This window comes from Neolamprologus multifasciatus, chromosome 4 (genome assembly GCF_963576455.1).
Source record: "Neolamprologus multifasciatus chromosome 4, fNeoMul1.2, whole genome shotgun sequence".
Lineage (NCBI taxonomy): Eukaryota > Metazoa > Chordata > Actinopteri > Cichliformes > Cichlidae > Neolamprologus > Neolamprologus multifasciatus.
In genome coordinates, this window is record NC_140442.1 from 15,407,463 (window position 1) to 15,474,761 (window position 67,299).

Below are 67,299 nucleotides of genomic sequence, written 5' to 3' on the forward strand. Positions count from 1 at the left end.
ACCCAGGCCATGACACATAAAGCTCTCAGTGGTTTTAATCTACTTACTTAAACCAGAAAAATGGGAGGTGGGATTCACCAAAGACTTACAGATCAGTTCCACACATGCCAACCAGCTTCTGTTTTTTTAATGAAGCGAGTCAGAATAAATAATCAATTAAATGCATTTGAACCAAAGCATTTAAATTTCAAGGCGGTATGAAAATGTTTACCATTAAATGCTAAGACAAGTAATTGGACACTTTTATGCTCTTGTGTTTATAGCAACCAATAAACGGCTGAGCCCTTCTGCGAGGAAATACAGAGTAGATTCATGAAGCACTCATGCCTTTTCTGTGATAGAGAATGATGAATCCATGCTAATCCACTTTCATCGTGCCTGCTCCTTCTCCCCAGCTGCTTCACTTCTAACTGTGAATATGCGCCTGTTGAATGTATTACCCGCCGTGCAAGCCCTTTGCTTTCATCTAGCTAACCACGCCACCTTGATGTTGGAGTAGTGCTTAATTCAGGGTGGTTTAGAGCATCAAACAACCTGCAAGTCCAAACAGCTAACAGAAACAAAAGGTCACCTGTGAAGTTGACACTTACAGCAGACGCACGTTGTCGTTTTTTTCTCTGCGCATTTGTGCAAGCGAGATATTATGCACATGCACCTGACAAATTTGTTTGCATCATAAAGGATCTGTTTAAACACTGACAGACCACTGCCCTGCAGTTTGATTAGAGGATGTTCTACCATGTGGAGCACTGCTATAACCTCCAAAAAAAAAAAAAACACAGGAGTAAATCATCACTTTTTCCTGTCCAAATCCTTCACTGATGCACAAATCCCTCCCTTTGCTTCAAAACAATCAAGTTAGGTGTAATGAGCGAGTCCAGTCACTGACAGTAAAGCTGTGATATATGGCCAGAAGACTCTCCCTTGTGAAGTGATGGGGAATACAAAAGGACGTCTACAAGTTTAACAGTCCCTTATTGCCATCCTTATTCGTCCCCCATCTTTACTTTCCCCCTTCCCGCTTCTCTTCTCTTCTCCAGGTCAGACTGGCACAAAAGTGAAGCAAATAATGCATGAGGGTAATTTACTCTACCATCACCTTTCTTTAATGGTGACCTCTCAAGCCCATCTTCCTTCTCTTATATAGTCTCTCATGTCTCGAGAGCTGTCACTAATCCTCTTGCTGCTTTTAGCCAACTCCCTCTTTAATCATAATTCAAACAGTGTATCAAAATGCAGGAGCAAAAGGCACCGAGAGCCATCCATCAAAATACTGACACTGAATGAGAACCTGAATATGTGATGAGGAGCAGAAACAACACATTGCAACATTTTGCAGCACAGGTTTTTTTCGTTTTTTCGTGGGGGTTTTTCTTGCATAAACCCACTGACCCGACTTTGGATAATATTCACTCTACTTTGTTATTCAGTGACGCCTAATAGATTTTGCATGGAATTGATGGAAAAGTTTGTTTAGTGGCAGACTGCGGTGACAGTGTTGATTCATTGTAATTGAAAGTGGGGAAAACACTGATTAAGTATCGCAAATTAAATTACCGTCTATGATGTATTTGATGATAAATCAAAAGTCTGATGCTAGGGTTTATCAAAAGAGATGCACATGGTGAGGACAGAAGAAAACAGGCAACATGTGACTCCTAAAATCTAACTCGTCTGGGAAGGCATTTAATTGCCAGAAGGTACATGAAAAGATTGATTCCACATGCGTGTCAGGGCATTCATTAATTTCTGCTCTGAAGAAGCTCACTGTTTTTGTTCTAGGTTGATTTTCTCACAGTAAGGATTAACTGCAGATGCAACTGGGTACTAAGCAACTCAACGGTTTGATCAGAGAAAAGTTCGCCTGCATGAAATTAATCTTCTCCCACCGTATGCTTGAATAAATGACTACCGTGGTTGAGGATCAGACAGTTCTCTGTTATAAGGATGCAATAAAGTCTCTCTGGATACAGAGCACCTCCAGGGATCAGAAAAAATGTTCATATGTACACTTCATCAAGTACACCTTGCTGCTGCGAGTTTGGAGGCCCTATTTTTTTCTTCAGAACTGCCTTAATTCTTTGTGGCATAAAGTCACCACGATGATGAAAAATTTTCCATATTGACATCCATATCACACAGTTGCTGCAAATCTTTCAGCAGCACATCCATGATGTGAAGCTCCCATTCCATCAAATCCAAACGTAACTTACTGGATTGATATCTGGCGATTTTTAGCGAGCCTGTGCAAACTGCTATCTCAGGTTCCTGTTCTGAGGGGTCTCCTGTCCCTCGCTGACTGAAACACCTCCAGATTCTGGCCAGTGATGCTTCCAGCCTTGTCAATCAGTTTGCTTTCTGGCATCTCCCCACTGCCACCACCAACACCAGACAACAGCAAAGTAGATGGCATGTGTTACCATAGACTGGTAGAAGAAAAATATCTCACATAAGAAGTTCAGGTCTTACAGATGATGTGTGTGTGTGTGTGTGTGTGTGTGTGTGTGTGTGTGTGTGTGTGTGTGTGTGTGTGTGTGTGTGTGTGTGTGTGTGTGTGTGTGTGTCTTATGGGGACAAAGACATGTCAGCATATTCATGGTGTGGGGACCAAAACACTGGTCCAAGACATCTGCGCTCCAGGTATATGCATCAGTGCAGCACATCCAGACAGATTCAGCTCTCTAATCAAACCTACTAGCACTGGCTGACAGAAAAAAACAACCCACAATGGCAATACGAGAAACCAGTAGGTTAGGAAATCTTCGTCCATTATTCAGGCTACGGATTCACCATAACTGGTGAGCTTCGGGGCTGCTGCTGTCATTTTTCTTTTAAAAATACCACCTTTATTGCCACGAATGGAGAGCTTTAACCAAGTACACATCATTATCTCCTCCTGTGTCCCCTCTTGAGGGAGGGTGCAGTGGTGCTGCTGCTGCTGTTGGTCAGCTTTAAGAGGCTGATGAGGGCTCTGACTTCATCCTCTGCAGCGCCCTTTACCACCCTCCAGGGAGCTCCCTTTGAGCCTCTCACTCAGCCCAGTTGGAGGACAGGAAGCACAAACAACCCCCTTCATCTGGCAAAATGACAACCACTGACAATGAGGGCTATCCTATTTGACACAGGGCAGACTCCAAAGACATTTTGTTCTCCTGCGGCCAGCTGTTGGACGAACACTCCTGTGCAACTTCAAAGAGAGGCGAACAAAGTGAGGAAGTGTGAGAGAGCGGTGTGGGTATTGAATGGGACAAGCCGAACACAGACGCATAAAAGCAGCGGGTCCCTCGCATTTTCTCATAATGCACAGAAGGCACTGACTGCAGTGTGTCAGCGAAGGGATAGACATCAGCAAACAAATGATATTTTAAAAAAATGCTGGACATGCACCAGTTAACAGGACACCACTGGAGATTTCCAACTATTTCATGGTTCTTCATCGCTCCTCCTCTCGCAGTGATTAGTTTTTACAATCAGCGAATGCAAATTGGAATTTGCTGACAGCCCATCAATCACATTTTGGTTGCAATCTGTTGAGCAGCCTGACACATGCCAGTAGACATATCGTGCAGTTAATTTGCTCTCAGACAGCCAAATATATCTCCGTGCCACATGTATATGAGACATATTAACAACATTCAGTTTTCAACTACGCTCAAGGGAGAGCAGGCTGCTCGTCACACATGTCATTCACTGTTTCTCCAGAGCCACAGAACAGCTCTGTTGCATTTAGATGTCTTATTTTGACCAGCGCAAAGCATATATGAATTAAACCTAGCGCACAACCAAAGTGATATGATTTCACCTCATTTAAATCACATTTTAGTTGTATATTTTGCTTAAAGATCTTAAATGAGATGTGAAAGAGGGTTTGTTTTAGAAATGCATGGCAATTCACTTCAGTCACGTTGGTCACAGAAGGAAAACCCCCTAATTAGTTCTGCTTGACATTTATTATTTCAGCATCAGTAGTAGTTTCAGCCTTATAAAAAATCAGTACACGGGTTTTATAAGAAACTGAAAAGACACACTTCTTGAACCAAGTGTAATATATTTTTAAAAAACCACTGCTGAACAAAGTGCCTTTAATTTTGCAGACTTAGACCACATGTTTTTGGCCTAATGAGCAAAAAAGCCCATAATTACCTTTTAACATTGTGTAATGACCATGTACTTTGAAGGTGATTAAACCTCTACACCTCTTCTAGCTCCAATTTAAGACTAGATTTTTATTTATTTTTTTAATCTAGATGGTAAGTGAGGACTGATCTGAGCAGGTCAGGTGAGTAGCATAATGTACTGGTGAAAGGGGACATAAAACAGAGAGGTGGCAGCTGCTTGAAGGTTTGTTGCCCACTGCTGCTCTAAGTGATGAAAAATGAATGCTGCACTGCCGTGGTGATTTGATTGATTTCAACATGTTTCCTCCTAAATAATGCATTACTACAAAACACTGTATGATGGCATGTAGCGCAGCAGTGCACAATTTCAGGCTCGGGGACAAAACGCATTGGAGGAGATAATCCAAAGAGAAAAGTAATTAGAATAATATTGTTTGAGTTCTCACCTGTTGCTTGTTACTGAATAATTGTAATTTAAGGGGGGGTGCTTTGTTTAAACTGACTTCAACTACAAAACAATATTAAAGATTTGCAAAGAATAGGCTGTCAATTGCTTCAAAGGTGTCATTTGTTTCTTAATGATGTATTGATTAGTGAGTGTTTGACAGATGACTGAGATTTGAGGCTGGTCTCCCTGCGAGATGTTTCACAACTTTGGCAGAAGATGAAGCTTAATGCAGTTCAACTGGGGCGTGCTGATGAACAACCAGCAGACAGGCAGGGTCGTGTTAATGAAGCATGCATTGGTTGGCAGCCAGAAGTTATGTGGAATGCAGTGCAGCAGGCAGCCTGCAGAGTTTCCCACTATGAAATGTGTAATCTGATGGGGAAGAGCCATAAAAATGAAAGCCTGATATTCAAGGAGATTGCAGAGGGTGGGGTGAAGGGGCTGAGTTATTGGGAATCCCTTGTTGTTTGGGTGCAGATGCACTAACTGCATACACAATCTCCTTTTGTGTAACTCCTGTGTACCTCCTGAAAAGCCTTGGTTCACTGAGTTCACGGTGTTTAGCAGTCTGGAGAGGTGGATGCTGGGTTTTTTTTTTTCTCCCACCGAACCTTCCCCCTGTACACAATACCAAACAGCGTGATTAATTAGTATGGCCAGCAGCTATAAAGGCTCCAAATAAGTTGTCATCACTGGTCCCAGGGGTGTCTCTCTTTGGTGTAATTCAGAACAGATCGCCCTGCCGTTTCGCTCGCCCATGCCTGGCAGTTATGTGCTCACAAAAATTTAATGCCGTCCAAAACTCGAGGGACTTAACGTAATTTGTGGGCACCTGTGGTAATATCTGCTATCTTTTACCGAGGAAGTAATCAGCGGCGGGGGTGAAGCTCAGTCATTTGATATTCCGATCAGTCTTCACAGAGAAATCTTACTGTTGCCATCTAATAGCAGCACAGAGCTGAGAGCTAAACAGTGTGGTCATTATTTTAAAGGGCCATTTCAGACTGGAAGTGAAATAGGAACCCCCCTCCCCCTGCAGGATCTCAGGGGAACTGCTGATAATAAAGCACCTGCTGCAAAGCCTCGGCAGTCAATATGAGGGCATATTCAAAAGGTACCGTTTGCTGAGGTTACTCCACATCAGAGGTGCTGAGTAACCTCTGATAATGATGTCACCTACTTGTGTTTGCTTTCTACTGAAGCACACTTCCAGAAATGCACGTTTATTCTTCGCTGATTTCCGTTTTGCTCCCGTGACAATAAAAACAAAACGGCAAGAACAAATCATTTGATCGTTCGTGACCTCGTGACCAACTCAATTAAGTCCATTTGTGTTTTATGGCACAATTAAGCCGAAGCAGAGAAGGCTGGCACCGGCATCCATCATAATTACTGACTGCATCATTTAATGACAGTGAATAATATGTCTGAGGAGGAGGGGAAGACACGCAGCTGTGCAGGTGGAAATACATTTGAGGGTAAAGGAAATGTCACCGCTGAAAAGGAACAGGAGAACAACCTGGGAAGAAACTTCACTGTTCCAATAATCAGTTAATGGCGAAATAAGAGGTAACATCAATATAACATGAAGCAGTGATCGTAAGCGCCACATCATTATTAATGCATTAGCAATGAAAGTATTACATGTTATTATCAAGTTATTATTTGTTTTTACATTTAAACACAAATGACTGTATCAGTGATGTTATGGTGTGCAAAGTATCATTTTTACCACTAGAGGACAGTAAATATACATGAGTCTGACTAGGTCAGGTATGTGTGTTTTCATTATATACATTTTATTACTATATACTTAATTCTACTGCCTTATGGTTACCTATCTGTATATGTTTCCTTGTGGGAAAAAATATATTTTCCTAATATTAGGAAATAAATAAGTACACACGACTTGCCATGCTTATTTTGGAGTGGCTGCTGGTTTATTATTTTGGAAGTAAAATCTATTGTTCATTTATTTTCTCATTTATTTAAATTGATTTAAATCTTTTATAAACGGTTTTAGAGAGCAGTGCAAATATTTGGTCACTCCAGATGATTCCTGCATCCTTGCATCCAGATTTTATTCTGCGGTAGAGTCACAGAGTGATATCATCAGTCACAAAGTGTCTTGTTCATGTGCAGTCTTCAGGTAAGGAAATCCCAAAAAGGAATCCAAGTGAAGAAGACCCTTGGATGAGTGACGCTGCAACGTTTCTTCCACTGAAAATGATGAACAGAATCAACTTTTTGGGGCCATCAGTCATTTCTTTTCTCCAAAACAAAAGAAAGTGCAGGATGGGGAAGAGCTAAAGTTTCATTTTACAATGTAATGAGTGTATTTAAAAAATAATAATAATAATAAATTCATTTTGTATTATTTTGTCACTGCTCTATAATTATTAATATTTTATTTTTAACGGACTCCCTCACAAGACAAAGCCTTCAGTATGGGACTAGGTCACCTTTATTGTAGATTATACTATTTTTAATTTTCTTTGCTCCGTTGCTCTTGCTAGCCACCTAGAGCTGCAATACCTGAGGCCACCACTAGGTAGCAGCGTTAACATCGAAAACCCTTTCTGAGTTTCTGTGAAGAGGAAGAAGGAGGAGGCGGGACGAGAAGAAAGGAGATGTGCGTTTTTAAATGGGTGTGTTGTTTCCGTGGACGTGTTTTAAGCAGCCACGAGACATTCGTGATTTCTCTCTCATGTTGTGAGCTTCCGAGACTCAGTTTAAGGTTTGTACCTCACAGCAGAACTTGTGTTTAAAAAGTGTGTAATGAAAGTTACTTTCGTCCAGTGAACGGCAACAGAAGTTCACAACAGTTGTTAGCTTTATCCCAGATTTTGTTTCTGAGCTAGTTTTTATTGTTACTGGGGCTGAACTGAGGATGTGTTGAGCCGTTGGAGTAACTTTTAAATAGGAAGCTAAGTGTTGGGATTTAAGCAGCCAGATTGACTGTGTGTGTTTTTCCTCCTTCTCAGTCACTTTAGACCTGTGTGGAGATGCAGAGCAGCAGCAGTGAGAGTGGGGCTGACTTTGAGCAGCTGAAGAAAAGATGGACGGCCTTGGTGAAACACTTAAAAGATGACCCCAGGGTAACCCAAAACTTCACACCTCCACTTATCAAAGTCTTTTATGTTTTCACTAATTTGTGTGCATCAGCTGATGGTTTGTCTTGCAGCTGCACTGAAACCTGATCTCTTACAGGTAGCACGGTTGCTGAATACCAGACTTGGGCGGTACCTCAGCAGCCACTCGTTTGTAGCTCTCACAGCTCTGATGTTCTGCGCTATGGCTGCAGTGCCTGTTGGACTCTTTGTCACTTTTGCTGTTGTGACCATGATGATATCTGCAGTGGGTTTTGTTTTCTGTGAGGGTAGGTGTGCTCACCCTTGCGCTGTAGTATTTTATGACACCGCACCACCTGGTAGTCACAAACCTGTCACCTGTGTTTGCTCTCTCAGCATTCCTGTTGTTTGTCGGAGGGTTGGCTCTGCTCTGGGTGCTCTCTGGTATCGCCCTCTTCGCCATCGTGGCCTCGGCCGTCGTCAATGTTTTGCATGTCACCACTTTCAGCCTGTTGAACCGTTATTACCCACATCTGACAAAGGTAACGTACTGACAATTAAGCAGGAGTTTAGTTGCCTTGTTTGGAACAAAGTTTGTGTTGTAAATTAAAATGGATCTATTATACTCATTTTAAGTTCAATGTTATTATTCATGAGCTCTATTAGAGTAGCTCTGACATTCATCAGACCTTCATTTACTGTCTGAAACAACCTTCTAGCTCCCTTAAAGACAACTCTCTTCTGATTGGCTGCCTGAGAGATGAGCTACTGGCTCACAGGTGTTACTTGCAGATTAACTTTTGACTTATTAAATATGAACTGTATACATTCAGTCGTCACTTTATTAGGTACATTTCTTCAGCTTCTTGATAATGGACCAAAATCTCAGGAATATTTCCACCACCTCGTTGAATCTGTGCCATGAAGAATTAAGGCAGCTGTGAAGGCAAGCAGGGGTCCAACCCTGCGCTAGTAATATGTAACAGAAAATAAGGAAAATGGCAGGTCCTTTTTAGACATAAACAGGCATACATTTTCATATCATCGGTTAATGGTAAAAAGTTTGTAGCTTGCATTGGAAACGTTTGTTTTCTTAGTGGATGTAATCTGTTTTTCTCTTCGATAACAGAAAGGTGTAATCGAGGGCGAGAAGACAGAGTGTGAAACTTCAACAGAGAAGGACTCGAAGGCCAACTAGTTTTTCTTCTTCTGCCTGCCTGAAGTTTTGAGTCAGCCCTGCTGAATCCGGGAGGTTGCGATGCAGTGATACAGACTCATGAACGTGCACTGTGGTGTTTTGTTTGAAATCTGCTGTTGTAGCAGATCTCATTGTTATTGTATGTCTTAAGCCTAATATTGTTATTATTTCAATAGTCACTGTAGTGGAGAAAGAGAGAGACCCATGGAATAGCTAATATTGAACCTACCTCATTTGCTAAGTCAAGCAGCCTTGTTTTAATCAAATGCCAAAGACGCAGGCAGCGTTCCGATCTGAAGAGTGAAGCCGATGACGAAGTGTTTTAAACGTGCACTCTTATAATGGCCACTCCTTTGATTGTGTGAAGACTTACAGCTGTGTAGTAGTGTGCCTGTATTATTTATCCATCCCTTATTTGTAGCGTCCAGTTTTAAAAACTCTCAAAAACATTCAGTGTGAGGGCTCATTGACCAGTGAGGGAGGCTTTATGTGAGGCTCATTTCAAGAACTAGAGAAAAGGGGGAACTCATGCACTTGCAGTGTTACTTTATCCCCCCCAAAGGTCATGCACTACTTCATTACAGATGAACATTTTGTTAGAATGGAAATACTGATATGTTTGTGTGTTCGACTGCAGTGTACAGCTACTTGATGTTAAGTGAAATGCACCAAAATGACTGTCATGTGTTTATGTTTGCTGTTACCTGTGAAGAGGAAAGCTTCTGTCCAAACAGGGGTGAAAATATTCTGATGGGTCGCTCCAAAAAATAAAGAATGGTGACAAATGTTGTGTAGAACATGCAGTTGTAGTTATTTACTGTACACAGCTGTTTATTGGTGTGATATCAATCATAATGAGGCCAAACTCCATGTACTGAGAAGATGTTTATCCATATTGCATATTGTGCATCTGATGACTGAACACAAATTAAACATTGTTGGGGTAAACTGAACCCAGTGCACGCTGTATGGTATGTTTCGCTATTCTATCAACATTTCTATACTTTATTTCTCGTTATCAAAAACCATCTGGTCTTTGCTTCATCCAAGTCACATCTCGGGTTTATCTGGCTTTAGCTGGAGTAAGAGAACTCTTGTTGAATTTAGAGATAATGATGTTCATTAGTTGTTTGATCCCTGGTTTGTTTCTGGGAAAAGACATAAATGCAGCCTCAGGAGGGGTCACGAGTCTGCGTGAATGGGAGGTTTGCGTCAGGAAGGGCATCTTGTGTAAAATCTGTGCCAAATCAAGTGTGGATTCATTTCATCCGCCCTCAGGGCATTTGAGTAGCTCAAACTATGTTAGTGTTTCTCCAGTGTTTTCTATGAAAGCTGAAGTGATGGAGAGGCGTTTTGGACGATTCCTCCCTGGGCTGTATCACATTTGATGATACGGCCACTCAGGCATAACTGCTGGAAATGGTGTCTGCTACTTGCAAAGGCTATGTTGTACACAGAAGTAGAAATTAAAAGGAGGGAAGCAGCATGGTTTACACCAACTCTATGGACGCTTCAACCACCGAAAAAAAATTCTCAAAATATCTAACTTTCAAAACAATAAACTGAAGATTTTGAATTATGGGCGGCAAAAAAAAAAATCTTTTTCCAGTGGCAGAAACAAGCTCCCACACCAACCTTCTTTCAGTACAAACAGCATAGAAAGGGCTCTGGTACATTGCAACCATGCTTCCAGTACCATCTCCAAAACCTGGAAAACCTGCTACCGGGTTGTTCTTGGAAGAGTTACTGGGACAAGGATGAGAAAGTCCAGGCTGAGGCTGAACACACCACGTGTACTCAACAGTATCTTCAATTCAAATATATGAAAAGTAAGAGTGAGTGAGTGATACGGAAATCCTGACAAATCCCATTTTGTTTAAACTGTATATGCTGGAATTTTATTGCAAGTACATGCTCTATTTTGGTTGGTTGTTTTTTAAGCAATTCTATTCACTCTGTAGCAAGTATATGAATTACTTTGTGTAGTAGCCCTTGATGGTTGACAGTCACAAGCCAGACACTTCTGTTGCTCATCTTGAACTGTCCACAGCCAAAGGTGTGGAGGATCTTAAGTCTTTATTTTTATCTCTGGCAGTTCATCTACCTTTCTTCCTTCATTTCTTTCCTCTTGCCTCCTTCGGGACCTATTTTTTTCTCTTTCTCTGGTTATCATCATTTGTACCTTTGCAGATTATATATTTAACAAAAGACATTACAATTTTGATTGGAAAAAGGAAAAATAAAAATCACTCACACACACACACACACTAGATATGATTCTCATAAAATCTTTAATGGAGGTGATAACATGCAAAAAAAAAAAAAAAAAAAAAGAATAAAATGAATCAATTATTTAGGAACGCCACTATAAAAAGAAACGAGAGGCCTTTTTAGTAATGCACCCGTTGGTGACCATCGCACCTTCTTAATAACTTAGCCATACAGGAAACAACTGAGATGTGACAATGTGCTGGAGGATAAACAGGGAAGCATCCCCATTGTGGGAAAAGTGGCGATTAGTTTTGTCCCCATTCCCAACACTTCAGGATCCACGTAACTGGCACGTCGCCACCGGAAGGCGTTCATGAGTTTGTTGCCGGGGTGCGGTGAGAGTTTGTGCTCTGTCGACATCTATAAATGTGATGCAGCATTTATTCAAGACTGTGTGAAGCTATATAACAAAGAACAGTGAGCAGAATATAAACCGTTACCAAGCATCCTTATTTGAGACATTGGGAAAATACTGATACCTGCGATAAAATGATTGCTGGCATTAAAGTCATTCATTTCATGGGTTACTTCTTGAATTTAAGATCAAACTATTAATTCTGTTAAAATGTTCATTTAGAAAGCCATGATTTACAAAATAATGAGCATGCTGGTGCGAAATTATGTTGACCTCTTTAAACATTACAGAAAAAAAAAAAACTTGATACATGTATTAGAGGATATGCATACCTTAAAAAAAATGCAAAAGTAAAAAGAATTTAAAAAAAATACTGTGAGAAACTGTGAGAACTTTATCAGGCACTCTGATACATCACTCTTTATCTCACGCTTTAATAAGACTGTACATTTTGTGCATTTCATTACCAAGTCAAACAAGGTACTTATCAAAGTCGACCACCATGGATGATGTTTTTCTTAAAAAAAAAAAAAAAAAGCGCATACACCTCACATGTAGCGAAAAAAAAAAAAAAAAAAAAAATCCTTTTCTCCTATTTGAACAGCAATGAAAAAAAGCTTAAGGCAAGATGCTGAACACAAAAATCCAATAGTTGATCTGGACTGATCTTTGTTCAGCTCTGGTGTTTGTTGGCATTTACCAGTTCCATCAGTAATCATCAAGAAGACTAGTGTTTTTCCCCCGATAGTTGGCTCTCTGTCTCAGGCGTCTTTTACTACAGGTCATGAGAATCCATGACTTCCTCTCCACACCTCCTGAGTCTGCTCGGAGTCGCCGTCTCCTTCCATGCTTTTTTACGCTGGCAGGCTCAGCTTTTTGCCTTTCAACACTGAGGGATATAAAGTTAGACAGTCATCAGGTGAGAGCCATCTTTATTCCTACAGCCACACTTTATTTATTCCACTATGCACTGACACTACACATGTAGGATCACTTAAAAGTGGACCATTCCTCAGTCTGTGTTCCCTCTTTGTGGCTCAAAGGCTTTGGGAAAGCTGTCTTTTAAAGATGAACCGATCACTAATGCTACAAATTAAACATTAATTTTAAAAGGAATCATTTTCATTTCCAGCAACTCTCTCTTTTGCATTCAAACAGTGTGGCGTTACCTGATACAAGCTTTCATGTTAAAAGGTTAATTGATGACTAGAAAAATCCTTTAAACAGCAAACAGAAAGATGTGTGAGCCCCCATTGTGCGGGAGCAAAAGGACAAGTACATCCAAGTGTGTAGTTTTGCACAGCCGTCACATTTGATGAATACAATCGTGAGTTTTCAGGATGAGACAGATTTTCTGGGTGACGTCAAGCTTTTTCACAGCAGTTAAGAACGCCCTCTGGCTCTTTTGAGTTAAACTGTTCCAAGAACTATGTCCCCCGTGCAGAGAATAAAAGTTCCTTTGACGTGTTGATGAATGAAAAACAAACATATTTCTCATGTTCAATCCACTTGCTAATCATTTTTTATATGGATGCTTAACACATTTGCCTTAAATGAGAGCCCTGGTTTATTTCTGGGAAAGGACACAAACCCAGGGGGTCACAAGCTATGGGACGAGCCTGATTAAATGAGATTGGGATTGCGTCAGGAAAGGCATCCAATGTGCCAAATCAAACATGCGGATCCATCAGCTGTGATGACCTTTTAAAAGGTCAAAAATAAGGGAGCAACTGAAAGTTCCAGATGAGGATGATAAAAAAAAATAATCCAAGTTGCCCCAATCAACAAGCTACAAGTAACAACTAACAACCAACAAAATGAGATCCATTTAAAAAAGGAACTTAAAAAATATCAACTAAGTTGAGTTAAAATCTAACAAACTTACAAAAAACATCAAATTTGAGTTTCCAAAGATCTCTGTAGTGACAAACGAGTGTCTCCACAGATGCAGCAGTTTTCTCTAATAACGCTGTTTAAACAGTGAATTGGTGTTAATGGCTCTGAAAGCCCTTCGACAGACTGGCGAGCTGCTCGGGCTGTATCCTGCCTTTTGATTTGTGCCAGCTGGGATTTGCTCCAGTCACCCCCATGACCCTGAATTAGGTAAGCCGAAGGAAATGCATGGGTGGGTTTTCAAAGCACTATAATTTGGCTTTGTAAAATAGAAAGAATATTAAATAATAATAAAATACAAGTTCAGTTGATGCTAACAACCATCAAACCAGCTGGGAATTTCCAAATCATTGCACAACATCTCCTTTATGCCTATTGACACTCGATTTACAGTAACATAAGGAGGGAATTTTGTCTTAAACAGCCATAACTTTGGAGAATTTTCTTTCAGGAAACTTGCGCTGCTGAAACGTCAGATTAGCGTAGGCTAATAGGATGAGGTTTTTCCAGGGAACAAGACACTGGATGTTTACACTCATCACTTTCATCAAATTTAAGGAATGATTTCAGGGCCAGCGAGGCCACAAGGAGCAACTACATCAACTAAAGTGTCCCCACATATTTCACGTCTATATAAACAATAACAAATTAGCCAATATCTGAATAATATTGATGCTTAAACCCACCTTTGGTGACATAAAGATAGAAGAAGTCACAGTAGAGGACAGTCTGGACCACACCAGCCACTATGGCAATCATGTCAAAGAAGCCCTCAAAGTAGAAACGCCAGATCCAGTTGAAGAGGTAAAGGGCCCGATACAGCCCCAGGCAGAACAGGTAGTGGGTGGTGATCGTCTCAGCCTCCCCGGTCTTGCTGATCATGAAAAGCTGAGGCAGAATTGCCACCGACTCCAGGTAGATGGAGAACGTCCACAGGATCTGAAGAAGATATTTACATATTCAGGAACACAATTTTACATTTACTCCCAAAATGTCTGGTTTGGAATAGATCATGCGCCTCACACTTTGACTGCGATACAGCAGTTTGAACTCACCTCCAGGGGAGAGAAGTCATGGTTAATGAGAACAGAAAGACCCCCGACAGGAACCACCAGGAACTCCACTCTGAAACTGTCGTGGTTTCCATCGTAGGTGGCCCTGAACTTCGCGTAGATTAGGTATACGGTGGCATATGCGCAACCAATGTAGATCACCTGGCAAACAACAAAGAACAGCCTGTCACTGAAGTGTTCTGGGAGAAATGGTGAAACCTATGTGAGGGTCAGGGCTGTGTGGTTGGCGGTGTCTTACCTTCATGCATGTGTTATACAGGGAGATGAAAGAGGTGAACAGATCCAAGTAACGTGTGGTGAAAACGAGAGCAAACAGAATTTGGCTCTTTCCAGAGATGCCTTTAAGAAAAATATCAAGCAGAAACACAGTTTAGGCTGACATATACCTCAGCAGTTCACACAAAGCTTCACAAGCAGCCTGGGCAAAACACAAATCATGTTTTTTCTTTATTGAACAGTGACATCTGCTGGAAAAACAGATGAAACTCCGAAGTCTCAAGGGTTCAAAAAACAAGACCGTTTCTTTTCGTTTGGATTAATTTTAAAGAGTTAATGGAATAATGAGTGATGTTAGCCTGTCCTGATTTGCCCATGGGACTCCAGTTTTTCCCACGTATTCCAAATACATGGAGATTAGATTTGTTTGTTTTTTTTTTAAGTAGCTGTGAATTGTTCTTATCTGTGAGCATGAGTAAAACTGTTATCAGACTTCATGTCCTGTCCAAAGTGTACCCTGTATCTTCCCATGATACAGGGTACACATGATTCAAGAACATGATGCACCACCTCAAAACCACAATCAGGTCCTAATTCTCCAGGAATCTCAACTAGTGTTTGCTCGACATTCTTCCTGATAAACATTGGGGGTTTTCAGCAAGTGCCATTTTCACTCTCTGTGGCATGTTTGAGTTTGGCCTGTTCGGTGTGTCTTTTTGGAATCTATAACAATCTTTCCTGAACAATGTCAAATGTTTTGATCCATGTTCTTTATATTCTTAACTGATATCACACTTTTTAAGGGTATTTTGGGTCGGTCATCGTGTGCCCCGATCTACCGGTGGCAGTGGTAAGAGACAGGCAACGCGGGGAAATAAATAAAATAATAAATAATAGGAGACACTCTTTATAAACAGCTGTGTTTTTTCAACCAGTTTCCACAAGTAGACAGTATTCAAAATTATTGGTCATTAAAATCAATGACCTCAGATCAGAGGATGCTATATGTTAAGAGTATGTATATTCAGAAAAAAAGCAAATTATTTGTATGTTCAATGTATGTCGATGTCAGGCTGAGTGCATATTCATTGTCTTTCAATTTTAATGACAGACCAGTTCAATTAACAGCCTCTCAGATTTACTTTTGAGTCATCTCTTCCTCAACACAAGTTAGATTTTCTCTTGGTTTCGTTTCATTGGGGATCTCCATAAGGAGTCGTGTAAGTGACCGTTAAGACCTATACGTTTTAATAAATCAATCAATATTCGACACAAAACTTCCAGTACCTCCAGATTTAACACAAAGCTACATATTCTTCAGGTTTTAGCTTTTCACCCAAAACGCATGCGTCAACTTTTTTAATCAATCACAAATCTTTATCGAAAGTGGGACACAAAACTGCCCCCCTTCTATGACTTCAGATAATCAGACTGCATCACTGCTATTTATGTTGTTAGTTATTATTATTAATGCCTAAATTTGTATGTGAGTCTATAAGCATAAAATGCATTTTTAAATAAGTAAAACTTTGTACAAACTCTTTTTAGCAGGTTTGCTACTTCCGTAGCGCTTTCTAGAACGCCACGTCAGAAGCCAGACCCAAAAATCGAGCCCCTCACACTTATACAGTCAAACTATCCCAGCAGGAGTAAATGGATGTGAGGTGGATGGGGTGGTGCTGAAACGTAGAAGCAGAAACTGCAAAAAGTTATTCTAAGTATATTTGTTAAAGATTCCATTAATGTGCTTAATTGTCCAGTAAGCAGTAGGAACCCAACTGACCGCACTCAATCCACAGCTCGGAGAACGATTAACGTACAAAAGGAATTCCTTCAAAGTCAACCATTACTTTGATGTGTTTGCGTTATATTTTCCACCAACTTTAATATTTCACTCTCTAACTGCAGCAAACTTAGTAGTAGCTTGTGATGGAGATGCAGGCAGCACTTTTTAGCTGCCATCATCAGTTAGCCCATTCAGCAGCTATTAGCCACTGCTTCAAATGAATGAAGAGGAAACGTTAGCATTGCTAGGTAGGTAGCTTAGAGGTTGCTGCCTTAAAAGATCAGATTTTTTATCAATTAACACAAGTGAAACGGAACTAGTGACATTAGAAAACCTCACTGTAGCATTTATATTAAAGCTATATCCGGTGCTCACCTGCACACGACCTGCTTTTCCATATTTTGAGTAGCAGGATGATGATAGCAGCCAGATGAGAAAGATCTCCTGTGAGCCTGAAGATGTTCATAGCTGCGAAAAGAAAAATAACAGAGACACAACTGAGAAGCTAACGTGGACTTCGAAACGGGTCACGCTTGATCCTGCCTGGTGTGAAGGATTCTTCTGCTCAACTTGGAGGCACAACACACCGGGATTCACGGTCTTGAAAATATGGCGAGAGTGCAGGTCGACGTGGAAGGGGGCGGGACAAAACACATAGACAGATTTGCATTGGACCAGAGAATGAGTGACAGCAGGAGAGAACCCGCCCACAACAAGCACGACGCTGAGAACATGAGCCCTGGTTGAATGAGGAGGGGTCATCACAGACTTGTAAACCCCATAAACCTAATAACTGGCTGTGCCATCCTTGGCAGCAAGAACTGGCTGTTGATATGATTTTCTTTTTATGAAATGCTCTCATCAAAATGTTTTTTCTGGCATACGTAAGACCAGGCTTTGTGATCTTTTTAGTCATCAGTGGTTTTCTCCATGGAATCCTCCCATGGAGGCCATTTTTGCCCGGTCTCTTTCCTATTGTTGAAGCATGAACTCTGACCTTAACTGAGCCAAATGAAGCCTTCGGTTCCTTAGATGTCTTTTGTAACCTTGTGAATTAGTCCTCAATGCACTTTTGGAGTAATTTTGGCTCACAGGGCACTCCTGGTAAGCTCACCAGTGTTCCAAGTTTTCTCCATTTGTTAATAACGGTTCTCACTGGGTGGTTCACTGGAGCCCCAAAGCCTCAGAAACGGTTTTTTAACTCTTTCCAGACTGATAGATGTCTATGACTGTTCCTCACCTGTGCTTAAATGGGCATGATGTGCTGGCTTTTTCGGATATTTCTACCCCACTTTACTGTGCCAGATATGTATTTCTTGAGTAAGCAGGTCTGGCAGTTGTCAGGCCAAAAATATGGTTAATCACAGTTAAGTAATGATTTACAAGAGGGTGGAGGGACGTGGCATGAGTGTCTGGCAGTACTTGCTGTCAAATTGGGCACAACCTCAAAATTAGGTTAGCGGGGCAATTTTTTAGGCAGGGCTGAGTAGGTTTGGATAACTTTTTTCCCTTGATAAATGAAAAGAATCATTAAAAAACTTCATTCTGTTTTTACTCAGGTTGTGTTTGATTATTATGAAACGTGAAATGTGACAAATATGCAAAAAAGCTAAGAAGTCAGGAATGTGGTAAATCCTCTTTCAAGGCAGTGTAGACGCATAAATAACAAAATGTGGAGAAAATAAAATCAGTGAAAACAAAATTCCTAGAATTTACTCTCTTGTGTGAGCACGATTGCTTCATACACATTTCTCCAAACCAAAACTACACATTCAGCTTTATTGACTTGCACTGTTATTTACTTTCCGCATAATCCCGCATGATATTATTACTGCCGGAGTCCTGTCACCACTTCTCTACACATTCTCAATAATTCAAACTATTGTTCTACCGTTCCTAGATTTCGCCATCACGTGTGCACAGCATGAGTTGACATTTGTGTCTACACGCAAAAATGTTGCCCATGTTGGGTAATAAGGGGTGACGGGGCTATTTGTGATTTCCCATCGCCAGTGACACCAAACCTTGCAATCCTTCATTTAAGAGCGTGAAATCAAGAGTTAAATGTACGTACAATTTAAACAGTAAATACTAGTAGTACAGTAGTTCATAATATTATGTTACCATAAACAGATAAACACGCTTTGAATATATACAAATCCATTAATTGCACTGTAGAGCTGCACAATACAGGAAAATAAGAAGGAACTAGTAGACTTGAGGAAGTCCAGTCTACCACTTCCCATGTTGTCAGCCATCTAAAAAAAAAACGGCTGATACCAGGAATCATGAGATCATTCAGTGTCTTTCAAGCAGCAGACATGGACCGGTTGTTTTGGCTTTCTCTCCTGCTCGCCCACCTGTTGGTCACAGGTAAGATCATTTTCATATCTTTGCCGTCTGTAAATAATTCCTCTAGGAAATATATGTAAAAGGCTGGGTGTGATTCATATGGATTCTCTTTTGCCTGTTTATTGCAGCTGGCGAGGATACATGTCATGTCCACATATCAAAGTCAAACAACGTAATCTGGAAGAAAATAGGGGAAGAAGTTGTTTTCAATTGTACAGTTATTTCCAAGTGTTCAGTAAAATTTTACTTGTTCAAAGAGAATGTCCCTCTACCACTTCATATGATTAAAAAGTACCAAGGAGAAGTGTCTTTTCAAATTAATTCACTTAAAGCGAGTGACAGTGGGATGTACTTCTGTGCCGCAGCAACTCAGAATGGGTGCTGCACACCGTTTGTAGGGGAGGGAGCAACTCTTGTAGTGAGAGGTAAGGACTGTTTAGAGAGAAAACTCATTTTACAGTCATTAAAATGAAGATGACGCCTTCACTTTCTTTCTTTTTTTCCTTTTTTTTTTTCTTTAGAAAATGCTAAAATAATGATGGAAAAAATCGTGTTGGTATCATTTGTCCTCTTGGCTGTCTACAGCTTGGCTATAGTGATGCTCATCATTCTAAAGAAGGTGAATCACAGACACATTTATTTTAATGTGATCTATTGTGCAAGCCGGACTGAAAGTCAGTTTGTGCTGACGTGAAATTAACCTTTCCCTTTCTGTTGTAGTATGGCTGCAATATGAACATCTGCAGAAAGACATCCAAAAACGACAAGGTCTCTCTCTTCTGTTTTAACTTATGTTTGATGAATCCATTGTTTTCTAAATAGGGAAAAGCCCACAGATGCAAAAAAAAAAAAAAAAAAAAAAAAAAGAGGAACAGGAACGAACTAAACCCTCTGTAAATACCAAGGCAGAAAAAAACCCTAACTCCACCCTCCAAAAAAAAGGGCTTTATAATAAATTTTTACTCATCTTTTCCCTTATAGAAAAACGCAAATAAAAAAGTACAGTTCCAGGACGTGCTGAAAGAAATGCACAAGAAGAGAAACATGGAGAAAAACAATCAAACAGCAAGCAGAAGCTCTTCTGAAGTTGAGGTAAATGTTGTTGTTGCAGCATGTTGAGGTTAGATTTAGTCAAACAGACAGATTGTGTAACTTCTGCTGCAGGATGTCTGTAGAAAGTTAAATTGAACTGTTTTTGACCAAGTTTTAATATCGTTTCAGGCCTCGAGCAACGACCTGCAGCATTCTTCTGATGACATCTATCAAAATGTCTAAGCTTCATTCAAGGAATTGATGAATTGAGACCTCCATCATCTTGACGGAAAGGAAATTGTAAAGCCATTAAACACCAGCTGGATGATGCTGTTGAGTCTGAGGAAACAAGCAAGTCTGCAAAGGATATAAGTCCTTTGTGCTTGTTGCTTATCTTTTCTCATGAAATGAGACATAAAAACTACAAAACCAGCGTGGAACAGGCGACTATTTCCTCTCTAAACGTTAAGGCTCTTACACAACCCGCCTCTCACAAAGCATTCGAAGTTGTGTTGGTCTCCACCGCGCTTCCACAGCTTCCTTGTTGCTCATAACAACTTTTTCCAAGGATTTTATTTTCAGGACTTTCTGCAACACAAAAGGGGGATAATTAGACGATCCACATAGGAATTACATCTGAATTTCACTTCTACAAAAAGCAAAATGTTACACCTTTTATTGCACGAATCATTAATCACGACGATTACTGGCAGTGAACTGACATGAAATGATAAAGCCATTTCTCATTAAAGAAGTCATGGCAATTTTTTGATAGCGCTTAATGTTTGTTACATTATTGACCAAGAATTTCTTTAAAATATTCTTAAAATCTAATCAAAAACATAAATGTACCACGGATAGATTTTTTTTTTACCATTTTTAATTAGAAACAACACATTTATAGAATCTGATATCAAAACATAGAACAAAATACAGCACATGTCTGTATGTCAAATACAGCTTATGTTATCATAGGAAAAGAGAGGGCGTTGTTTCTCTTTAGAGAAATCACAGTAAACTTATTAGAAATTCACATTAAGGCAGTGTTTAGCATTCTTAGCCAGCTGTGAAGCATATCCCATCCCCTAAATCTCAATACATTTTACATTATAATGTCCATTCATACACTGGATTATAATCCTTAGATTAGTTTTCACCATTTACAGCCTTCATTCAAAGACTGCATAAACGACTCACGGACCGGTACCGGTCCGAGGCCCGGGGGTTGGGTAACCGCTGATATAGATGATATATAAAAGCATCATAAACAAACAAAAAAATTAAACAAAATATTTTTTGTGCACAAAATGATCAAAAAATCAAAGTTGACACTTAAATGATAGTCTTCAAGAAATAACCACACGACTAGTTTTTTGTTCCAGAGATGTGAAGCTGTTAACTAAATACTTCTCTTCAAGTAGATGCTTGAGTTTGTGTTTCAGTTGACTCTTTGAGGATCCAGAATGTCTCGACTATTTGTTCTCATTGCTAAAGCAGCGATCTAACATCCAACTTCAATGTTTGCATGAGTAAAGTTCCTTTACTTAAGTTCATTGTTTACTCAGAACCTTTTGGCCTTCCGAACATCCACCTTATCATGTAGGATGCTGATAAGTGTAGCTGAACAGTTGGTGGGATTTTGTCATAAAAATATATCTCACACACTAATTATAAACTAACAAACTATTATAATGCTGAATTTGTGCCCCGCCCAACCCAACAATCAGTAAATGTTTAAGAATGGGAAGTAAAATACCACTTTTAAATCAAAGTAAGTGGGATAAAATCTAGATATATTTGCACCCAGATGAAAATTGCCATTTAAAACATTTACTTCTTTCCACTTCAAATATTTAAAGCCCCTTGATTTGTTTGATTTTAAGGTACTTGATGATTTACAGTTGTTCCCTGTTAAAATTTCAATATATTCACTCATTTAAATATACAAAAATACTCATTTTAAATGACTCATTTACAGATCCCAACTACAGGCAATTAAGCCAGGTTCTTTGAATACCGAGAATACTGATGTTAGCCATCAATACACTTTGTGTCAACTGTGTGACTGTTGCGAATGGAAAACGGCCTCCAAGCCAGGACTTGCAGAGCAGCGACACACATGGGCACCAAGCAAACCAAGTAGAACATGGCTCTGTGGAGGCTCTCCAAGGCACTAAAAACAAGGACAAACAAAGTGTTGGTGTAGTTACATTTATTTACAGCTGAATCATCCTAACTGTCACAATGCTAATTACGGAAACTGCAAAAGTATGCCTGTGCATGTTGACTGTGACTCGTTTTTAATGTCACTATGAAAAGCAAGATTATAAATGGTGTAAAGAGGAATTAGTGGACGTACAAAACCAAATAGATTTGAGATATTTCAAGAGTCAGTTTATGTGCAAGGAATCGCTGTGAGCCAAAAGCACTCTTCAGACTCCTCTAAACAGTTTATGACAAGGTCTTGGCTCTGAACGATGTCAATGAGAAACACTATCCCTAACATGGCCAATTGTGCTCATGGCTATGAGCACAATTTAACCACCCACTGGTTAAATGTTATGTTTACGAAGGTTGCCACTTAGAAGAAAGGTGGTCTAAAGGGACTCTTATTTTTATTTCCACGCAGTGGATCAAGTGAGGGCCTGTGATAAGATATATAACAATTAATTGAAACTGTGACACATACAAAGCAACTGTAGGAGAGCCCAAGAAAAAAAAAAACATTGTAGATGGAAAACAAATGTTTCAGTGGTTAAGATTTTAGAAAATTATATAAACAGTGACCTTAGAAATAAAAAGGCCAAATCAGAGATGCTGTCTCTTGAAACTGGTGTTTATTCAGTTGACTATAAAGTTGATTTTCTGCATAATAAAACTAAATAGCAACCATAAAAAAAAAATGTTGTTCTCCTTCAAATTAAATGTGCCTCTGTCTAGATTATCTGAAATTATAAGGGATCACAGTGGTGGATTTTTGGTGGTTTATTTTTACTACTTTACAGTTTTAACTTTTTAGATTAGCTTCTTATTCTGCATTTGTTTAAAATCTAAAACACACTTTAAATCCATCAGTGTCATCACAGTTTATTGGTCAAAGTTAGATTGCTGTTACATGGTGCTATTGTTTTATACAGGATGGATTATCTACATTTCAATAGAAAAATACTGTATTACTACATATTTATACTATAATGGGATAAACGGCCCCAGGCTTAAAGCTGAATAGTAACTGAACGCTTTGGAAAACGTACTACATTAAACATAGGTGTCAGCAGCTGCAGCAAGGCCCTCTTATTTTTTCCTCAGGTTATTAGTGTTTTCTGTACAGCAAGTTATGACATAAAGTATTAACAGACAGACTTAGGACACATGTCATAGATTTATGGGTATAATCTTAAAACCAGCTTCAAAAACATTTGCGTCCATTAAGTCAACAAGTAGCAAGAAACTCTCTGTACCTCGGATCTGAATCCTTTGTGACATCCTTCAGCTGTTCATACCCAAACTGGTTCAGGATACTTAAGACTATCATAGGAGCCAGAGACTGAGCTGGCTTTGTGAACAGTGCATTTGTTCCAAACACCATGGAAGAGAGAGGGGAACTACAGGAGGCGAGGAAGAGAAGAAAACGCATCATCACACATTAAATCATAAACGTGTTTCATTGAATGTTAGTACACAGATTTGTGAGTGCTTAAATGAAATAATGTTGCATATTTTCCTAGTTTATGTAGTAAAATGACGAGGTTTTAAAACAATGCTGTAGCAGCCAGAGTTAATGAGGTGGTTTATATTTGAATCTGAGGAATGACTGAATTAGTCATTTGTGCTGACGTTCATATTTATAGTCATGATAGTGACACAAGTCAAGGGGATGGCAGGGTTGGTCTGCAGGCCCACCAGTTTGGTCCATCTCTGAATAAATACTAATAATATTCCCATCGAACTCAGCTGTTCTTTGTTACATATAACTGACAGAAATAGTGCACAAGGTAAATGTCTCGCCTGATTAAAACTTTGGCTTTGTCGGTATGACATAAAGGACAGTGGTGTCCAAACTGTCGAATGTGTTTCTTACCTTCGCTTGTATTTCTGCAGGTCAGTGTCAATAATGTCAGCCAAAGGCAACCCAAAAAGACTGAAGGAGCCCTGAATTATAACCCTGTATAAAACATAGAAACCGAAAGGAAATAAAATCAATGCAGTATAGTAAAAAGAAATAAATTACATATCAAGACAAACAAGCCCAGCAGTAACTTCTTACATGTTAATGGTGAGGAAAAATGCCATGAAATAGTAGTGCTGAGGACCAATTGCTAGCATGACAGCTGCCATTCCAGCCTCCACATAGAAGATGAAGAGGATGATCCTGTAGTAGCCATGCCTATGCAGCAGACTCTGAGAGCTCAGCACTAAAAACTAAAACGAGGACAGTCAGGAACAACACATTGGGTTAGGCAAAGCAGATGATTAAAAAGCTGCAAGTATTTTAAAACCCTTTTCTTTTCGGTGCTTTCAGGTATTTATTTAGACCTCTGACATTTCAGCAAGGTGAAGAGTGGGCAGCTGAATAGCTCTATTTATGAACGAATATAAATAAATGGTTTTAAGTAGTTATTGCAAATATTTCTACCCAAAATACTACAAAAACTGTCCATTTAACATTGTCTATATTCCCCATATTTCAACCTTGTTCCAAATTGAGAACTGAAAACTGGTACCGCCTGAGAACGGATTTCAAATTTTCCAAAGCATGAGAATTATATGTGTCGGAGTTTACCAATTCCTTTATCAGTGCAGTCAGCAGTAAATATCAACTGAAAATGATCTTTGCACCTCACTGTTCAGGACATGTGACTTTAATGGACTAAAGCAATCAGTGTGGTATTTTAAAACATTTATTCTAATCTTTATGGGGAAAAAAACTAAAACACTAACACTGTGGGACGATACCTGTGGACAGATGAATCCTGCTCCATACATGACGCTCTTTGCCAATGATGGAAGCACATCTGAAGGAATCAGGTGCTCAGTAAATATCATGGTAAAATTATTAAAGAAGGCCAGCATGAACACCTGGAAGAAGTTCATTAGTACAAATAGCTGAAAGTCCCTGTTGGTCAGGATTTGCCATGTCAACGTTTTCAACGTGGAGAAGGAGCATGCCAATGGATGCGAAGTCTGATCAACATCTGATTGAGATGCTTTATTGTCAAAGCGACTCTCGCTGTGGAGGCCTGTGTAGAGCATGCAGCCACAGCTCAGGATAGCAATCAGCACAGCAAATGCCTGAAAGGCCAAGAAGTCTTCCATGTTGTTGGAAACCACACCACAGAAGAGGACACTGGATGAGCCAATGAGAGAAGCCACCTAGTAATAAATAAGAAGGGATATGAAAAGAATGACATGCTTAGGTACATAGAGAGAATAGACATCAGGATGAAGGGCCTACCTGGTTGTACTTTATGAGTCTAAGTCTGTTCTGATGATGGCTGGAAATCTCTGCAAACAAGGCACATTGTGCCAACAGCACAAAAGTTAGCATGCCATCGAAAGCACACAGCGCTACTGTCAAGTGTAAACCACTCAACCAGTCGCCAGGGGTGTAGGAACGCCACGGGAACCAGGCTAAAAGAAAAGCTAGCGAGTAGAGGGGAGCGCCGTACAGGATGGAGAGACGTCGCTGAGAGCAGCAGGGTACCCTGGAGTTATCTTGCAGGTAACCAAAGAGAGGGTCATTAACTGCATTCCACACCATGTACACCACCTGTGGATAGGAAGCATGTAAAAGTATTAATAATAAAAAAAAAATAACAAGGAAATCTGTCAGAAATGTTTTTTAAAAAAAGTAAACTTTAAAATAAATAAATAACACAGGAACTTTACTGCCATTTAATTGTTTATCCATTGGTTAATCACTTATGAACTTGTATTATGAATGACAATGTTGGAGGTTTTTATCATCAGGAAAAGCTGTAAAACTTATGAAAATAGAGTTAAGCCCAAAACCTATGCCGTCCCTTGGTCCATATCAAAGTCTTTACCAAGCTGACCCTTGTCTTTGTGACTCCTGCTAGTCCTCCTTTTTCATTATTCCACCCATTTTGTGCAATATATCAGTACCACTGGGCGCAAAACTGCCTTACAGCATAATGCTACCACAACCATGTCCAAAGCTGATGGAGCATTCTTAAGATTGAAAGCCTCAACTTTACTTCTCAAAAATTCCTTGCCACTGTGTCCAAATAACTCAGTTTTTTTTGCCTTGTTTGACCAGGTTAGGATTAAATCTTTTTTGGCTTGTCCATGTGAGCAGCTGCAGATTTCAGTCTAACTTGAAGATGCAGACTTTGGAGGAGGGGCTTTCTATCTCGGTTGACACACTCGCAGTCCATGGCGATGTAAAACTCACTTCACTCTGGACGGTGACGCTGGTGCTCCAGCAGTTTCCAGTTCATGGTAGCTTTCAGCTTTGGTGGTTTTCGAGTTTTTCCTGAACATCATAACCCATTTCCTATCATCTGAGAGTGACAGTTGGGGTGTTCTTCTAGACCTCTGCAAATTGCATTTGAATAACTTGTTTAAACTGATGATCTTGGAATTTGCATTTGTTTAGAAATGTTTCCAAGAGACTTTCCCATCCTGTGTAAATCAGCAGTTTTCCTGCTTAAATATTCACTGAGCTCTCTGGACTTTCCCATTGTTCTGGGTATTTGTTATTCCACTGAGTGCCATCAAGCAAATCCTTTTTATAGTGGTAGAGAGAAACTACAATTACTATTCAATCATAATCAGTAATTGTTAGGTTACTAAAATAAGTCATTCCTGGGCATGCATGTTAGACATCGACATCAACATCGGCTTATATTAGCCCTCTTGACTGCAACTGGCTGAGAATTTCACAGATACTGAAGTGATGTTATGAAGACAGAAATTCCATAGAAACCCATAGAAATTCTTATGGGTAATATTTTCTTTTTGATGCTTTGAAGAATTCAGAAGCCAGTTGTTTTTTATTTCAAGCAACCGGCTATTTAAATTGTACTCTACAACTGTGCAACTCACAGAGTATTGGTCAAGAAGGACAGGTCAACATACTCACTTGTGATTGGTGAAACGCTCCTTCGGATATCTTGTACCTATTCAGGAAGAGTTTCACATAGTAGAAGCTGAACATATTGTTTATCATGCTAGACCCCAGAGTGGTCATGGCATAAGCCAGCGCTGCAGGGTTCACCCCAAAGTTTATCAGGTGTCGGAAGACATTCATTGTTCCGGTCTGGAAACGCTCGAGACAGGTTTCACCTTCACGGCCACGAGAGCTTAACCAAGTTAAATGTGTCTCTAAACGAGCAAGGAGCGAGGAGTTGTTGTCACCTGCAGCATCGGTTTTACAACGCTACTGCTGTTTAGCATTGCTAATGATATTGCTGTAAGAATAGCAAAATTCCACAGGGCAAAAAAAATAAAAAAGTCTGGTAATGAGACGGATATTGTTCCTGTTCACTAATTCCCATGAATGTACACTTGTTAGGATGTAACACTTGCTAAATATTTACCCAGGCATTGTAAAAAACATAAAATCTTCCCCAACGAAGCTGTTTTGACATTCACCAACGGGCGGGACTTCAGGATAAGAAACACGATCTGATTGGGCATAAAAAGTTCCTTCCTTATATTTACTGCTTCGTAATTCGTCAATACAAATCTCCGTCAGGCAACGTGAGACGTTACGACAGTGAAACTTGATTTTAAAATATTTAACTGTCATTCCTTATTGTAACTTTATTTAACTGTGCATGAGGATAAAAAACAAGTAAAATGTGTTCAGTGCGTTTTTTAATTAATCGATTAAATTTCGTATATGCTCTTTCTGCCTCCTGCCGGATGCTGGGGTGATTTGCCACGTTGCTGTAGACAACAGACTTTAAAGCCTCTCACACACCGGGGAGGATGTGAGTTACGTTTGACCACTCGAGGCGGTGGTCTGCGGTCAGCTTCTAGCCGTCAAACTCAAGTGTGTGGGGCTCCTGTCGGGTGGAGTTTTGGGTCACCCCTCGGTTTGAAAATGCTAACCGACATGATTTTGGAGGAAGAATTTGAGAAGAATGGAGAGTCTTGGTACAACCAGCAAGAGCTCGAACATGGTAAGAGCCGCTCAGCCCTGAGGTCGCACCCTAACTCTGACTGACGGTGTCTGTGTGGGCAGGTTGTGTTACTCCAGTTTTATGTTTTATTTTAAATGAGTAAATTAATGAGCGTTGCTGCTACTGTCTGCCTATTGTAGCTATTTTTTTAAGTTAAGTTTCAGTTAGTCTCCCGAGTGAGTTTGCTTATTAAAGTTGAGTTTTTATTTAGTTATGCTATTTTTATGCTAGGTTAAGTGTTAAAATAGTTGGTAGAGGTAATATTTGACACATCCAGAATAGGTATTAGTAATGTAAACACAACTCATTGTAAAACTGACTCACAGCCATGAGGATGTTTCAATAAACTTCTGCATCAGGGCCTCCTCATGCTTGTTGATCACTTCAAATTGACCAACACTAACACTAAAGGCATTTTATGTACATTTTACTTCTAGTTTTAGGTTAAGTTCAAAAATATACTTGAAATAATTTTACTATTAGCTGAAGTGGGTTTTTTTTTTTTATTACTAATGTTAGGTGTAAGAGCCTTAGGAAAAACAGTGACAAAAGCCCCTAAATAAGAGCTCACAGATTAAATTGAAGTTGAAGTCCTTGTGGCACAGACCCACAATAGTCATGCAATCCACATGAGGTCTCCTACACAGCCAGGATTTCCTGAGGCTGTCACCGGTCCCCCTGTGTTTATTGTTTTCAGACTAACATGACCCCTGTCTGTGCTTCTGAGCGAGCCACACAGATCCTCTAACCAATATCACTGTGAATAAGAAGGAGTAAGGAAGAGGAAGATGCGACACTGAACATAATTATGTGTGTGGTGTGGCAGATTTGTGAATGTGTTTTTTACAGTGTATTGTTATATGAATGCAACCAGAGTTAGGTTATAATTTAGTGATGTGAAATGGGCAGATAGTTGAAAATAGATGACTGACCAACCAATTAAAGTTTATTTGTATTTTATATCCTAAAAGGGGGGTTGCACAGGGCAGAGGCACACCCTGGACAGGTCTCCAGTCTATCCCAGGGCTAAAAAAAACAACAACTACTAACTGAGAATTGTTAATCATTTAGTATCATGATTGAATAGATGAACTTGTAGGAAAAAATTGCAGCCTTCACTGGCAACAGGCGGGAAGAATGACTTCCTGTAGCATTCCTCAGTGGGCATGGATAACAACAAAAATGCTTAGCATTTACACAAAGAGATTTGGGAAGAAATGTATGCCGCTTCATCTCCTCCACCAACTTTATGGGCTTCAGAGTAGGATTTAAGATTATTAGGTAGTTCACTTGTTTATTTTACGTTTGTTCCCCACAAAATGCTACTTTATAATCCTGCTGGTGTACGCACTGTTGGTGCTGATTGCACACGCTTACCCTAGAAGATGTAGAAATAAAAGTATGTATGTAAAACGTGTGCAGTGAACACAAACGTGTCAAAAGTACATGAGCTTAGCACAAAAATGGAAAGTATAAATGTCCTTTGAGTAGCTACTTTTTAAATTTATACTTTGAGTACACTTCAGCCTCTGTGCTTTTTTTTTGCTTTTACTTAAGTAAAGAGGTTGCATCAGTACTTCAGCTTCTGCCAGACCCCTTTTCAAACACAATTTCCTGTCCTTCTTCTTGAATGACAAGTGTGTTAATTTTGCCATCTCTGTTAGTGACATTTAAAGTTTATCTTGGCTTGGTTTAATTGCATTTTTATTCCCTGCACTTAGTAGTCCCACAAAAGACCAGCTTCACATGGCTGGCCAAGATCCAGTACTCATGAGAATTTAGTAGGGGAAAGGGGTCACAAGGCATGCCTTAGATTCCTCGGTGTGGGACAATGAGTTGTTGTTGTGAGTGGCACTGGCGCGAGGCTACGTTTACACACTTGCCTAATTCTTTCAGCTGTCTGTATTCAGGCACTGAGTCCATCCCGAAACTTGTGTTTGCGTGTTTTACTTGACCTCTTTTTTTTTTCTTCTTTTTTTTTTTGTACAGATCTTCATTTGGCAGCAGAGCTGGGGAAAACCCTCCTCGACAGAAACCATGACTTGGAGCAGGCCCTGCAGCAGATGTACTCCACCAACCAGGAGCAGCTGCAGGAAATCGAGGTGATAAATTTTAGGAAGGAACTAATCTGAGTTTTTGAGGCTCAATATGTGCTTCAGAATTTTGTTTGTCAGTGTATGCAGTTTCTGGCTGATTTTTAGGTGAATGAGTCCATGATTAGAGGACTCATTGAGAAAAGTCCATGCTGAGACATGTGAAAAGCTGTCCGAATGGAAAGTCATTGTGAAATTGGCACAGCTGAAAATAGGTTGGAGTAAAAGCTAATCCCACCCAGTCTGATCTAATAAGCCTTTGGCAAGGAGCAGAACATTTGTCTACCTAATTATTTGAAGACTTTCACTGGTTTTCCAGTAACGGAATACCACTGTTTTACTTGGACACTGTTCCTGGTTTTGATTTTGTGTTAGAGTCAATAAAATTTTGTTTTTGTATTCTAAAAATAATAAACATCCAATAGCAGAGAGACTCATATTTTAGTTCTAAGACATAGCGCATGCGTAAACTGCTGATGATCTGAGTTGGAGGACACGGTACTTAGAAGGTCAGCACACATAAGAGCCTTAATTTGTTTACGTCTTCGGTGGAAGGATTTATAGAGGTTGTTTTGGTAATCCCAATACATCTCTTTGACCCACATTGTACTGGCTACCCGCCTTTCCAGTCTCAGAGGTGTGCTTTTGTTTCACGAAACTACAAAAGGTCTGAAGAAATGCTTGCCAAAGAAAACTGTCACAAGTCCAGTGTAGCATTTTGAAAAGCCAAGCGCTGATGCTGATGTCACCGGTTGACCTACTGATGAAGCTGGTCAGCAGACAAATACAGGTTACAGGCCTGTGTTGTCATTAACACTACATTACTGAGAACTCTGTGTCTGAAGTTCATTTGTGATCAGTTGTACCCATCCAGCTTTTAAAATAAAAGGTTATCTTTTAGTGTGAAGTAAATATAAGAAATAATGAATTTTTAATGTACTTTTTAAGCACATTTATTCTCAGGAAAGTTTGGTGTTGCTGTTTTGGTATCCTATGTGGGGAAAAAGGCTATTGTTAGTACTGTTAGCCAAAATCATGGCACATCTCAGCATGGTGTGCAATATGTCCTTAAAAGAAATTGAGGAAACTTAACAAAAGAAGAAGTGGCAGCCTTAAAAGAAGCACTAACAGCAGATAAACATGATCTGAAAGAATCTGAAAATCTTAAGAAATGAGAGGGGGGGGGGGAAGCAAGAACCTCACACAGACCTCGAGATGCATCTGACCCTTCAGTTGATCCATGTGCTGTTTAATAAAGCTCTATTATAAATGGTCTCAGTGGAAAGGTGGCTGTCTAAAGGCCATTAATACAGAAGAGAAACAGGAAGGACTGAATGGGAAATCAGTGGCAACAGGTCTTAACTGTCTTAGTTTGCTGTATTTCCCATTTTCCTAGAAGAATGTAAAGAAACTCGTTGAGTGGTATGAGTAGGAACTTGGAACATTAAATTCTTCCTTGATTTTAGGTTGCGACATGGAAAAATTTAAGGAGTGGTGCTACTCCAACTTGAAATGATTATTATTGTTGTTTTTTTCCCTCTCTTCTATACCAGTACTTAACCAAGCAAGTGGAGCTGCTGCGTCAGATGAATGACCAGCATGCCAAAGTGTATGAGCAGCTAGACACGGCCGCCAGGGATCTGGAGCAAGGCAATCAGAGACTGGTGCAGGACAACCGCATGGCCCAACACAAGATCCAAAGGTCAGTCTACCAGTTATTTGTGAATTACCCTTTCAAATCATGTTTTAAATAATTATCCACCCAGTCAGCTTCCAATAAAAATATACCACATTAACATGTTGTCGTTGTTTTTTGTTGTTTTTTTTGTTTTCCTTCAGTTTAACTGAGACTATCGAAGTGCTTCAGACCCTCATGGAGGACCTGCAGGCCCAAGTTGGGGAGCTAAAGACTGCAGAAGCAGAGCGAAATAAGAGAGAGCTGGCAGAGCAGAGGCGCAGCCTTGGAGCACAGAGCGTGTCCTGTCTTAAAGAGCTGTATGACTTGCACCATGACAGGTACTATTTTCATCACCCACATTTAGCAACACAATGCTAATCGCTGATGTTTAGAGGAACTGTTTTCACAGAGGAAATGGTGTGGTAAACTGTACCTAGCATTGTGGATTAAAGACAGTGAGTTGTCTCTGTACTCTTGATCACTTTGATCAATGACAAATGAAACATGGCCTCAAATTATCTGGCAACACCAAAGAAAATATGATTCAGCGTCTTTCTTCCTTGACATGAAAGCAAAGAAGAAAAGGGAAGCTGAAAGCATCTCAACATTGAGAGCTGGGGTCCGTTTTCTCATGCTGTGGTACCTTCAGTACGCTGCTGTCTCATGTCACCTATGCTGACTTGACATCTTCAGGTCACCCAGAGAGCTTACTTTAGACATAATCCATGAGGGAGGGAAGCTAATCCTCCCCCATTGTCACTGTTTACTAATGTGGCTGCTGCATCTCGCGTCACTTATTTGGTGTATTTTGTAGAACTGTCGCCTTTAAAAATCCTGAACGATGTGTCTAGAAATTTATTTAATTGTTTAGGTGTAGTGGACTTTAAATGACATTGAAAAGAATTATGTAATATTAATGCATTAAAAATTACAATAAAGATTCTTCTCAGACTGCTTAGAGACCCAAGTAACCTCTGCCAAGAGGACAGGGAAATTTACTCTCTGCTGCTAATAAAGCCTAAGTGCTCGAAGTGTATGGTAGTAATTCAACTCAGAGCTTCTCTGAACTAGATTTTGAGGACACAGTTTTATTGAAAAAGTCAAAATGGTAACGGGAATTCTGCAGATTCTTAGTCTTTGGGTATTAAATTTTGTTGAGAAATGTAAGGTCATAAAATGTCTTTGTTGTAAAAGGATGTTAAATTAAAAACCTTAGAAGCAAAAATGACTCAGACCTGTCTTAATGTTTAATTAAATTAATATGACAATATCTAGTTTGCATTATGAAGTTTTTTTTATTATTATTGTCATTTAAATATTTTATAATTTCCTACACTATCAAAGTGGACCTTTTAAGAAGAATGAAAAATCACTTTCACCATGATAAACAGTTTCATTTCATTCTCACATTGTAAGAGAGTTTGTTAGTGTCTGAGTCCAACCATGTTAGATCCAGTTCAAAGAATATTTCAGTAACGCTGGCAGCACTTATCACTTCAGGATATCCTCAACAACTCACCTCAGTATCGCTTTTGTTGTTTGTTCTCTCAAAGTGATGCTCTAATAAGCTCTTTAACCACTGCCTAAGGTATTTAGCCAATGGCAGTCACCTTGTGGATGGACTCTGGTCACCTTATGGCTCGTTTCAAGATCGAAAAAAGCAACCAGACCCAGAGGAGGAGAACGCTGCTCTCCAGCACTCCATCCAGACGCTTCAAAGCCAGATAGCTGCTGAGCGGAGCCGCAGGGAGGCTGCAGAGCGGGAAATGGAGTTGACAGCAAGGGAAAACAGCACCCTGGAACAGCGGCTGGTCCAGCTGTCGGGCTACCAGGTCAGACAAAAGGAGCTGGAGGCCGAAGTAGAACAGCTGCAGCTTCTGTGGCGCGCCGACTGCACCAAAAGGTTGATGATGATTTTATGTATGGAGAAGATTCAAACTGTGAAATTATTTTAGCTCTATTTCTGATATTGCTGTTGACATTCAGCCGAAGTGTGTAATTTTATTATTTTATATTTTATTTTTTTTAAATGCGCGTGTTCCCCTTCACTCTCACCCTTGTCAGGAAACCCGACGAGCTGCTGGTGCCTGACACTGTATTCTTTGCGTCGGAGGACAAGCCCTGCCCAGAGCAAAGCAAGCCAGAGAAGAAGACTGAAACTGTCGAGGAGCAGAGCAGATACAGCCGACAGAGGTGCAACAGTGACAGCGTGTTGAAGGCAACAAACCCAGATGAAATTCTCCGTAGTCACGAGCAGCTATGTATACGTCGAGCCGAGGCTGTGAAAAAGAGGGGCATCTCTCTGCTCAATGAGGTGGATGCACAGTACAGCGCACTGCAGGTGGTGTATCTGTGGAACAGAGCATTCCTAAAAAAATATCTTCTATGTCAGAATGTTTGATGTAAAAGTTAATTTTATTTTTTTTGTTCTGTTTGAAAACTGAAGAAAGATTTCCCTAAAATATGTTTGTTTTCCAGGTGAAATACGATGAGCTGTTACAGCGATGCCAGCAAGCCTCAGACGAGCTCAGCCACAAAGCCGTCCAGACATCCAGCAGTCCCTTTGCCAGCGGCCGCTCCCGCCGCCGCCTGTCCAGCTCTGCAGCTCTGTCTGATCTGTCCGTGCTTCTTGAAGACGGCCAGCAGCCGGAGTACAAGGCTCTCTTCAAGGAGATCTTCACCTGCATCCAAAAGACAAAAGAGGACCTCAGCGGAAACGAACAACCGGTCAGGGACGATGAATCCTCCAACTGAATGTTATTCATCTCAATATGACTTGCTCTCTGTTACACTGTTCAGAGGGTGCAGGTGCTGTAAATGCTTTCAGGCCCTCAAAGTCTTAGACATGCCTGTTGCGTCCTTATCAAAAATTAAGTGGCAAAATGTAGCTAGATGTATTATATTTGTTGTGAGAAATATTTATAGTTGGATCAATGAACAAAAAGCACATTTTCACATGCAGACTGACTTCAAAATCCAAAAGTATTACGTCCGCCTGCAATAGTATTCAGGTTTTTGTTTTTTGTAATGGCTGCCCCGTGACCACTGGGCCCTTTGGTGTTTGGAAGAGAGAGGCACATGTAAGGGTGTTACGCTGTGTTACAGTGTTTGATAAGATGGCGGTTGAGTCAGAGTTGTGTAAACTGAGAAGTTGGAATGTTGTAATATTGGACGTCTGAGGAGTTTAATTGTTAGTGTAAGTAGGTTTTTGTAAGTTGGCATTAGTTGGCTCACCAGTGGTGTTTCGGTGGTACACTAAGAGCAAAACGTACATTAAGTGGACACTGGAAAACGAGTGTGTTAACACCAGAAAGACACAGAAAGGCTCTGCACTTTTCATGACTGAGTTCAGTTTTATTTATTTAATAACAAAAGATTAGAGATGATTAAATGTTTATTTATTTTTTTGTTTCTTTATTTTTCTGAGAAAATTTAATCAAAGTGAAACTTAATGTACAATGCGGTGCTTCTTCTATGGTGGAAACACAAAATTAAACAAAGCATTAAAAAAATCAATGTTGTCTTTTGTTTTTGTTTTTTTCTCCCTTTGGACCATTTCTTCTTATGTGGATGTTTTACTATGATATGGAAGCAAAGTTGTGTTGATCAGGAAAAAGTCTGTGTGTGTGTGTGTGGATAGATAGATAGATAGATAGATAGATAGATAGATAAACTACTTTGCTAATGGTGTCAATACAGTAAAAGGTCATTGTTCAAACACTGTAAATCATTTCAGGAAAAAAAGATGATGCTTCCTCCACACACAGAGTTCATTGTTACCTACAGCAAGCTAGCCATTTCTCTCTGTACCATTTCATTTTCACTTGGTCTAGTTTTTCCACACAGACGTCTGCTGCCTGCTTATCTGATGGCTTTGTGAGGTTACCATGTGTATGTCTTGCTAAGACCTGTCCCTTAGGGCGAGCATGGTATGCAAACTTCTTGTTTGGAGGTGCACAGGGGATATATATATATATATATATATATATATATATATATATATATATATATATATATATATATATATATATATATATATATATATACTTTCTTTTTTTAAAAAAGGTGCAGACTGTTTTGCAGCATGCGCTTTTTTTTTTTTCATACACCTGAGAGATGGCATCACTGCATAGCTTTTGAGCAGATATGTTTCAACCTGTTCTTCATTTCAGTGCATAATTGTGAGCTATCAGCAGATGAAAATCAATCTTAGGAGTATGTACCATATGGACTCTTATTTCTTGCCTCTCTTAAACTTCTGTTACCTAATAAAGTGAACACTGCTATAAAAGCAACCGTAAAAAATAAACTCAGTTATCTGTAATGCTGCTGTTTTTGTGGGAAAGAAAATCTAATCAACACACACAGCAGTAGTGAAGCATATTTTCTGCAAAGCTCAGAGTTGCCCTCATTCTTAAAGGTCACTGAGACCTTGTGTACGCTGGCACAGCAAACAATTAAACAACCTTTTGTCTCGCTTCATAATTACCCTACTTTCCACTAGTTCCCAATCCATTAAACCTCCAAACAAGAAGTTTGCATACCATGCATCTAAGGGACAGGTCTTAGCAAGACATGCACGTGGTAACCTCACAAAGCCATCAGATAAGGAGGCAGCAGACGGCTGTGTGGAAAAACTAGACCAAGTGAAAATGAAATGGTACAGAGAGAAATGGCTGGCTTGCTGTAGGTAACAATGAACTCTGTGTGTGGAGGAAGCATTATCTTTTTTTTCCTGGAATGATTTACACTGTTTGAACAATGACCTTTTACTGTATTGACACCATTAGCAAAGTAGTTTCCATCATTTTGGGGATGGTCAGCCAGTTTCACAAGAACATAATCCAGTGTTGTTTTGGGCAACAAAAGTTCATTTGATCTGCACCAGATGATATAATTGATTTGATTGAGTGCATATAACATTCACACTTTACTTGAAAACTTCCATATTAAAAATAAAAAAGAAAGGAGTTGCAGCTGGCAGCTGCAGTTACCTGGTCAATTAAGATAAAGTAGATTAAGACAAATTTAATATTGAAACATCCAACAGTGTATAAAATACAGACAGATGAAAGCAACATAAAGTGCATTGTTAAGGTTTATGGACCACCATGAGCTACCAAAGAGCCATCGGGGCAGTTATTAGTCTCTGGATCTGGGTCTCTCCTCACGCTATTCCTTCATCTGGAATGGAATAAGACAGATATTGAATGGGTAGGGAGTCTGTGTCACATGGGGACCCATCCCATCCAAGTGTGTTTGGTTGATGATATTTATGAGAGGATATGTAGAAGAATAGGAGCTCATCAGGCAGATGCCAAGAACCCCCTAAAGATATGAGAAGGACTACAGGTGTAGATAGCTCAGTATCATTCATATGGCAAACTAATGAAATATCTCTGGCTGCTGCATTTTCTGTTCAATATCAGAGGCTGGAGCCCATCAAACATGTGGGCCCAGGGGTCTGTAAATTAATGAGCAATACAGTGGTAAACATTGTCCATCAAAGTTGTCTGTATGATCTGTTGACTGCAACTTCCCTATCATATGATTTTTATCATTTTAATTTGCATTGATGAACTGAACATAAATCATGAAAGCAAAATGACCTGTGCTGCATATCAGAGCCCCCAGAGGGCTTCAGTGTGTCGTGGGTTTTCCTTTATTTTGTCACCTTATTTTTCTCTGCGGCATATAAAGGCAGACGTTTCTGACAGACGTGACGAAACAACGCGAACGCATCACAGGTTACACGACCTTACGATGTGTTATTTAAATCTAAGTATCCGAGAATTAAAGGTGTGGTAGCGTGGCCGAGTGGTCTAAGGCGCTGGATTTAGGCTCCAGTCATTTCGATGGCGTGGGTTCGAATCCCACCGCTGCCAAGAATGTATTATTTTCTGGATTAGCCATGATTCAGTTGAGTACGTGGAAGGCCGTAGACAGGTAGATTGGACCGGATACCATGAATAACATATTAAATGTCCAAGCGACGATGTGAATTTTAACGCTGCAGGTAACCCTTGGCATTCTTATGCAGTGCAAGTGCTCCCCCATGTGGCAGCTTCAAATATGACAATGTTGCGCTTTCAACCAACACTGATCCCGATAGTTTGGATATCCGTCCCTCAGTCTTTTGTATCCTGTTTCTGTATACTGGCTTTTTGACAGCCATCCTTCCACTAAGACCACTTTTGATGAGGCTTCAGTGAACAGTTGATAGCAGCTGAAGACTAAATGCATCTCTCGGGTCCTTTGTCTGATCTTTGCAGACTTTCAGATACAGTTTATCTGCTGAACATATTTTTTTAGGTCTCCCACTCATATTTCCTTAAAAACTGACCGCACTCCATGCTGAGATATACCTCTTCACTAATCAACTTGTTCGTCCACAAATACTATTTTATGTCGGTCAGATAGTGTTATCTCGGCCATTTAAATAGATTCAGCAAAAGATATGTGACCAAATGATGTGTTTTTGTATGACAGGCTACTAGTAACAAAGTGCTGATGATACAATTTAATACTGTCTTTTATGTGTTCACACAACACTCGTTCGTCTCTTGAGTTAGCTGCCTTTTTATGCTTGAATGATTCATAAGCCAGTGAATGTGGTCAGGTACAAGGACTGGAAAATAAGTGCAAAACCAGCCAACGTGCAAGTAAAAAGTTTGAAAAACCTTCAGAAAGCCTGAAAAATAAATTGCGCATAACTACAGCAAAAGACTATAATAATGTCTTTGAACCAAAGAAATTAAGGGTGACTCAATTCTTTTGCACAAATGCAGTATATGTAAATATGGTCTCTGGATTTTTCTAGATGCTTTTATTTCTAAAAGTGTACAAAATTTGCAGCTACAATAATAACTGAACTCTATGAAATCACAAGTCTTTATGATACAAATTGGAAGCATGCTTTAAATACATTGACTTACAGTTCAGATAATTTTCTTTTTGTGATATAAAGTTAAATGTTTGCTTTAAAATAAACCACAATAAAGTCAAATTCCAGAGAAGTCAATAACATTCACATAATACATAATAGTTTTCAGCCGCCTGCTAGACTCACGTTAAACTCAGACACACACTGCGGTCTAAACATAAAAACAGCGGCTGTCTTTGAAAATGGGAAACACAGAACTTGCATAGCCTGGTATTCTGGAGACGTATTTTTGGAGCACGTTCAGCTGGGTCTGGTGATTTGTTATTATCAGTCAGTCACCACTTACATTGTCACACTGTAATCAGTTAACAGAAGCTGTGTAAAAGCAGAGTCTCTCATCTGAAACTGCAATGCCTGAGATGAATGCAGTGCAGCGGAGCATCAGTGAAGGAATGTGTTTAGTTCTGACAAATTACGCAACATATCATGAGTATCACCACGCTGAAACCCATCAGAAGGAGCAGAAAAAGGCGCCGGTTCTGCCGGGAGGTCCGGGACAGGCTGAAAAGCGACGAGGTGTTGCGAGGCGGTCGAGACTTCAGGTATTGCTCCACGGAGTCTGCGAGGGAGTAAGGCTTCGGGCTGTAGCCCAGATCTCGGCGGGCCTTGTCAATTTTAAAAGTGTGGCTCACTGCGATGTTCCTGACCTGCAGCGGAAGAGATGAGGCATTTATAGCTTCTTTTTTGTTGTTTTTTGTATTTCTTAATACAGAGTCGTCCAAGTTAAAGGTCATTCTGTCAGGTTAACAGCTCACATTAGCCTCAGTTTGGCAAACTTAGTTTTGCATTGTGATAACCTGTGACTGACGGATGCCTCCAGTTACTGTGTCTTCTTTCCTCTGAGTCTAAGGTTTCGGCATGTGAACACAGACTGACAGAAGAGGTCAAACAGACACCGGTGAGACAAAAAAAGAGTTCCTACTATCCCTTTTCTTTTTTCCATCCATGAGTCACATTTTCTTTAATGATTTCAGTCGGTACACACCTTTTAGGTCTTTGGAGTTTTCCTGCATGACTCATTCAAATCTGTTGTGTATCCACACTTTAATACCAAACTGCTGAATCCTGATTATCCTGCTATACCTGACAGTTATCCTGACTATATACAGTATTTTTCCCCGTGCATTTCGAAAAGCCTTCAATTTTTCCTTGATTGTCTCACATGGAGTACATCTTGTCTTCCAGGAGTAACTCACTGCCACAGGCACCACTCCAGGACAGAGGCTATAATCAAATGTAGCTGAAATGTGACCCATGCATTTGTATTCTCTGGGCTAAAGTACACATCTTACAAAGTACACATATCCTTCTGCAGCTGCTCGGCTTCTTACTAGTGCCCCTATGAAGGGTGCTGAGATATGCCAAGTTTTCAGCATATAGCTTCTTGGGAATCACTTTGTCCATAAAAAATATTTTATGGCAATCAAACCGTGTTATCTTTGGCATTTTTTAAATTCAGCTAAAAAATTGGGGGAAAATTACTTGACATGGTTTTGCAACAGCCTGCTAGAAACAAAGTGCCTTAAGATAGCATGTCAAAATTATCTTTTATGTGTAGACACAACACTGGTACTGCCTTGACTTAGCAGCCTTTTTCATGCTTGAATGATTCATTGGTCAATGATAATACAAGACAAAGCTCTGGTTTTAAAATAAGTGAAAAAGGAGCCAAAGAAAGAAAAACTTTGAAAGACTTTCAGGAACCCTGGAGAGCTACTGTTCAAGACCACGTCACAGAATTACAAGAAAGTTTGACGGCCTGGAAGCAGAATATAAAGAAGTGACTCGTGACTTTTTGTGATGCCAGTGGGTCCAAAACGTAGCTCGTGATAAATTATAAAATTGATCTTTAATATTAAAATGTGCATTTTTGCAAAGGGAGACCATTAACACCAAAAATGATTATACTGTTTCATCATGGTTTTGTAGTTTTGTGATGTTTTGGGGTTTTGAATTCCTAGTTAATCTTTTCAATTCTATTTCTGATTTTAACATTCTGCAGATTGAGTTTTGGATTTCTGCTTTGATCTCTTACAGCTGTGATGTTGAGCTTTAGATTTTAAGTGTGATTTCGGTTGTGGTTCCTGTTTAGTTTTTGTTAAGATGGTTTCCTGCTGTGGTGTTAGTTTACAATTCTTCATACATGTGTAATGTGAGTTTTTGTGTCACCATGTTTTGTCTTTTGATTATTTCCTGTTTTATTTAAAATTTCAGTTGTCCCTCACATCCTACACCAGAATCTTTTTTGCCCATCTGCCTGCTGTTCTCTCAGTTTCTTGGGCTCTTTGTATTTGTGTAACTTTTTAGACTTTGTATTTTATTTATTTATTTATTTATTGAGCAGTAAAACTTCTCTGCCTCATGCATTGTCTGTTTTCCTCTTTACCAAACAGTTCATTTCTGTTGGCAACATTTTAAAATATTTACTTCAAGGTACTTCATTTGAAATTCTATATAAGATATAAGAATAAAACCAGATGCTTAGTTGTTCTTTACAATAGATTGATTCAAAATTTGAAACTATTTTCCTATGTGCCTTCACAGACCAGGAAGAGGAAAATCTCCTCTGTGCATCACACCGTGCCTCAACCTGAGGGTTGCCGGGATCATTTGAGACCAGCCGAGAGGTGGCCCAGCCATAGCAACCGCCTCTGCAGTGATGTCACTTCCTGTAAACTTCACCTCAAACTTCCTGGTCTGACCCACAGCAGTTTATGTTTTATTTACAGGGCAACCACTGATCCCCACGGCCAGCAGCTGCCTGAGAGAGAGAGCCTGCGCATGCAGGCCCATGGTGCTCAGCTTTGGTTTCTGTCTCATCACACATTCATGAGGACCTCACAGGCCGCGCGTGACGGAGGCGCCTTAAGACGTGTTGTACTCCAAGCTGCTCCTTTAATTTTATAGTTTTTTGAGTCAAGTAAATGTATGCAAAACCATCACAGATACAAAGACAGAATTAAAGGTTAAGTGTTTGTTTATCTGCTGAATTTAAAAAAGGGCTCACTTTAGTTTTTCATAATTCATGTGCAAGAGATAGCATCAGATGAGGGAGGGGGGACTGGGGGGTGTGATCGGAAATATTAATGTAGTCAGTCTCTGTCGTTGGAGAGACTTAAACATGAATGTTCTCATCAGACAGCGGGTAACTTTATCTCCAAGGTAGATATATATGTACCGAGCTTGCCGGTGCTGTAATGTTCTGCAGTATAGAGTGACATCTTGTGTTTGCTGAGTCAAAAATAGCTTTCAGAATCAGACTTACCCTTTATAGAAGAAGAAAGATGCATAATTGCATCTCTACTTTTAAGATTAGGCTTAAAACTTTCCTTTTTGCTAAAGCATATAGTTAGGGCTGGACCAGGTGACCCTGAATCCTCCCTTAGTTATGCTGCAATAGATGTAGGCTGCCGGGGGATTCCCATGATGCATTGAGTTTTTCCTTTCCAGTCACCTTTCTCACTCACTATGTGTTAACAGACCTCTCTGTATTGAATCGTATCTGTTATTAATCTCTGTCTCTCTTCCACAGCATGTCTTTTATCCTGTCTTCCTTCTCTCACCCCAACCGGTCGCAGCAGATGGCCGCCCCTCCCTGAGCCTGGTTCTGCCGGAGGTTTCTTCCTGTTAAAAGGGAGTTTTTTCCTTCCCACTGTCGCCAAAGTGCTTGCTCATAGGGGGTCATATGATTGTTGGGCTTTTCTCTGTATCTATGAAGCGCCTTGAGGCGACATTTGTTGTGATTTGGCGCTATATAAATAAAATTGAATTGAATTGAATAATTACCTCACTTCTGGTGAAAAGGAGCGGCACCGTTATCACCGGTCTCAGAACCACGTGCAGATATTCCACCAGGATGGCTTGAAATAGGAAGAAACACACACACACACACACACACAGTTAGCAGCAGCTCACCAAAGTTTCACTCAACTATAGTGAAAGTGAAAGAGAGAAGAGCTACCTGCTGAATAGACGAGTGAAACCGGCAGATTTATCAACGGCTGGCTGTAGCCCAGCTTCTCAAACTGCAACAGAAAGTTGAATTCAAAACAGAAGTAAAAGTAGCTTTCAGAATCAAAGTTACTCTTCAGGTAATCGCTGGTTTTAGCTTTTTCATTAAGTCTGCTGACAGACGGAGGCATCAACTCACCAAAGGCATCAACCATTCAAACAGATTGACCGAAACGCCATCGTTAATAAAATAGGCCTGTCCACTCTGCAAAAAGAACAGTTAACATGTTAAAAATGACCAAAGCAGCTGTGAGGCCGGAGCAGTGGAACTCATCATGTTTACTGTTTAAATTTTCTGAGGTGGACTCACAGCGACACAGCTCCTCTTCAGCGTGAGGGCCTCAGCTGCCTGCCTGTGGGCCAGTACCAGGTTATCTACGTGCACCCAGTTCATTTGAGCCCGGGGGTCACCAAACCGGAAACTGAACAACCGACGCTCCACATTCATCTGAGCAGGGGACAAAAAGCTCGTCTTGCATCATGTTCTTGATTTAAACATGGACACTAAACCCAAAAATGTGTCAAACTAACATTTTGGATGGTGATATCTGCACACACTGTGCAGATATCTGGTCTAATTCAAAACCGGTCTGGTGCAAAAACCTTATGTTCAACCCAGTGTTTTACTGTCAGTTTTACTAACTCTGGGTTTGCTAATATTTAAGTCCACATGTATACAGATTAATAATATTATACATTTTATTTCACATCAATTCCAGACTAGTGGTTACAGAGACAAGCAACCGACAGAACATTAAAAGTCAACGCTTCTGGCCTCTTGGCCGGTAGTAAACCCAGAACATAATGTAATCCTTGCAGCCCTTCACCAGACTGTGCCGACTGCCGCCTCGCAGAGGAGACACTGGAAGAAAAGGCATCCGTAACTGGATGCCAGAAGAGCTCCATCAATAATGCAAACTCTTCAGACAGGAATAATTCTGCCAGCGAGGCTTCAGACGCCGCGAGATGAACATTTTTTTCCAGTAGCAGCACAGAAGTAATTCATCATCACTATAAGACGCTTTAGTCCCCTACCATCACTCTGTGTAGGTGTCTTCTCTCTTTTGGTCCGTAGATGCCACAGGGCCGCAGGATGCAAGTGCGCAGCGGGCCTCCACCTTCATAAAGGAAGATCAAAATGTCACTTCATAAATATTTTAAAGCTTTTCTTTATTAAAATCTAATTGGGATTTTTTTTTCTCCTCTAGAAGTAGTGGACTAAGTACATGCATTAAAATACCAATGTTACAAGTACTTAAAATACTAGGAAAAGGAAACAAGGAAAAGGGCTGCATTAAGACTTGTGCTTATTTATATCTATTTATATGATCCTTATAATGTATCAAGATAGTTTTATATGTTGTATGATTAATTAACACAGATTTAAGGCAAATAACAACAACAACAACAACAACAACAACAACAACAACAATAATAATAATAAGGAAGAAGCAAAGAAGAAGAAAACTTCTGCAAGATAAATTTGAATGTATTTTATGTTTATATCATTCACTGTATTTATATCATGCCAATTAAAGGAATTTTGCAATATAAAGAACCTACTTCCCCTCCAATTTAAGCCAGGACATGGTAAGAGTGGGATTTAAAACTCCCATTTAACAAGAATAAACCTCCAGCAGAACCAGTGAGAAGCTGTGGCAGGTGAATGGAAAGAAAACGATTAAAATGAGAGCATGGAGAAACAACAACTATGGCTGGACATTAAATAAGCCTGTGAAGTGTTCTTAAGTAAACCTTACATATAGACTCAATCAGGTGGAGCAAGTGCAGTGGAGCAGATTTACTTAAAAATTGCTTTGTAGGAGTCACGCATGAATTTAAGAAGACAAAGATGTGTATGCTGTTCATTAGATGTTTAAATGGTGTTTGTGATTGATTACGATCATTTTTTGTGGTTGGTCTCATGATTGGACCTGATTGCCAGTATTAGGAATGGAGTCAGCTGGAGGGCAGAGGAGCTTTTCTCTCTCTCTTCTCATTAATAAGGATTTGAAACTTATTTTCCAATCTCAGCAAATCAACTGAATCAAAACAAAAGTTTGCCGACCCAGCCTTAGCATCTCAGTGACTTTTAGGTTGTTCCTGACATCGGTACAGGCATCCTGTTATTATTATTATTATTATTATTATTATTATTATTACGCACACAAACACATGACCAGCTGCAGTAGATAATGAGACATGCATGCTTTTAAGCTAAATTGCATGTTGGTGCTCACTGTTGGCGTGCAGGTTTCACTAAAGGAAAGGCTTTATAAATCACAGTGTAAAAAGCAACAATACTGTATGAGAAAATGAGCCATTATATACACTCAAATATATACTTTACATGTGTGTTTAAGACATCAATGTCAAGTGACTGCTGCACTAATGAGACTGTTCTGGCCAGCGCCGAGTTTAAAGCACAATCACTGTTGTATGATCGAATTGCACACCGAGTCTCCATGGAAACTGTTGCCTCTGTCTATTTTCTCTCACTCTTTCAAACACACATTTTTGTTGCTTTTTGGTTTTTTTTAAACAATTGCAATTTTCTCTCAATGTGCCCTTTCCCATGTAATTCAGCAATTAGGCACAGTTATCAATTTCACAACCTTTGAGGGAGCTCCCATTGGCTGCGATGACCATCTGCTCCGCAATCGCTTTAGTTCTGGAGTAGTGGTCAATATGCTGCAACAGAAACATAAATACCGCCTTATTATTTCCCCCTAAAGTGCAGAAAATTGCTGGCAAACGTGTATTTAGTAGAATTGCAGAGCTATTATTGGTGTGACAAAGGTTTTGCTGGAACATTAGTGATGTGGTTTATTATCGTTAGGGTGGTGAGAATGCAGTTATTTTAAGTACTCACAGCATCAAGGGGCACATATGGCACCGAAGCCTCATCACCATCCACAATCGGTTTCCCTGCAAACACCACATTGATGGTGCTGGTGTACACCAGTCTGGGGATGCTCCTCTCCTTACACACTGTATGAGACAAAGGATCACAGCAAAGAGAGTCAAATCTATGAATGCTGACATAATGCTCAATATGCCACAATGTATTATGCAGGTGTGCATCCATTTATAAAATGTCACTCTCTAGGCACCTTTCTAAACCCCAAGGTCAACGAACAAAGCCTAAAGGACAAACAGTAAAAAGGATAATAAAAAAGCAGTATTAGAAAATAATTGGATTTAATATTTAAAAAGAGTAAGGCAGTATTTAAAAAATGGGGTTAGAGTTTTGACTTGAATAAGGGAAGCAAGCCAGTATTCCTGCTATCAGGAGGAAGTGAATTCCAAAGTCGGGGAGCAGAGCAGCTGAAACCTCTGTTCTCCATAGTAGTGAGATGGGGAGAGGGAATAATAAGGTGAGTGGTGGATGAAGACCTAAGTAAATAATACAAGAAGGGAGGAGCCAGGATATGGATACATTTGAAAGTGAAAAGCAATATTTTGAAAGTGATTCTACAATCTATGGGCAGCCAGTGAAACTGTTGAAGAACAGAGGTGATGTGCTCTTTGGAGGGTGTGCGAGTTGTGATCTGGGCTGCAGAATTCTGAAGAATTTGTAATTTGTAACTTGTTGGGAAGATCAAAGAGAAGAAAATTACAATAATCAATCAAAGCAGGGACAAGGATAGCAACAGCATGGGGGGTGGGGAAAGGACAGAGACGACTGATGTTGCGTAAGTGGAAGCAGGCGAACTGGGTGATGTGATTAATATGAGACTGAAACGGCAAAGTGCTGTCGGGGATGACACCCAGACTCTTAACCTGATGGGAGGGAAGGATGGAGGAGTTGTCAATATTAATGGAAAACTTGTGGGATTTGGTTAATGTGGAAGCTGTGCAGGCAAGTAGAACTTCAGTTTTATTACTCTTGAGTTTGAAAACCTTGGAGGTGAACCAGATTTAACCTTCATGAGGCAGTCACAAAGGGAGATGAGTGGAAGGGTGAAATTGGGTTGGGAAGAAATATACAGCTCAGTCTCATCTGTGTAACAGTGATGGTTAATATTATATTTTTTATATATGTGATCAGGTGGAAGCATGTAAATAAGGAATAAAAGAGGCCCCAGTACCGAACCCTGGGGCACACCAGAAACAGAAAATGAACTTGAAGAGTGAGATTTAACTTGAATGACCTGAGTGCTATCTGACAGATATGAGGTGAACCAGGTGTCAGGTGTATGACTTGTGCCAATGGATGCAAGTCTTTTCAGAAGGATAGAGTGAGAAATCGTATCAAAGGCTGCACTTGGATCGATGATGAGGATGGTGAGAGAACCGGAGTCAGCTGCCATTAGGAGGTTGTTGGCAATGTTTCATAGTGCTGTTTTTGTGTTATAAGGTGGACGGAAACTGGACTGGAATTGTTTGCAGAGATTATTGTTACTGAGATGTGTGTGAAGCTGAGAGGTAACAACTTTCTTTTCTGTCTGCGACAATTTTCTTACCATTTATGACGTTATTGGTTCCACCAATGTTGACGGACTCCACCTGCTCTTTCCTCAACTAAAAGCCAGAGACAAAGAGGAAGGCTGTTACTCCTGACTGCATATTTTCTCTTCTATAGATAATACAGCCCTTGTTTCCACCTCTGCACAATAATGACTTTACATCCATCTCACTTAGGCTCTCATATTAACTATATCAACTTTGAGAGCAGATAGAAGCCAAATAGCATTAAATATAGTAAAAATAGACACAAAAATAGGAAATATTAGATTGGATTTTGAGTGATGTACAACAGAAGAGCAAGAATACAAGTATACAAGTCTGCAGCAAACAAATGTGTCCATGTGATTTTTTTTTCCTCACTGACTTTTCTATATTTGGATTTGGAATCCAAGGCTATGGAGACTAAAGATGAACTACGTATTTGTATACATCAATGCTAGCCACTGTAGATAAGGAAAACAAGGCATAAGCAATATAAAGAGCAGCCTCATATTTTAATATGCTTGTCCTTATCCAGGTGCAATTGGAAATAAAATTAGAGAAAAAGTCAGAAGCTACATCAGCTGACATTAAAGAGCTGAGCTAACTGGCTGTCAGACTGAACGGTTTGCAGTCAAACTGTTTGGGAAATGCAGTATTTAAAAAAGAAATTTGTGGTCATATGTTGTTTTGTGTTTATGAGCTCTAAAGCAGAAGCCAAATGGCTAAACGGGAGGAGTACTCATTTATAAATGTTCTTTGTTTATGAGCTTTGCTGTTATTTATGGAAACTTGGTTCCCACACTGAAAAAAAGACACCCATAAGTCAGAATTTGGGGTTGTTATTAAAATTTCAAGTGAATAACTTGAAATTAGGATTAGCGTTACTTACTGACTTGAAATGCCAAGAAAATAACTTAAGATTAACCCCCAAAAAATCCTTTGAAATTCTGTGTTATTAGGTTATTATTTGAGAAAATAAACCAACATTTTAACTTATGGAAAGAAAAATATAGTCTCATTCTTTTGAGGACTTGGTAGTTATCTTATGCGTAACAGACACTTCATTTCATGGCTATGGCACACAGCTGGAATCCTTTATAAGCGTATGAACTATTGAGAATATCCAACATTTTTTAAGCACTTGTCCAGCCTTTGGGCGGCAGGAGGCTGGAGCCTGACACTGACACCAACTCCTACACACCAAAACAGTGATGCATGATATTAGATAATGTAAAAGAAAAATAGAAAATAAAAATTACATAGCTTGTGTTTAATATGCAACACTGGACACATTTATTTGTACATACTTAATACATACTTTTTGACTTACACAGCTAAAACTTACAACAGGTGTGTTTTTAAAATATTGACTTTCTGTATTTAGTCTGAGGAAGAACCTTGAGGTGCTATTTTTCCTGCTGCTAGTAGCCTTAAGCAGCTCCTATGATTTGCATCAAGAGAGCATGGAAAAACAACCAGTCGTGCAGGTCAGCCTGTCATGTGTTCACGGTTTGAACAGAAAGCGTGACATACCAAACAAGGCTGTTCCTCCACAGGAGGTTTAATAAATGAAACATGACTTGTTTGAATGACTGGCTGTTGAGGAAAAAAGCAGAGGAAGGCATGAAGTCACCTGCTCTGGGCCAGACATGCCATAAGACGCCGTGTGGAACATGCAGTCAACCCCTTCACACACTTTATACAGGGAAGAATAATCTCGAATGTCACTCTGTAAGAAAGAAGAACAAGACAATCAGATAATTAGTTATAACTCTGAGGACACAAAAGATGCCTAATCAGATTCTTCTGGGAGGATGAAGGTAGGCTTGTACTGTTGATTAGCTTGAAATGTACAACAGCAAAACATTAACACCCAGTGCTTTTCATGTAAAATGGTCAATATCTAACCCCTGAAAGGACAGTTATAATTAAGGTAAGTGTGCCAAGAGGAGTGCAGGTGAAACCCGAATCATGCTTCCACCCTCTTTGACCCAGGCAGCAGCTGGTGCGCCGAGACAGATCAATCACCCGTGTCTGTTTCCAGCCAAGACACATACGTACGCTGACACGAGGAAATACTAGAATTCATTTCCCCGTCTCCACACGAAGTTGTGTCAGTTAGGTGGAAACAAACCATACCTTTATAACCCAAACCTGTGCTATGGGTGACACAACTGGCTTCAGACCTGGACTTCAAATGGCTTTTCATCACCATGTAGAGACCTGACATGTGTTATAAGATGCTATCAAACAATAGGTGTCCTGTACTGTTACACTGCAGTATAGTATTAAGTGTTCTTCAGGGCAAAGCTATGAGGAATGTGTGGAGAAGAGGGGTAAACAGAGTAAAGCCATACCTGATAGAACGTCGCTCCATCGGGAATATCACAGGGAGGCTTATTCAAGTCCAGAAGGATCACTGAAAACCCTTCATTTGCCAGTTGTCTCCCAAGCCTGAAGCCAAAGTATCCCCCTCCTCCCGTCACCACCACTTTCCCCTTTGGGACACCTCGATGCTTTTCCTCTCCCAGTCTGGAGGCCACACAGTCGGGGCTGCTGCAGGTAGCAGCGGTGGCGGTGTTTACTCTGTTTCTCACAGCCACAGAGGGGCCGGAGGCGACCGCCGGGGCAGGATGGATGACCCACGGCTGCTGAGCGAGGTGGGCGATGTTGTGCCCGTGGTGCCCATTGGTCTGCAGGCGACAAATGGGGACGCTTTGGCAGGGAAAGTGCTTCACCTGGCACAGAGACCCTCTGCTTTCAGTCATGCTGGGACTGCACAGCTCCATGGATGCTGTGATGGGATTTTAAAAAGGAATAAAATACATATTCACTGTTTCAGAATCATTGAAAACTGACCGGTAATGAGAATTTATCTTAAGTTTCTGAAAGTGTCCTGTCATTTATAATCCCTTTGTTTTCACATCATTCAAGTTCGGATAGCTGTACCACTTCAGAGTCTTTCATTATTTAAAATAGAGCTCAGTGCTCCTGAACACCACTTTTTTCTCTTTGTTGAGTTTTGATAAAGAAGATGTCAGAGATGACAACTGGTCAGACATTTCACTCATAAATAATAACATTATGTTTTATAGACTGCATATAACATACGGATATTTAACGGGGTGGGGAGGGAGGTATTCTGAAAGAAGAATTTCTGATACATAATTTTACTGTATGCGTGCATATGTATTTTTTTGTTTTGTTTTGTTTTTGGCCTGTCAGTAATAAACCCATCATGTTTCGCCAAATTAGGCAGAATATCACGGGTTTTTCACTAAAATAAACGAGCTTAATCTATGAATAAACGCAGGTCCGACAGCGATGACGTGCACTCTTTAATTAAATAAAAATACCTTCCTGATAGTCATCTCTATATGTCACATCTACTCACCTGATTGCTCCTGTCCTCCTCGCACATCCGTACCCGTGCTGGTGGATTCATGCAATAATACAGTCTATACCTCGCCGTCAGGCCCTCTCGATGCGTCACCTTTCTCACCTGTCACACACCTGCACTTTACATCTGCTACCGTAATGTTTGCAGGCAGTGCGCAGGCCCGTGGCAGCGAGGATCACATTTCTAGAAGCACCGGATGGACGAGCAAGCACCCCATTTCATTTTTTTATGTACGGAAGTTGCTTGGGTTTTTTTGCCACACACACACGCGCAAAAAAACGTAACACTTAAATTAGTTACAAATAGAAAGTTTTAATATAATAACCCAACATTTTAACTTATAGATTGCAAAAACATAATTCTTTTTACTATAGTGTATATATATAATGTATAATGTATAATTATATATAATTAATTGTAAGGAACACCTCTGGTGGGAATTTGGATGCAGAGCTTAATAATAAGTAATGATTAAATGCAGAGTGGCTATACACACAAGGAGAGTGAAATGAAGTGAATGATGAAGAAATACAAAGTGCATTCTGGGAAGCCCTTTAAAGCTTTATCATAAAAAGAGGTGTCTGTCTCCCGAATCCAAAGTGGGAGCTGAAGGCTCTGACCCCCACTCTACTTTTAAATGAACCATAAGTAGGTCTTCAGTCAGAGAGAGATAAAATTAAATGTTACTGTTGAGCTGAAATTAGTCAGTCTTCTTGGCAAGTCCTCCAAAACAAAAACTAAAAAATTTGTAGTTTCTAATGTGGCCCTTGAGAAAATTAATTCCCCCCTCATGATCTAAAAGCTCCAGGGTTACCTTCTGTCTTGTGGTAAATAGACTGGATCTTTCTATCGTGCTTTTCTACTCTACTTGAGTACACAAAGCTCTTTTTACAACATATTCCATTCACACATGCACTTTTTTATGCCTAAGTGCTTTCTGTTACATTCACCCTCCAATGGGCACATGGGAGAGCAACTTGGGTTCCAGGATATTTGACATGCAGATTCCAGCAGCCAAAGATTGAACTACCAAGCTTCCAATTAGCAGATGCCCTGTTCTACCTCCTGAGCTACAGCCACTTACCCACACTTTGTCCATACAGCTCTGAGGGCTAACTGATAGTAGAGGCAATAAGGATCAACAAATACTTAACCAAAAAAGTAACTACTAACTGTGTTCTTGCTGCCTCCTTTACTTGCAAACAGGCTGCAGGGCATATGTGAGCAGCTCAAGTAAAGTAAAAGAAATAATATCTGATAGAGCACAAGATGAACCAGGCTGTCCTGTTTTGCCTTCTGTGACAATGCTGTGGACTGGTGATGTCAAGTTGCACAGGCTTTTTAACTCAGTGCCACAGAAGGAATTTTAATTTGTATCTTTTTACCCGCTTGGCGTGACACATCCTACACAGTCCCAAAGAAGAGACATTATAAAAGAGAGCGATGGCACTCATAGAAAGTAAGCCAGAAAATTCTTTGGGTAATTTACATCAGATTTCACTGCGCCCATCTTTTGATGCTTGCTTCCAGCAGGATAACATTTGGGATGTGATGGAACAGGAGATTCACAGCATGGATAAGTCTACAGCAACTGTGTGATGCTATCATGTCAACATGGATCAAAACCTTTGATGATGTTTCCAGCACCTTTTAATTTGTGCCATGCAGAATTAAGAGAGTAGGGAAGGCAGAAGTGGTCCATCCTATCAAGGTGTACCTAAGAAAGTGACCAGGAAGTGTATTTTCTGGTGAGCGTTTGCTCATCCTGCCGTCATTGCAGCGGTAAGTCAGCAGTCTGCATAAATATCAAGGACAAAAAGAAAAGGGAAAGTCTTATCTCTTGATAAATGCAAGGAGTTGTTTCTAGTACACGGTGAGTAGGGGCACAAAAACCATAAAAATGTAATTACAGTGAAAGTAAAGCATTCAAACACTTTGTGAGTTTACCTATGTGAGTCAGATCGCTACGAGAAAATAACAGAAAATATTTTCATTGAAAAGGGGAAAGAGAAAATGTGGGGTCAGGCATCGAATGACATCTCTAACTTGATAACCGGTCAGGTAAAACACTCACTCCTCGCCCTGGGCTTTTGGAGAGGACAGAAATAGAGGGCTCATTTCTTATTTAGCAGACATTGAATACACTGAACGTAATTAAAGAGGTGGGGAGGAGGAGTCTTAAGCAGCTGCCGAATGACTGAAGCTGTCTCATATCAGAGCCATTTGGAGACAAGCTGCAGTAAAAAGCATTGTGGTGCACTTACTTTGCCTTTTAAAGAAGAGTGCATTACGTGCTGATTTAATTCAGACCTCATTTTGTTCAACTGAAGTTTCGACTGTGCTTTTTGTATCTTTTTGTAGAAGCATGCACACATTTTCTAAAGTTAATTAATTTATTTATTTATTTAAGTCTCAAGCAGCTGCCGAGACGAAAGGATTGTGGTGCTTTTTGTATGATTTTGTAGAAGCATGGACCCATTTTTAAAATTAACTTATTTATTTATTTGTTAATTTTTTATTTATTTATTTATTTATTTATTTATATGCTTATTAATCCTTTATTTATCCAGGTAAAAAAATCTCATTGAGATTAAAAATCTCATTTCCAAGAGAGACCTGGCATCATGGCAACAAAAGTCACATACCACATAGGTATATAACATTTAGGTACACTCTAAAAAATATTCATGGTGTTTGTAGGTAGAACTTAACAAAAAAGCATTTTTCTACTTAAAAAAGTAAGTTGTCTACATGTACACGTTTCAGTGAGTTGACTAATCAATGTTAAAAGTCAGTGCAACACAGAAATTAATAAACACCTCCTTAACTTAAATGTCTGAGTATATTGAACAAAATACTTTTGTCATCAATCAACAACAGAAAATATTAAGTTTGTGTAACATGTAAAAGTGAGTTTGAACATCCTTCATGTTTGAACTGCCCATAACTGGACCATAACGAAAAAATAATTACAACTGCCATAAAAAAAGAAGAAACGGAAAAAAACAGAGGTTGGCACCACTACCTGGTAAGTTTCTTGTTTTATAGTCTTTTATAAATATGTACTAGTTACAGGAATTTACTGCTTAAGTTTAGTCTGACAATGGCAGCTACATGATGTGAATTGACACTCTGTGTTATGCTAGTTGTTACTCTATAAAAGTATAAAAGAGCGTTTGTATTTTTTCCTGTTGTTAATGAAATCTGTCAATTAAATCTGTCACTCTGGTGGTTACTTTGGTTAGCCATAGGTGTGTATGAGACCATGCATACAGCAGAGGGTAACCCCGTAGCATATGTTCGTATCATCACAGGCGTAGCAGTTGTCTGCATTCTTATCACTTTGTGGGAGTAGAGGTGTGTTTCCCCTAGACTGTGTTCGGTGAGTTAACTAAGCATTGAATTTCAAAAGATTAATTACAAGTTATATTTGTACACTTTAAATTTGATAGTTTTAATCATAGTTTAGCATAGTAAAGTTGCTAAAGTTAAAGTTGTTAGCTAGCTTTCTTTTAGCTAGCAAACATCCTCGTAAATACAGAGTACATTGTCAATTTTTCCACTTATACTTAAAATTTGTCACTTGTCTGGGTGCATTTGGTTAGCAGATAGACCTTGCAGACAGCAGAGCATGTTCAATTTGAACCTGTATATGTTCAAATTAACCAGTCAGCAGCTGCCTGCATTTTTATCATGGTGTCAGAGTAAATTTGTGTTTCCACGGTCTTGGGTGAGATAACTAATTACTGACAGAGTGAAATGTGGTGAATTTATGCCAGAGTATTTATGTGAGTAAAAGTATTTCTATCAAATGTATTGATATTTTAAGCTCAAATGTGAAATATGCCTGAGGTTAAAGTTAGTTGACCTAGCAAGAAAAAACAAAATTGTGTGTGTGCACACAAGACTTGCTTTCGTTACCTTCTGTAATTGTAAGCATAATGTGAAGTGTGGGATTGTGGCATGTCAACAGTGGTCTTCAAATAATTAAAAAGAAAATTCTCTCACACATTTGGATATGACACAATTTTTCCAATTTTAAACTACAGTCTGTAGATTTATTTATTTATTTATTTATTTTAATTTTGGATTCATCTTTTCAGTGTTTCATTGTAGTGTTTTAGAGAAGGTTTTATACTTAAAATAACTTGTTAACTCAAAAGCCTCGATAAGTCTTTGTAGTCTTTTATAGTTCTTAGAACTCAACAAAAACTGTTTGAAATAGTCTCCAAATCTAGGTTACATTTACTTTCACTCACCTTATCCTACTGCTAGCAAACGGTGCATTGAAAGCAGGGCAGTATGTAACAGATTTAATGCAAGTTATAAAAATTAAATTAATAATTAGCAAAACACTAGTCCTATAAATGTAATATGTTTGACTTTTCGCCTAGTAAACTTTTTTATTCTCCAGAGTTCGGTGGAAACAAGAAGAGAGGTTGCAATCCGTTGCCTGATGGTGTATTTGAAAGAGAAAGAAGAGGATCTCTTCAGAGAACAGCTGGTAGGTAAATCTCACATTGTTTTGTGTTATATTTTTAAATAGCACATAAAATACCGACATGTTTCTTTTTAACCTAAGAACAGTTCTCAGAAGAAGTGGTAAAGATCGTAGTCACCAGACGTGCAGCAGTGTCTCTTCCAGCCGTCGCTAAAATTGTGATTGAGGGAACAGCTGTCCGGGAAGACCTCTCAATCTGAGCTACCCCAAACAAGTAAAGAACATTCTGTGATTCTGTGATATTTACCAAGTTGATAGGTTAAAGTTAATGTTTAATAATAAGCAGATTTGCAAAAACAAATTGCCTTACGTCGCAATGTTAGTTTTCTGAGGTATTTTCGAAGGGTGTGATTTAAAATTATTGTTATTTGGAAGACTTAATATATATATATATATATATATATATATATATATATATATATATATATATATATATATATATATATTTTTATTTTATTTTATTTTATTTATTTATTTTTTTTGCCGCTTTATTTAATATACCTTTGCAAATCTTTATAGTGGTAATGGTTGATTTATGTTGTATGACACAGAAGTGTATTACTTCGAAAATGTTATGCAATAAACTGTTTCATCAGTTGGAATAATTTAAATGGCTATATTTGCATGGATAATTGTGAGTAGGATATATGTAAAAAAGTAAGTTAGATTAACTCAACTAATGTAATTTGTCAACTCAATATTTCCAGAAATTCTAAATTAATATTAGGTTGCTTAAACTTAATTATGCTTTCACAGGTCAAAGTAAATCATGTTGGTTTGTTGAACCAGTTGAGTTAGCCAAACCTAAAAATTACTTGCTGGATTTACTTAATAATATGCAAAATTTGTAACTTAAAAAGCTGAGTGGAAATTGTTACCTCAATTTTTTTTAAGTTGAGCCAACAAAACATTTTTTAGAGTGTATGCAGGTATAGATGCGTAACAAAAGCCATTAAAAAAACAGACCGCTGGACAGAGGCCATGCCTTTTGTTTGACATCCAGGTAACAGTGAGTAATGTCGTGTCATCAGCAAACTAGTAGACCTGGTAATGACTCTTTTTTAGCACCTCCACAACGCATGTCATCCATCAACAGTTCAAATAAAGGCGACTGCTACCCTCAGGTGTAGGTAAGGTACCAGCTACAGCGGCCTGTGCCTGAGGGTAGCAGGTATATCTACAGTTGTTAGTGGTTGAAGTGAGTGAAGGAGTTTGTTGTGGCTTTTATTATTCTTATTATACATATATCATCCATTAAAGACTAGTGAATAAGCTGCATATGGAAAAACTGAGTAATATATAAGTTCTGTTTTCGAAACCTTGACCTCAGCATTGTGACGCTCAGGAACATCCCGAGGTAGACCTGTCCTAACGCCTGCCCTGCTTCATAATTTCCTAAATAAACAGCGTGCTGTATTCAAGAAAGCTTGAAAGTATCGATTGAAACCAGGAGGTCACAGAGGGCCATTTTCCCCATGACTTATACAGAGCTGGACTTCTGCAGCCTCCACCCCTGCTGGCCGTTAAGAGGAATACATGTTTAAGGCACCACCTCATCATCATCAGCACGTTTATTTTTATTTTTTTATGTTTTGGGTTTTTGAACTTTCATCCAAAAAAAAATGAAGTTATAAAATCTGATGAGGAGTCCCAGATATTTTATCCCTAATGTTGTCGCGCCCTGTCGCTCTGAGCCAAAGGAGTGAATAAAGGTGTGGATCATACGGTCATTCACGGTGACCTTCTTACCTGCTCTTCGTGAACCAAAGAAGTCCAGTTGCAGTTACATAATTTTTTGATTTATTGTCTGTGTTGGTGTGCATTTGCTCAGAATGACCTTTTTTTTAAACAAAAGAAAATAAATTTAACCACTACCATAAAGCGAGCCATACAACATGAACACGTCTTTCCCCAGCTGCTCATTTGCTATTTCAGCACTCTCTGTGATATAAAAAGGCTAGAGTTACTCTCATTAAAGTCTGTCCAGCACAGCCATGAATCACAGTCGGCAGGGAGCCTTCACCTTGTCTGACCTGCTGCCGCAGTGAGGGGAAGGAGCGCTGTGGTACAGACAGACCTCTCATGTCTGCAACCTTGCCGAGCTCTCCGCTGAGGTGAAGTTCACGGCGAGGACTGGAAATAGGATGAGGAGCTCATTAAAGTTCCAGTGCAGCGAGCAGAGGGACAGCGGTAGGATGTAAAGTAGAAGGAGATATGTCAAATCTGCAAGTGACAGTGTAATTCAAATGTAAATCCAGGGGCGATTTTAGCCCAGTTTTGGAGGTGCTTCAGCACCCCCAAAATGAATCAAAGCACCCCCAAAGATGTCTTACTTTTTTTGAAAATATTTGCTGTTTGTGGGACACACTACTAAAAGTATAAAAAGCATACAGTACTTAATTGAGATGGAACATTTTAACAACAAAAGTGTAGATAACCCCTCCCCCCTCCCAAAATGGTTTGTTCAAGCTCGGCTCTCTTCTACTCGCTCTAGCGCCGTTGCTGCCAGAGCGATGGTGGCTGAGACGCAGCAGAGTGGAGGTGGAGGTGCCTGGCTTAAAACAGGACATATTAGCTACATTTAACTTTCAGTTACTCTTTATATAGTTAGGTAGGAGTCAGACCATGTTTCTTTTTAACTGAAAAACATTACACCACATAACCTGCTGTGTTGAAAATAGGGCTGCCACGATTAGTCGACTAGTCATGATTACGTTGACTATCAAAATCATCGACGACGGATTTAATAGTCGACGCGTCGTTTGAAGCTTTGTAAGATCACAAAAGACGCAGGAACAAGTAGTAGAATTTAAGAGTGTAATAACGGACTGAAACAGAAGATGGCAGCACTGCATGTCCAAGGATGCCAGCTGCTGTTAAACCCCGAAGAAGGAGCTGTGTCCCAGAATTCATAGCGCAGCCTAGCTCAGTTTCCAACAATGGCGGCAGCTAGTTAGTTTTAATATTACTCTTATTATTCTTTCTGGGTCACAACATAAACGTTTAGCATATTTTCAGGCGAGAATGTAACTGTGTAAACCTCAAATATCTGCTCAATTTATCAAGACACCACATATTTTCAAAAGCGCTCCGACATTTTCGGAGACGTCTGTTACCCACTAGCTTGATAGCTAGCCGGGGGCAAGGCTCACTAGAGCCGCTGAGAACACCGGACTCCCGGCAAATCGTTTTCAGACCCACTGCGATCTTTTGCTACTCAGGTTAAACATATATAAGTCACTTAAATAACTTAAAAATGTTATTGTTTGGCTTTTTTTAGTATTTTATTTGTTCCTGAGTAAATTGGTTAGGCTGAGATTAAAGTTATAGTTTTTACACAGCTGAATAAACGTCAAGCAGACAACTGATTATCAGAAGTGTGAGATGCTCGAGAATATACTCCGGTGTCCCGTTATATTTTAGATAACAATGAGTTTATTAAACTTCACCGAAACAATCTGCAAATTTCATTCAAATTTAATAAACTATCATCTTGTCTTTATTTTTAGTTAGCACATACCTTAAACACTTAAAGCTGTAAGCTGATGATAGTTATATGAGAGCAGATGCTGCTGGTGCAATAAGCTGTACGCTGTACATCCAATGGATGCATGATCTGATTAGTCGACTAATTGCAAAAATAATCGGTGACTAGTCGACTATCAAAATAATCGTTTGTGGCAGCCCTAGTTGAAAACGTGTTTTCCGACGATGTTTGCTCTGTAGTAAAATTAGCGATATTTGACTGCCCTGTTGATCTCATTGAAATGTATACAGCCTATTTACAATCTAAAACATTGGTAACAACCTGCAGTGGTAACAACCTGCTGTTGTTACCACTGTCCTGTTTGAAATGTAATGAGAGAAACTGGTTATTTTGCCATATGCGCATGTGCCAATATTGAACCCAAGGTACTAACTAGCTAACTGACTGGATGCCCATTAACCTTATAACTCCTGTTGTGTGTGTGTGTGTGTGTGTGTGTGTGTGTGTGTGTGTGTGTACAGATTGTCAGTCCAAAGAGGGAGAGAGGAAAGAGGGGAACATGTGCCAGGTAAGAAAACAGACAGGGGGTACTAACAGGCAAAACAGGAACTGTTAAACTGGCAAAGAAAAAGAAAGACAAACAACTAATACAAACAACTCATACAATCTGGAAGTTGTGTTCTCCCTATATTAAAGCTGCTATACAGAATCTGCAAAACAAACTGGGTTGTCAGCCCTGGCACTGCATTACCATATTGAGCTTCAGTCAGAGGAAGTCACGGTTGCCAAAGACTTTATAAAGCTCAAGAGTGAGGCTGGTGCCATTCCAGATATGTTAACATTGTACAATCTTCTGGATAATCAGATCTTCCCCAAACTGAAAACTGTTATTCAGGTTGCCCTAACAAACCCAGTTAGCAGCTGTAGCTGTGAAAGGTCTTTTAGTGTCTTGAGTCAGCTCCATACCTGGCTGAGAAGGACCATGGGTCAAAGCAGACTCCAGCACCTGGCTGTGATGTCAGTTGAGAAAGAGATCCGTGAGAGACTTGACCACCAAAATGTGATAGACGGATTTACCAACCTCAAGGTGAGGCGACATAGGTTAAAAGAAAAGAAAAAATCTGCAGAGCCATAGTAGTATCTGCAGTAAAGATATTTTCATACATTGTATACATTGTACCAAAGGCCAAGTGTCTCCATTTTCTAATAATATTTTGTATATTTCAAGGACTCTTCTATTTTTGGAGTGTATTTTTTATGTATCTGTATTGTATTATACATACACATTAGAAGTGAATCTCTGTCCAAAAAATGCACACAGTTTACTTTTTACTCACTATGAGCATCATTTATCATTTTTCCCCAGTAATTAAGGTTAGGATATGTAATTTTTTTTAAATTCCAATCCATTCTTCTTTGGCAGCATTTTAATAACCTTGATCAGATTTGATGGTTTTGTTACAGACTTTTCAAAAAAGTGTTTTGCTATTCTTTCAAAAATGTGGGGATTAAATTGTGTTAAAATGTACAAAACAGTGATGTCATGTTTTGTGATGAGGACCCAGGCACAGAGAGACTTGATGAATTTAAGAAACTTATGATTTAATAAAGAAATTTGCAGACTTGCACAGAGAGGGTAAAATTATGATGACTGATAATGGAGATGAAGACAACAGACGATGAGGACAGGGAGGAACAGGGGTTTAAATGCACCAAGGAGGCAGTCAGAGAGAACTCGGGACAACTGGAGGCATTTAGGGATGCAGGGACTGACAGAGACGGGGAAGAAGTCTCATTGTGATGAGTAAAGTAAATCAACTGTAATCTTAAGATTTAAGAGTTCAAAACATCATAATAAAGCTTGTCCACAGTGGACTGTTAAAGGTGCGTTTGAGAAAGTGTGTATGTATGGACAAAAGGTTCGTCTGTGTTTGTGTGTGTGTGTGCATAAAGATTAGACAAATTCCCTCTTGGACAGCTACTAATAACAATATTTTTCTGGTATATATATAACTCCACTTTAACTTTGATGACATCAAAACAGGCAAACAGTAAAAGACAAACGAGTGGCATGCCAGTTATGTCATCAGTCATGAGGTGAAATCATGGCTGGTGAAGCTGGGATGTTTCTAGATTGGACACCTTGTAAGAAGTGAACAAGACACCTTCATGAATATGTAATAAAGCTAAAGGCTAGCCAGCATAAATTAGATTAGAAACTGAGCAAAGACAACCAGCAGCGTGCTAATCTCTGCTTTTTCTCACACAACAACACTGGAGAGTGTGTGAATGTGACTCTTTAAAGATGTGACTGGATGTTTGTCCATTTAAAAAGCAGGCTGCTGGTTAAACTCCGGATTCAACATGAGTGAAATTATGCAGCAAAGCCTGTGCGGAGTTCTCCTGTGACACCAAGAAGAGATTAAAATGAATGAAAAGTAAATGTGTGCTGGTGATGCTCCAGGTGGTTTGGGGGAAGCTGAAACAGCTGTTAGTTAAAGTGCTTGCACATATTACTCAAATCCACTTGTTTTGGAAAGGTTGGCTCTACCGATCCACCAGAAAACACCAACAGGCGTGCAGGTTTTCTCAAACAGCAGGGGGCGCTAGACAACAGCTTATAAATACACCCAGAGCCTTAAAGGCCAAAAAGGTTTCTTGTTCTTTTTAAGTCCACTTGATACGGAGTGATACTCACTCTGTGAGAAGACGATCTGATGCCAAACCAGTTTCTCCTGTTTGCTGTAGAAAAAGAAGTGACCACGTGGGCAGAGGTCGTTGTATGGGTGATGTGTTTACTTCTTGGGTATTGATTTAAAAAAAAGAACAACAACAACAAACAGAATGAAGTTCTTGTTCAACAGGACTTCAGTGAACACATCAGCAGTGATTTATAATGAATGAGATTCAAATAGCTGAAGTGATGAATTTAGAGCAAGAAGCACGTGAAGCAGGTCTCTGACAGCTCTGAGCTCTTTAGGAAGATGACCGCTGGATGATGGAGCCACTGTGTCATGTGGGTGGAAGGTTTTCTGAGGTAAAGGAGCTATCGTTTGTTATTCAGCGACATGCTGAAACCCAACCTGTCAGGCTGCACAGGAGTATATATTGCAGGAGCTCGCGAGTGACAGTTAAAATACTAAAGAGATAAATATCAAAGGCAAAATCAGAGCATTTTCTCTTTCCAAAGAAATGCAGAAAACGTTTGCACTTTTACAATGTGACAGACAATAACACACCACCATATAATGATGCCCACAATCTACTAGACAATAGAGCAGCGATTTAATATCCTTGTTAAAAGCCTTAAGTGAAGGTTATTATTTCAAAAAAGCCTTTATAATCCTTTCATTTCATGCTCATTTTAGAAAACAGGAGCTGCAAGGTCACATGGGAGAAAAAGCTGTTTGAACGGAGAGTGCACCGAGAGGATTTTAAGCCAAATCAATTAGCGTGACTTTATGTGCAACCTCCCTCAATGACTTGTGTGATGGAAAGTGGGGCTCTGGGAGAAAAGAAGCTGCGCACGGTGGAGAGGTTAGAGAGTCGGGCGATTATCGTGAAGCAGCGCTTGGGATCGTGAACCGGAGGATCACGGAAGCAGAAGAAAGCGGGAGTCTAGGCACATGCGGTCACTCTGTGGAGCTGAACTAAGACACTGCACTTTATAGCTAAATGCAAACATTCTCACATTACTTCAGCGTGTTTACAGCTCAGTGTCAGGCTGGTAACATTTGCAAATCTGCATTAAAGCAAAGTACAACTACAGTCAATACAGATGAGATTAGTTTTGCAGCTAGACCTATTAAGCAATAATCCTGTGAAAACCAAAAACGTAATGGAGAAAAGACGAAGAAGAGTCAGTAGACTATATAAAAGATGGATACACACTCACCAGCCTATTTTAGCTACACCTGTTTAAATGCTTGTTAATACAATTATATAATCAGCCAATTATGGTGGTTGTTAGGCTGAATATTTAAGAAACTGCTCATCAATTGGGATTTTCCTGCACAACCATCTGCAGAGTTTCTAATCCCAACAGTGGAATTGTGTCCTTATGTTGTCTATATTGTGGGCACATCTTACTTTAGATATGCTTTTTAGATATTTATTGATGTAATAATGGTGCTGCTAAACTATGTAAAATAATATATAGAAAGGCAAAAATTTGGGAAATCACATTTAGTTGTATATTTTTAGATCTTGGCAGTAGAAAGAAGAAGTACAAAGAAGTCCAATCATATCTTTAGTCGCCCTTGATCTATGACATCATTAAACACTGATGTCAATGGCTAATTTCGGGTCTGACTGAACACACATTATGGACATTTTGTAGATGAATACAGTCACAAAAGCACAATAAAGGATGATGTGCTTTAGGGCAGCCCTGCTCTGTGAGCCGCCACCGTATCGGTTTTGGTGTTCCTGTTTCTCAGTCAGATTCATTTATTTTGTCTGTGAGAATGACAAATATCTACTTTATGAGTGTCCCTGTTTTCTCAGTCAGATGCGACGCATGCTCGTTCATCATTCATCTGAGTTTCTAGTCCCCTTTTTCTGATAACCACATAAAGTACATGCTCCAATTAATGTCACAGTTGCTAATAGATACACTGAGATGATGCTGGCCAAAAAAGCCACATCCCAGGCTTTAGAAGAGTTGTGGGTGACTTCACAGTGGCTGTGTCTCATTTTAGCGTACCGGAGCTCATAAGAGTCCAATAGGTGTTGGAATATTTGAATCTGGATCAAAGTGGCGGATCGAGATTCAGGCTGCAAGCTGGGCTAAAAGAGGAAATCTGTGTTTCTCTGCTGCAATTAGCATTCCAACACCGGAGGGTGGTAGAAACTGTGGGAGTCTGGTTATTTTTATCTACTGTGGTCATTAACTTAAACACCCACACACACACACACACACAAACACTGATCACCAGGAGACAGAATGCAGAAATGCTATAGAAGTCACTAATAAAAATCAATCAATAAAAAAAGTTTTGGCGGTTTCCTTATGTGACCTCCAAGTTTAATAAAGAGAGGTAGAGTGCAGAGTAATGGCTGACTGCACTGGCACAGGAGAAGAGAGAGGACAGAGAGGGTGAGGGGAGTGTGCCTCGGTGACCACCGCGCAGCCTTCAACATATAGGAAGAAAATTACCATCAACCACCAGACAAATTCTTGTCAGTGGGGTCAGAAATCCTGACACATTTTCTAAAGCATACTCAGAATACAAGAATAGTTTTAATGTTTTTCGTAGAACTGCATTTAACTGAAACCACTGCAGTTATACTGTATGAAAAGAGAGTGAGAGCAATCATGTACCAGTGGCTGTTCAGACCTGTGCGCTATTTTTTCTTTCGCTGTGATGACTAAAATTCATTTGTGACTTTTAAAATACTTCTCGAGAAGAAAAACGCCCCTGAGGTCTAATTGCAAGCTTTTCCAGGAGCACTGACTGCTACTACCCAGATGGGCAGTGTGGGTTTGTACTTTGATCACATGATCACGTGAAACCTGAGTCAAAATCCACTCAACCTGAGAAAGCTGGAATTTTTCATGAGGATGATGATGAGGATGTTTGGGTTTTGGGGGAACATTGAGTTAAATAGGTTACTCTAAGGGATTTAGTACTTATTTGTAAATCATCAGAGACTCAAAATCAGAAGGTAAACAATCAAGTGAAATCATTTGTTCTTAATAAGAAGACACCTGGGTGGTTAAATTACCAAGCAGGTCTAGTATATTCATTTAAAATGACCAACAAACCAAACTCAGATATCAAACTTCATGTGTACACACTCACTGGACACTTCTTTAGAGATTTTGGTCTATATCAACATGACAGCATCACACAGTTGCTGCAGATTTGTCAGCTGCACATTCATGATGGGAATTTCTTGTGTCTCCATATAAATGGTAAAATGGTAAATGGACTGTATTTATATAGCGCTTTACTAGTCCCTAAGGACCCCAAAGCGCTTTACATATCCAGTCATCCACCCATTCACACACTGGTGATAGCAAGCTACATTGTAGCCACAGCCACCCTGGGGCGCACTGACAGAGGCGAGGCTGCTGGACACTGGCGCCACCGGGCCCTCTGACCACCACCAGTAGGCAACGGGTGAAGTGTCTTGCCCAAGGACACAACGACCGAGACTGTCCAAGCCGGGGCTCGAACCGGCAACCTTCCGATTACAAGGCGAACTCCCAACTCTTGAGCCACGATCGCGATCACAATCACCTTATATGTTCCATATAAGGTGATTGAGATCTGGTAACTGTAGAGGACATTTGAGTACAGTCAACTCTGTCACGACTCAAAACACATAATTCTTTAGAGGATGAAGCTGGAGGCTCGGGACAGAGATGAGGGCAGTGCTGCTACTTCAAGGACAGATAAAATGAGAGGGAGGAGCAAATGTCTGTGTTTTGTTTTTGTTTTTCCAGGAACCCCTTCAGGTCACACCAAAAAGAGCAAATACTAAAAATCATCTCCTAACAGCTTTGAAACAGAGAATATAATGACTGGGAAAGGTTAAACAGAAATTAAGGATAAATGTATCTTCAGCTGATTACTCCAGCCTATTTCTAGTATTCAGAGCTCGTATTTTTTTTTAAACCCCCACACAGAAAGGCTGAACAGCAGCACAGACCATATCACAGCATAATCTGACAAGCAGATTTTACTCTAAGGCCGTTCTTTTAGAGGTCAGACGCTTGAAGGGAATCGATATTTGGCAAGTTACCTTTCAGTCCACCGCTTCAGAGCCCAATCAGCTGCGCAGCTGTCCTGATGCACCTAATGGCTCCAGGCAAAGGACAGTGAGAGGATAGACGCAAAGGGCCTCTCCTGCAGAAACTCCATACCTGTCTTCTGCTTAGGAAGGGGACATAAACATAAATAAAGATGAGAGGAACAAGAATGCACGTGCATTTCAATGGAAGGAAAGACAAGACAAGGAAGGGAGCAAACGGGATTAGCATCATCTCTTGTGCTATCGCAAGGACTGCAGCGTCCTCCAGTCGGCCCTGACAGAGCCCATCAGTCTGCCTCGGCTCTGATCTCCACTCCATAACACACTGGCATCTGCACAGTTATCTAGTGCACACACAGACTCACTGAAAAACAACAAGAGCCCAAAGATCTCGTGCGCTGGAGTTCTTCTGTAGTCTCAAATGAATCTGAAGAGATGCTAAAGTCTTTTTCCCTCAGCTCTGTTGAAATCAGGGGTACATTAATCATTTATATCCACTTGCTGCAAGCAATATTTTCTGTATATGTATTTAGTGAGTATTGTTTGTGACACAAATCACAGGTCTAATCATGTAGCCTGCCTCTAGAGTCACAGCATGAGCCAGTCTACATCTGTATGTGGTGTTCTGCTGGAGGGAGAGAAAATAATTAGAGGGAAGTTGAGGGAGGGAGAAAAAGAGTAGAAGGAGAAAAGGTGAGAAAGGTAGAGGAAATCTCAAACATTATTAGAAAAAACGGGGGAGGGAGGGGGTTGCAATTCAGCCATGATGCACTGACAGGGTAATCTCCCCTTTGCCACTTGTAGATTCATATTTAGGTTTTAGTGAATATCTCACCAACTTTCGAACTTAGTGTACCCAAGAGAACTCACCCAGGCATGAGGAGAACATCCAAACACCTCACAGAAAGTGTGCAGAGTGGTTTCAGACCTAATAAAAAAAAAATCATCAGGTAATTGGCAGGTCTTAAAGTTACTTAATACAACTTCAGATGAACAACAACATGATATATTACACAGTGCCATTTTATATTTAACAAATATAAGCCAAAAAGGAAAAATAGTGTGAAAAACTAAGTCCACCCTTACTGTTTGCATAGGAATTAAGAGTCTAAGTAGCAGCTAGGAGCTGCTAATCAAATGCACCTGATTAACTGATTATCAGCAGGGAGTGTTCACTCGTGCATTAACACAAAGCCAAAGATTAAAGACATCAACAAAGATTTCAGAGAAACGATTGTTACTGTCCATCAGTCTGACTTTGTTTTGCAAAATTGCTTCTGAACAAACCACAAGACTTCTGGAATAATGTCCTTTAGACAGTGGAGGCCAAAGTGGAGAAGGTTGGCTATAATACCCGGCACAATGTTTGGTGAAAATCAAACATAGCATGTCGGCACACACTCCTCATATCAGATGAAAAGCATGATAATGGAGGGATGATGATTTATGTTTGTTTTGCATCCACAGAAGCTAAGCATGTTGCACTCCCTGAGTCTACTATGACATCCTTTGTACGCCAAAGTATTCTGGAGTCATATGTGAGACCAACACCAAACACTTGACCTAAATTGCCCAAAGTCCAGACACCAAACAGAATCAAATGCTGCTCAGCTCTCTTAAATGCTTAAGAGAGCTGAGGATATATGAATGTCACAAACCTGAACCTCAGCTTTTCATCTAGTTTGAAACTTTTTTGGTGAGAGCTGGAATATAAACGTGCTTATCTCTAAAGCACTTTGGGCCAGCTTCTGTTATGTAAATATGCTCTAGGCTATACATAAAATAGACATGGCAGTCCAAACTAATATTTAGACATTTTTCTTAGTGTATGTTGGAGGTATACCTTTTTTAATTTACAAAATAATCATTTATTTAACACAATTCTTTGGGCTGCACACTGAACTTAGACGATTGACATAAAAAGTCAGTTCTAACATGCTAGTATCAATCCAAAACCAATACCAGCGTTGGTATCACTAGTATCGATATTTGGATTGATCACCTACCTCTAC

The 67,299-nt window shown here is 39.7% G+C and overlaps 6 protein-coding genes and 1 non-coding gene across 8 annotated transcripts; 4 read left to right on the forward strand and 3 right to left on the reverse strand.

Moving 5' to 3' along the window:
• The first annotated feature begins 7,158 nt into the window (after positions 1-7,158).
• LOC146520100 (lipid droplet assembly factor 1-like) lies at positions 7,159-9,788 on the forward strand. The gene is made up of 5 exons (XM_085157128.1): positions 7,159-7,303; positions 7,551-7,664; positions 7,777-7,945; positions 8,034-8,179; positions 8,767-9,788. Exons 2-5 carry the CDS (start codon positions 7,572-7,574, stop codon positions 8,833-8,835), a joined length of 477 nt encoding a protein of 158 aa, XP_085013254.1. The 5' UTR covers positions 7,159-7,303; positions 7,551-7,571; the 3' UTR covers positions 8,836-9,788.
• Positions 9,789-11,109: 1,321 nt separating this feature from the next.
• LOC146520101 (ER lumen protein-retaining receptor 2) lies at positions 11,110-17,033 on the reverse strand. Its single transcript, XM_085157127.1, has 5 exons — positions 16,805-17,033; positions 14,666-14,766; positions 14,410-14,568; positions 14,041-14,293; positions 11,110-12,350 (listed from the first exon to the last, which is right to left on the reverse strand). Exons 1-5 carry the CDS (start codon positions 16,893-16,895, stop codon positions 12,316-12,318), a joined length of 639 nt encoding a protein of 212 aa, XP_085013253.1. The 5' UTR covers positions 16,896-17,033; the 3' UTR covers positions 11,110-12,315.
• A 123-nt stretch (positions 17,034-17,156) lies between these two features.
• LOC146520102 (uncharacterized) lies at positions 17,157-27,632 on the forward strand. Its single transcript, XM_085157126.1, has 6 exons — positions 17,157-18,802; positions 18,910-19,206; positions 19,303-19,400; positions 19,502-19,549; positions 19,763-19,873; positions 20,003-27,632. The coding sequence occupies exons 1-6, from the start codon at positions 18,718-18,720 to the stop codon at positions 20,054-20,056; spliced, it is 693 nt and encodes a 230-aa protein (XP_085013252.1). The 5' UTR covers positions 17,157-18,717; the 3' UTR covers positions 20,057-27,632.
• On the reverse strand, positions 18,886-27,086 carry mfsd13al (major facilitator superfamily domain containing 13a-like). 2 transcript variants are annotated; one of them, XM_085157124.1, is made up of 8 exons: positions 26,919-27,086; positions 25,269-25,583; positions 24,770-25,186; positions 24,081-24,235; positions 23,895-23,978; positions 23,275-23,418; positions 21,831-21,986; positions 18,886-20,401 (listed from the first exon to the last, which is right to left on the reverse strand). In XM_085157124.1, the coding sequence occupies exons 1-7, from the start codon at positions 27,084-27,086 to the stop codon at positions 21,845-21,847; spliced, it is 1,425 nt and encodes a 474-aa protein (XP_085013250.1). In that variant the 3' UTR covers positions 18,886-20,401; positions 21,831-21,844. The 2 variants fall into 2 exon arrangements, with proteins under 2 accessions (XP_085013250.1, XP_085013249.1); XM_085157123.1 differs by having other exon boundaries at positions 18,886-21,986.
• Positions 27,633-27,636: 4 nt separating the features above from the next.
• cdr2a (cerebellar degeneration-related protein 2a) lies at positions 27,637-35,695 on the forward strand. Its single transcript, XM_085157121.1, has 8 exons — positions 27,637-27,963; positions 29,953-30,065; positions 31,610-31,758; positions 31,896-32,072; positions 33,323-33,637; positions 33,799-34,075; positions 34,213-35,358; positions 35,395-35,695. The coding sequence occupies exons 1-7, from the start codon at positions 27,681-27,683 to the stop codon at positions 34,486-34,488; spliced, it is 1,590 nt and encodes a 529-aa protein (XP_085013247.1). The 5' UTR covers positions 27,637-27,680; the 3' UTR covers positions 34,489-35,358; positions 35,395-35,695.
• Positions 35,696-37,537: 1,842 nt separating this feature from the next.
• trnal-uag (transfer RNA leucine (anticodon UAG)) lies at positions 37,538-37,619 on the forward strand. The gene has a single exon. It is a non-coding gene; the product is annotated as a tRNA-Leu (tRNA).
• Positions 37,620-38,124: 505 nt separating this feature from the next.
• On the reverse strand, positions 38,125-50,922 carry sdr42e2 (short chain dehydrogenase/reductase family 42E, member 2). Its single transcript, XM_085157122.1, has 11 exons — positions 49,498-50,922; positions 48,774-48,869; positions 47,155-47,212; positions 45,561-45,679; positions 45,304-45,379; positions 43,724-43,806; positions 42,999-43,136; positions 42,828-42,893; positions 42,639-42,702; positions 42,464-42,537; positions 38,125-39,324 (listed from the first exon to the last, which is right to left on the reverse strand). The coding sequence occupies exons 1-11, from the start codon at positions 49,927-49,929 to the stop codon at positions 39,076-39,078; spliced, it is 1,455 nt and encodes a 484-aa protein (XP_085013248.1). The 5' UTR covers positions 49,930-50,922; the 3' UTR covers positions 38,125-39,075.
• Between the last annotated feature and the right edge of the window lie 16,377 nt (positions 50,923-67,299).

Excerpts from the sequence above, each read along its gene's own strand:
- LOC146520100 (XM_085157128.1), top strand. The coding sequence starts at position 7,572 with ATGCAGAGCAGCAGCAGTGAGAGTGGGGCTGACTTTGAGCAGCTGAAG. Across the intron at positions 7,665-7,776 it reads ACTTAAAAGATGACCCCAGG|GTAGCACGGTTGCTGAATAC; the intron begins GTAACCCAAAAC and ends GATCTCTTACAG. Across the intron at positions 7,946-8,033 it reads GGGTTTTGTTTTCTGTGAGG|CATTCCTGTTGTTTGTCGGA; the intron begins GTAGGTGTGCTC and ends TTGCTCTCTCAG.
- LOC146520101 (XM_085157127.1), bottom strand. The coding sequence starts at position 16,895 with ATGAACATCTTCAGGCTCACAGGAGATCTTTCTCATCTGGCTGCTATC. Across the intron at positions 14,569-14,665 it reads TGTATAACACATGCATGAAG|GTGATCTACATTGGTTGCGC; the intron begins GTAAGACACCGC and ends GTTGTTTGCCAG. Across the intron at positions 14,294-14,409 it reads ATGACTTCTCTCCCCTGGAG|ATCCTGTGGACGTTCTCCAT; the intron begins GTGAGTTCAAAC and ends TATCTTCTTCAG.
- LOC146520102 (XM_085157126.1), top strand. The coding sequence starts at position 18,718 with ATGAGATCATTCAGTGTCTTTCAAGCAGCAGACATGGACCGGTTGTTT. Across the intron at positions 19,207-19,302 it reads AGCAACTCTTGTAGTGAGAG|AAAATGCTAAAATAATGATG; the intron begins GTAAGGACTGTT and ends TTTTTTCTTTAG. Across the intron at positions 19,550-19,762 it reads AGACATCCAAAAACGACAAG|AAAAACGCAAATAAAAAAGT; the intron begins GTCTCTCTCTTC and ends TTTCCCTTATAG.
- mfsd13al (XM_085157124.1), bottom strand. The coding sequence starts at position 27,086 with ATGAATGTCTTCCGACACCTGATAAACTTTGGGGTGAACCCTGCAGCG. Across the intron at positions 25,187-25,268 it reads GACTCATAAAGTACAACCAG|GTGGCTTCTCTCATTGGCTC; the intron begins GTAGGCCCTTCA and ends ATTTATTACTAG. Across the intron at positions 23,979-24,080 it reads TTTTTCCTCACCATTAACAT|GGTTATAATTCAGGGCTCCT; the intron begins GTAAGAAGTTAC and ends TGTTTTATACAG.
- cdr2a (XM_085157121.1), top strand. The coding sequence starts at position 27,681 with ATGCTCTTTCTGCCTCCTGCCGGATGCTGGGGTGATTTGCCACGTTGC. Across the intron at positions 27,964-29,952 it reads CCAGCAAGAGCTCGAACATG|ATCTTCATTTGGCAGCAGAG; the intron begins GTAAGAGCCGCT and ends TTTTTTGTACAG. Across the intron at positions 31,759-31,895 it reads GCCCAACACAAGATCCAAAG|TTTAACTGAGACTATCGAAG; the intron begins GTCAGTCTACCA and ends GTTTTCCTTCAG.
- sdr42e2 (XM_085157122.1), bottom strand. The coding sequence starts at position 49,929 with ATGGAGCTGTGCAGTCCCAGCATGACTGAAAGCAGAGGGTCTCTGTGC. Across the intron at positions 42,538-42,638 it reads TTCACTCGTCTATTCAGCAG|CCATCCTGGTGGAATATCTG; the intron begins GTAGCTCTTCTC and ends TCCTATTTCAAG. Across the intron at positions 39,325-42,463 it reads TCCTTTTCACCAGAAGTGAG|GTCAGGAACATCGCAGTGAG; the intron begins GTAATTATTCAA and ends CTTCCGCTGCAG.